The 72,089-nt window shown below is 32.6% G+C and overlaps 2 protein-coding genes and 1 long non-coding RNA gene across 5 annotated transcripts; 2 read left to right on the top strand and 1 right to left on the bottom strand.

The window, feature by feature from the left end:
* Positions 1-12,915: 12,915 nt before the first annotated feature.
* LOC132723857 (synaptic vesicle glycoprotein 2C-like) lies at positions 12,916-37,447 on the bottom strand. 3 transcript variants are annotated; one of them, XM_060708675.1, is made up of 13 exons: positions 37,431-37,447; positions 33,323-33,566; positions 27,104-27,151; positions 25,762-25,923; positions 24,786-24,948; positions 24,184-24,305; positions 20,695-20,855; positions 20,241-20,315; positions 19,718-19,813; positions 18,898-18,986; positions 17,770-18,005; positions 16,428-16,587; positions 12,916-15,404 (listed from the first exon to the last, which is right to left on the bottom strand). In XM_060708675.1, exons 2-13 carry the CDS (start codon positions 33,408-33,410, stop codon positions 15,221-15,223), a joined length of 1,584 nt encoding a protein of 527 aa, XP_060564658.1. In that variant the 5' UTR covers positions 33,411-33,566; positions 37,431-37,447; the 3' UTR covers positions 12,916-15,220. The 3 variants fall into 3 exon arrangements, with proteins under 3 accessions (XP_060564658.1, XP_060564646.1, XP_060564654.1); XM_060708663.1 differs by lacking the exon at positions 37,431-37,447 and adding an exon at positions 35,873-36,597; XM_060708671.1 differs by lacking the exon at positions 37,431-37,447 and adding an exon at positions 34,363-34,466.
* Positions 37,448-40,610: 3,163 nt separating this feature from the next.
* On the top strand, positions 40,611-60,253 carry LOC132723841 (nucleoporin Nup43-like). The gene is made up of 8 exons (XM_060708641.1): positions 40,611-40,768; positions 49,142-49,282; positions 50,661-50,738; positions 55,159-55,327; positions 55,726-55,861; positions 57,965-58,116; positions 59,496-59,609; positions 59,943-60,253. The coding sequence occupies exons 1-8, from the start codon at positions 40,619-40,621 to the stop codon at positions 60,176-60,178; spliced, it is 1,176 nt and encodes a 391-aa protein (XP_060564624.1). The 5' UTR covers positions 40,611-40,618; the 3' UTR covers positions 60,179-60,253.
* Positions 60,254-66,877: 6,624 nt separating this feature from the next.
* On the top strand, positions 66,878-68,824 carry LOC132723814 (uncharacterized). Its single transcript, XR_009624799.1, has 3 exons — positions 66,878-67,004; positions 68,243-68,324; positions 68,707-68,824. It is a non-coding gene; the product is annotated as an uncharacterized LOC132723814 (long non-coding RNA).
* Positions 68,825-72,089: the final 3,265 nt, after the last annotated feature.

The following is a 72,089-nucleotide window of genomic DNA, read 5'->3' as shown; positions in this document are numbered from 1 at the left end:
ACCACAATGTGTGTCCTTTTCACTTGTTAAGGAATGTGTTATGCTCCATATTTGCACGCAAATTCTTTTAAGGGTATTTTCAAGTACTTTTGTATTTACAAATATCATACTAGAAATATTGTTCATTGAATTCTTTGAAAGTATTGTTTTTTTACATATCGTATTTGATTTATTCCAAACTTTTCATATCAGAAACACGTACTTTGAATTAAAATATTGGTGTTAAAACAGGTTGCTATTGAAATAAAGCTTTTAAATATTCTAGATGTCAAAAACCTACTTAGTTACAACTACATATCCTGGAACTATATTGTTAATGTTTTCATTGTTCCCTGATCAGCTGTTAATCAGACCCCAAGCTAAAACTTTTTAGCTGTTGGTTTTAACGAAATATTTCAATTAATTTTTCACAGTTTCAAACAAAAAATGATTAAGTAATTTCCTAGAGTAAGTTCTCTTTTTCAATGCAATCCTGTCACCATAGAAGTATGTAGCTAATAAAAGACAATGAACCACTTATTAGGTTCAGATGACTTCAATAAACTTATGTTCAAGCTGTAAAATAGTGTTTATTTGATAATTCAAGGGATATGTGACCTTCTTCATTCATTTTTAAAAACAAATCATTAGTTTTAAAGTTATGTAATTTTCATATCTACGGCATGTCTCACTATACATGTAAATGTATATTCTACTTGAAGTTCATTTTCTGTTCATGTTTTTGTATAAATATCATACTATGTTTTGTTAAAAAATTGTATTTTCAATTTTCATCATCCAAATACTTTATCACTGTACTTTTTGTTTTAAGCATTTAGGAAATAAATCAGAAGAATAAGACTATTAAACTGAGTAAACTGCTATAAGATGTTTAATTGGTTTTGACATTATTTTTGTGAAGTATTTTTTTGTGTATTAATTCATTATTTGACGTCCTTTCACACAGAGAGCGAACAATAAACTTTGTCTCTGCCATAAATTAAAGCACGTATTAAATCCGTGATTTAAGCTAATATTCCCCTTTATATGTAAAATGTATCATTAACTTTATATGTTTGTTTTAATATAACAGATGACTTCTAACTTCAATAAACTTAAGTTTCAACTATAAAATAGTACTTATTAGACAATTCCAGAATAAAACCAGCTAATAGCAAGTTATACTACTGACTCAAGTTCACTGTGTTCGCACTTTCGGCTCGTCCAGATTAAAATAAAATCCTAACGATAACACACACGAAAAGATTAAAAGATTTTAATACAAATTTCGAGAATGTGAGTAAAGTCACTACCAAGATAATCTTGAATAACGCCTAAGCCACTGTAATCGATCATAGACCTGCATATCGAAGTATCAAAGGTTTGTTGCAAGTGGAACAATTATCTGTGCATGTTCAACAATATTCGACTACCATGATGTTTGTTGTAAAAATTTTACATTGTGATTGCTTGCGGACAAATCTTAATTATGAGAAGCTTAATTATTGTATTCTTGCTGGTATATAAATTCAAATTTAATCATATTGAGTCTTTGAATTTTATAATTCCTGTTTCATGCATGGATGCTTTGTTATGAAAATACAATCACATTACATTTTGTATACATTGCTTAGTAAACCTTAGTTACTTAACAACATATAGTGTTCTTATTTTTACCTGTAAAATGATAAATCAGTACACATATTTAGCTTTTCCCAATATTTTCAGTAAGTTATTAAAAAGCGAAGTGACCTTGACCATGGGTAGTACATTACTTTACATAGTGTTTCGTAATAATGATAATTTGTGCCAAAAATAATTTGAAAGTTTTCAGCAGGTAAAAAGTTATCGTTGCGCTCACATGTGTCATGTCATCTTATAAACTTTTCAACAGAATAAAAATTATCGACAGACAGACTAATGCCTTGTCCACAGGGAGAAATGACAAAATGTGTTCATAGGACATTTATGCTCTAACTTTGTGTTACAACTGCATATTTTCATACATGTAGTTATATACAATGCAGAAAAAAGGTCAAGTTTTATATAAATAATTATAACAGGCTTCACAATAATCTGCTATTAAACAGATAGGACAGTCGAATGCATTACTACACGATATGTGCACGGTTGAAAAGAAATTGCTTACGTCAAATGAAGTCAAGAAATTTCTTCTACTCTCAATGTAGTTTAAGATATTCTTGGAAATTCTCTTTGTTCGAATTTTTCTTGCGTTGAAGTATGATAATGCACGGGTTATTTTTCAAATATTTTAATAAATAACACCGACATATCGGCCTCCGTGACTATATTCCTGCGCATTTGAACACGAACAGTGCATAATGTTGCAACAACGCACTCAAAATTTATATCTACTTCCCGAGTAACATATTATAAAGTATAAATAATGAAAAATTGTACATACCTTTGACTAGGGAAACTCTAGTTATTAATAATTTGACAGCGATTTCACATTAAAGAACACCATCACTTTGACTTCAAAATCAATGTCACATACCTGTCACCAATAATGTCTTTACCAAGTTAAAGAAAATCTAGGTTTTAATTTCTCCGGACAATGGAGAATAATATTTTCTATGACCTTGACCTAACGGACTCAGAATGAAAAGGGGTCACCTGCTGTCTACAAAATTCTGGAAACAAAGTTTTATTTCATCACAATTTATTTAACACACAATGACTTTTAACGATATGACTGTGAGTTTAGTCATTGAAATCAATAATGTAATTACTTTAACAATCTAATTTAGATTCTGTTTCAAGTTATAATCGCATAGCCCTAAATTTCAATTAAGATCGTTATTGGAAAAAGTATCGATTCTTTACATTTAGTGTTTCCATTTCTAGAACTACAATCATAATGTATGTAGCTAATGACTACAATATAATTCATTGATACAGATTATAGCGTTCAATATTTTTATATTGATTTGATTCTACATTTCTTTTACAACATCGTTCACTATTCTTGGTTATGTTCAATTTAGATTTTCTAATTCCGCCAATTGTTAACTCGTTTAAATCAATTATATGCATTAATGAATGGTGCATTATATGCAACCCACCATGATTTAAAACTTAAATTGTGTTGAGTGGCCTATATTTTGATTTTGTCCTCTAACGAGAAAAGCTTAATTCCATTTATCAACCGGGGTTGTTTCTTTTTAAGTTTGTTTATAACTGTACATTGTTATTCTCATTAAAAGATAAAGGATAATACATATACTTCTAGTATTACAAATAATTACAATACTCTGTGTTCATTGAACTAAACCAAAGAAATTCACTATAAAAAGTGCTTGTTTCAAACATAATCTGAAGTATCATAATATTTTGTCAATATTATTTAATGATAAATTAAAAAATAATAAATTTAATAGGTAATATATCCTCATATATCACTCCAAAACCAAGACAATAATTTTTTAACCATACCCCTGCCGAGTAAGACGATTTAAAATAAATCATTGCTGTTTCAAATGAAACGTCGAAATAAGATTTTTTCAAGGTACCCTTTCACCACAACATGACGTCACATAAATACATGAAGTATTTTCTTTCGTACCTTACGAATGTAAACAAGAAAAAAGGAGTAGTCTGTTAAAGGCACTATTTTTGTAAAATAATATCAAGCTATGACGATGTCATATTTGTTTTAATGCTGATGAGAATAATTATCATATCTCTATTTTGGTAAATATCTTTTATTTCACAGTAAGAAAAAAGTGCTTGTACGTCGGAATTTACACCGCGTAAAATCGAACCGTACGCGCATCGCCACAGCGCATGCTGTTTACAACGTGGGGTACCCAACGGAGAAATTATGTGTGTATATTACCCGTCTGGCTCGGCAATATCAATTTCTTTCGGCGGATCAATATCCAATCAAAAGTGGGAGAATCTGGAAGGCTAATTAACTGAAATATATGCATGATACTGGATAGTTCTTGAAACAGATGTTAATGACAAAATGTCTTCCCTAATTAAACTAGGTAATCAGAATATGATTCTGTGCGGTCAACAATATTAAAAACCTGATACAAATTGTTCCTTACAATTATGAGAAATCCAATTGTTCCTTACAATTATGAGAAATCCAATTTACATTCAAATATCTCCATATGATATCAATGCGTTCCTGAACCTGATCCGAGGTGCGGAATTTCAAAATTTGATATAAATTTTAATGTATACTACGTTAAAAATAAAAGGCATGTTGACTAAGATTTTTTTTATTCTTGTTGTCTCTGATTTTATTCCTTTTCAAAACAAGTAAATACAAATCGTACCATTCGTGGCAGAATAATAATTGAAATCTGTTCCCCGTCTCTTAATTTACAGAAAACATTAAGAAGCCTTCCGTTGTATTCTTTGCGCACAATGTGGTAGATCGAAAGCTTGACAAAACAGACAAAATCATCATATTTACCACAGCAACGACAAATGAAGGATCAGGATATGACATTTCCACTGGAATCTTCACAGCACCTGTCGGGCGATTGTACAAATTCATTGTTAATTGTACATATTACAATCAACATTCACCTCTTGCTTTGGTGCTATCGGGAAACGTGATTGCTCGGTCGTCAAATAACGATGCAAACACATCTCCTTAGAGCTCATTTTCTGCAGTAATAAGAGTGAAATCGGCAGAAAAGATATTGATTAAATGTTTGATGTTTCAGAGATAGTTGCATATCTTTTCACGAAATATGGTAAGCCGGATTTGTGATCAATTGTATTAAAATTGTGTTTTTGTTTTCATAAGCTTGACCCGGGCATACTTTCTTTATAATATATCGCAATAAAATGTATAAGCTTTTCTCGCTACGTTCAATAGTGTTGTTGTTTCTTAGGTTAAGTAGAAAGATAGTTAGAATATACAAGATTCGTGGTAAGAAATTGATGATTTTATCGTTCAGTTTAAGGTCCTTATACCATTGTGAAGTTGTGATTAATTTAAGGCAAAAAATGATATATAAAAAGTATGCCTGCTTAAGTTAACCTCTAAGACCAATATAGTAATTTTTCATTAGCATTGTGTTTAAAAGAATGCAAAAAAAATAAAATGAAATAATTCATAATACAAATAATTGAAGTTTTTAATAACGTACAGACTTTGAAATTTCAATTCTTACATCTTTTACATGATATATTACTTGCCCATGAAAATCCTTGTTTATTTTAACCTGCTTACATTCATATTACATTTACTCCAATTTGCTAACACTGTTTTCCAACAAAAATATATATTACAGCCTTCCAACCAATATCGCCACAAACTGATTCATTTTAGTCTATCTTCATATATGCATATGTGTTTACTTGTATAACTGTAGCTTCATACTTTTTTGTTTATACATAAAAAGCTATAGTTTGAGCAGTTAGCATTCCTAATGGTCTATGAGCAGCCTGAGCAACAGTTTTAGCGGTAATAAAGATGTTTGGTAGGTACAAGGCAAATATATCTATATTGTGTAACATAGTTTAAAATTGTATGTTCTATTATAAATACATAGTTGCTATAAGTACAATATCATCGACAGATAACAGGATTGTAATATTTTTATATAACATATTACCACTGATAACCTAAAGATGACGTATTTAATTTTCAAATTGATTTAAAAAATATCTTTTCTTGCCAGAAGAAGGCGTATCAAATATATCTTACACATTAGGTTTTGCCTCAAGTGATATACGAGGTATGAGGTGTCAATATTTAAAATCAAGTCTCAATTTTGACAAAATATTTATTCCAGAAAACAGTAACTTTTTGACTAGCCTTCTACACATGATTTCAATTAGAATAGCGAAATAGCGAAAACGGAACTCATTGGAGTTAAGCTTTCATTTTCATTTTGTTTTCCTGACAATCAAGTAAACAATGTTGTTCTCTGGAACCTCGGTGTTTCTTCTTTTACTTTTAAAAAACACTTTAAGTCTGCCTTTAGCGAATGAACCAATGTGCTCAAAATTTGCTTATGACGAGCAATTGTTAGAAAAAATGATAAGGCAGGAAATAAAAGTAGAAACGATGCAGAATGATATTAGGAAAACCCAAGAAACGGTTTCCATTACGCTGGAGGAAATTAAGAAAACTAGTGTAGAGGTGTCCAAAACATTGGAGTCAGTGCAGAACAATGCCACGGAGGAGTGATGACAAGGGAATCATCGCGACAAAAGAAAAAAAATAAGGTAATGTAATTTATTTAATTTAATAACAGTTTGATATTGTTTTTCTTCCATAAAACAAGGCTTTTTACGGCGAATTTTTTAACAACGCTTATAACCTCATAATTTTGCTTTGGAATTTTTCTTCTTATTCTTTGCTAACTTAAGAATTGGGTAAAATTTAAAACGGTATCATATTTAATGTACTTTTTTCCATCAAATATACTTATTATTGAAACATCAAAGTACATTACTTTAAAAATTATGCTTAGGCGTTGCTAGGAATAACACAACTTTAGGAAATAAATTGAAAATAATATAAACACTGATTTACAAATGAATATGAAAACAAATATCACAATTACAAATGTATCTGATATGCAATGGGTTCCTAAAATTTAATCGAGTGTCCCCTAATTTTGGGCCCAACGCCCCAAATCTGGTTTAAAAAATTTTATTATACTACTTAAAGAAATTTAAAAAACAAGATTTTTTTAATTTTGAAAAGAAAAAGAGAAAAATTTGAAGAACAAAGGAAAAAATTTTAAAAACTGTATGGAGGAAAAGGAAAAGGAAAAATGTTAAAGAACTGTCAGGTAAAACAAAAAAAATATCAACATATATAAAAATTTTTTCTATTTCCCTTTTCCCTTTAAAAGTTAAATTTAAGCGACAAAAAAATTTACCCTCATCCAAATTTTAATTCAAAATAAATTAACATCAAAATAATAAAAAAATTGAAAGTGTGTTCATTTTGGGTTTTTGGGGTTTAAAATAAATTTTTTTTTGGGGGAGTTGGGGTTTGAACCCAAACATTCGTTTTTGAACATATTTTGATTTGACGTTTATTCAAAATATGTTGTCCCTGATTTTAATTCTTTTTAAAGCAAGTAAATGGAAATCGTACCATTCGTGGCAGAATAACAAACGATATATGTTCCTTGTCTTTGTAATTTACAGAAAACATTAAAAAGCCTTCCGTTGCATTCTTTGCACACAATGTGGTCGATCTAAAGCTTGACAAGACAGACGAAATCATCATATTTACCACAGCAACGACCAATGAAGGATCAGGATATGACACTTCCACTGGAATCTTCACAGCGCCTGTTGAGGGATTGTACCAATTTACTGTTAATTATTGTACATACTACAAGAAACATTCACCTCTTGCGTTGGTGCTATCCGGAAACGTGATTGCTCGGTCGTCAAATTATGATGCAAACGCCAATACTTGCAGCTCCTTTTCTGCAGTTATAAGAGTGAAATTGGCAGAAAAGATATGGGTTAAATGTTTTTCTGGCTCTTCTGGTCGTGCTTTACATAAAGATGGTTGGCTGATGAACTCCTTCAATGGAATTCTAATCAGCAAATAAAGTATGTGTTACCAACACTCATATCACATAACATCACTGAACTGACAATTAAAAAGCTTGAAGTTGATACACATGATAAATTGCTATGCTCACAACTAATTGCTAACCACGATATCGTTTGGGTTTCGGGCAAGATCTTTCAGCGAGAAGGGTTTTGGATATTTCATGTAAATAACTGATAGCATGGTTTTGCATTTTCAAAATTTATACAAGGTTATTATGCCTTCAATGTATTTAAATCATACGTCATATTACAACGTTTCTATTTCTATTATTACATAATTTGTGTATGTATTTATGTAAATTACATTCGCTTATTCAAAACAATGGCAATGGAAATAAAATTGCCTGAAATTAATGTCTGCAATATTGTATGTTGTCATTACTTTTGTAGTAATTATGTTTAACACAATAACGCGTGAAATAATTTGTGAAATTTAAGTGTAGTTTTAAAGGGTGCATAGATTTTATTGGAAAAGAAAACTGAAAGTGTAAATAAAGACATTTGCCATATATATCATGAAGATATGTATTCGTTTGAGTGACTGTTTCATATATTTTCACGAAATATGATACAATTTCATAAATTTTAACAAGCCGGAACGTACTTGTGATCAATTGTGTTGAAATAGTGTTTTTGTTTTCATAAGGTTAATCAGTGCATTCTTTTGTATAATATTTACCACAATAAAATGAATAATTTTTTTTTCGCAAACGTACAATAGTGTTGTTCTTTCTTTAGGTTAGTAGAGAAATACTTAGGATATACAAGATTCATGGTACTTATTGTAGGTTTTATCTTACAGTTTAATGCGACTAATGTGTCTGAGCTAAGAAATGAATCCTTAAGGTCCTAATACCATCATGAGTTTGTGATTTACCTTCATAGCAAAAATAAATCATATCCGATAGAAGTTGAAAAGTAATAGAAAATGTTCGCCTCAAAAATGTAAAAAACTGAGACGAATATTATTAATACACTCTAGCATTGTTTTTATATAGTAGTGAAAGTCTCAAGCACAATAGTATATTGAAATATTTCACGAGACAAAGTATTTGAAAGTTAAAAGAATAGTTATTTTTCAAGTGAAATCTATTTGCCATCGCTTCTAATTAGGGTTCTGTAAAATCAAGGGAAATAATTAGATATTCAAAATATCTCAACTAATCGTACAAGTTACTTTTCTTGACATGCTCATTGATAGTCTGATCTTTGTCTGTTTTGCAGATTCCCTCTTGTACTCGCATAACATTTGTATATAGTCCATCTAAAAAAAGTAAAAGTGTCTGTGTTTTAAAAATAATCACATTTCATTTTAACTTCATTGTTCATTTTCACACATGTTAACAAACCGTTAAATGCTAATTCAATTTTATTTCTCTCATGTAATAACGATTGTAAATCTAATGTTAAAAGAAATAGTGTATAATTATCTAGCTAACTTTGAGGATATGAGAAAAATCATCATCATTAATTAGAATAAAACATATCGTTAAATGCTATCAGTAGATTTCAGTCTTCATCAAACGTGTGGTATAACCAATCTGTCAGTATGACCTATTTCACTAAATATGGAGTCAACAAATTTTATTTTTATCCATGCAAATTTTTTAGATAACCCTAATATATTTTTACGAAAATCATACCCACAGCTTGCAATCTACAGTTTCAAAGAAAGAAGGTCACTTGAGCATAATGGCGGTAATGCCCTTTTTTAATTTTGAGTGAAAATCTATTATTAAATGGATTTAAACCCATGTAAATATAATACAGAAAATAACAGAAATAATTAGATTTGTTAGAATGTAACAAAAGTGTATGTATGGTGTTTTTTTCTGGATTTAAGATAGTGTTCATTTTCTCATGAAATTCAGAAGGAAAATAGACATATGGAAATGTTGGTAACGTTGTTTTCCTTTAGTATCCGTAGTACGGTGTTCCGTTTGGACACGTTTGGACAATCGTGACATTTTATTTATTCTGTACCCGCGATGCACGATGGTACGATAATGAAAACGCGATGGTACGATGGTGAAAACTCGATGGTACGATGGTGAAATCGCGATGGTACGATGGTGAAATCGCGATGGTACGATGGTGAAATCGCGATGGCACGATGGTGAAAGCGCGATGGCACGATGGTGAAAACACGATAGCGCGATGGTGCTTGTCAATTTGTAAAACATTCATTATCCTCACGCATGAAATGTAACAGGATTTTTTTATATTACAACATTGCGTAGTGCGCTGCCTGTTTAACACAAGTGGTGTACATGTATATATATATTCATCATTGATATTATTTTTTGACTGCTATATTTTTGTTTGTGAATTAAGTAACTATATATTCGTTTATTTAAGTATCTTAATTCTCACATTTATTAATGCATGTTTACTACATAAAATTTATATGCATCTAAAATAAAAATCAACTACGATTTACAAGAGACATACGAGGGCTTTTCAAAAAAATTCCTGGACTGCTGTTTTATTGTTCACATATTTTATTTGCGTACACGATTTTACAAGAGACAAATATTGGAACATGTCCTTAAAATACAGTGAAAAAATCAATAAAATGTGTTTACAAATAACAATTCTGTGAAAATTACAAGTAACAAGGAGTACGCGACCCGGCGCACGCTAATGATAAAACAAAATGACGTTCGTGACATTCAAGTAAAAATGTCACCAGTGTCATTGTTTCTGAAATAAGTTTCGAGTGTTCTATGTCCCCAAGTTATATAACTAACTATAACCATTTTTCTGTTTGTTGTGATGTAGCGAGAAAGAAATGGGTCACCGTTTCGCTCAATTCTCCGTATAAGGGCCGAGGGCTGACCACTTTCTTTATCACGATTTTTGAGTAATTTTGACACTTAACGGACATTGTTATCAAGTTGATTTAATTGGTGTTTTATAGTATCAATTTAAAACCACCATCGTCCGATCTTTAAACAATAAAAAATATTTTATCGACTGACAATTGTTATCTGCGGTAAATCTACTGAACACCGGCTAGCATCTAATATCAAACAAGTCAGCGAAAATACATGTAATACAAATAGTAATAATAACTACAAAAAATGTACATTTGTTTATTGTAAATACGCATGCATCCTTATGAATAAAATAAAATTGTGTTTAAATTTGATTGAATTGAATGTGTACACCAGATGCAGAAATTAAACATGCCGGACAGCTCACACACTTTTCATACTGTCCATCCTCATGTAAAACCTTTTGCAATTGACGTTCAAAACGTCCTGACGATTCTCGCCCCATTTCCGTCTGTGATCATGCATTCGCCGGTTTTGAATTACTTGCGCCAGCTGAAACCGAGTGACCTGGTCGCCGACTCATTGCCCTTTTTTAATTGAACCACCTCATATGAAGATGAAGGAGTATCCCTAATTTCATGGCAAACTTCCCGAAAGTGTGATTTCTAGTTTTTTAAAAGGGCTTTATAATTCGCAATTAACTATTTATTTCAACATTTGTCTATATTTTAACATTATATGAAAATTTTGGCGTGCGTCGATGTTGTGATGCCACGGTTATCAAAGTGTATATAGTTTGCAACGGATGTAAAAGTATAAGATAAAAGTATAACTTACTTAATTGTAGATATAAAGACTCTCGTTCGATTCATATCAACCAAGGTTGTTTTTATAACTTTTTTAACATACCTCGTATGTAACCATTATCACATATAAAATGTCTATAAAGGTATAAAACAGATAAGAAATAGAATACTCTTGTTAATCTGATTCAATTCTATATTGCTATAGAAGAAATAAATTCAAATTAAACTGAGTCAACTGCTATAAGATTTTAATTAGTTTTACATTTTAAAAAGCTATTTTGACATTATTGTTGTGAAGTAAATTTTTGTACATATTAATTCATTATTTAGCGTCCTTCCACACAGAGAGCGAATAATGCGATAAATCTAAGCTAATATTTCCCCCATTATATGAAAAATGTATCATTTAACTTTATATGACAGATGACTTCTAACTTCAATAATGTAAAAAAGTGCTTATTGATCAATTCCAGAATAAACCCAGCTAATTTGTAGTTATAATATTGACTCAATTTCACTGTTTTCGAACATTCGGCTCGTCCAGAATAAAATAAAACCCAAACGATAACACACACATAAAGTTAAAGAGTGAAAGATTTTTATACAAATTTCGAGAATGTGAGTAAAGTCACTACCTAGATAATCTTAAATAACGCCTAGGCCATCGATCATAGACCTGCATATGGAAGTATTGCAAGTGGAACAATTATCTGTACATGTTCAACAATATTTGTCTAGCATGATTTTTGTTGTAAATTTTTTACATTGTGATTGCTTGCTGTCGGACAAATCTTAATTATGAGAAGCAAAATCATTGTATTCTTGCTGGTTAATATAAATTCAAATTTCATCATATTGAGTCTTTGAATTTTATAATTCCTGTTTCATGCATGCATGGTCTGTTATGAAAATACAATCATATTACATATTGTATACATTAATTAGTAAACCTTAGTTACTAAACAACATATATTGTTCTTATTTTTACCTGTAAAATGAAAAATCAGTACACGTATTCAGCTCTTCCCCAATATTTTCAGTAAAAGTTATTAAAGAGCGAACGCGAAGTGACCTTGGGTAGTACATCACTTTACATAGTGTTTCGTAATGATGATAATTTGTGCCAAATATAATTTGAAAGTTTTAAGCAGTTAAAAAAGATATCGTTGCGCCCACATGTCCCAGGCCATCTCAAAAACTTTTCAACAGAATAAAAGTTATCGACAGACACACTAATGCCTTGTCCACATGAGTAAATGACAAAATGTGTTTAATAGAGTCTTTGAAATCATTAATGAAATTACTATAATATTAAATCTAATTTAAGCTAATTCGGTCTCAAGTTATTGATCCGACAACTAGCTCACTGTTGCCAAAACCATATTACATTGGTCATCTACTGGCCATGGACTATATCCTTACTAACTTTACCAAACGTAGGAAGTTATTGATCGGACAAGGATTATATACACAGTGTTGCTGTGAACTTGACAGTTGATTGACGTGTATGAAGGATCATAGACAATGTCCCACAAAGTTACATGAACCACTGCTGATTCCATGTAAAGGTATTGATTCGCCAAGGATAACATGGCCACATACAAAACTCTCCCCCACTTTTCAGAAATAAAATCTGGAATTCTTAATGTGCAAAAAATGTAAAACATAAGCAACTACTATGTATTTCTAGAAGAATTTATTTTCTGATTTACAATGGTTCAGATGGCTTAAGACTTTAATCTAGAAGTCACCATTTGTGTAGTGGTATACAATGAAAAGTGGTATGCCACACAATAATAAATGATAAAAATTCATTTGTATTATTTATGCATTATCATATCTAATAATGTTATACCAGTATATGTAAAATAGATATGACACTGTAGTATGCTCAAATAGCCAGCCTGAAATAATGAATATCATAGTCTTAGTTCCTTGAATTTAAAAGCATTGTTTTCTTTAGCTGGTAAAACAAACTGAAGCGACAAACTCAAATGTGAAAAATACAAATTGCAGGAGCTTTTTTAAAACTGAGCTTAAATAAGTATGTTTATACAATTATAAAGTGCTATAAGTATTAAAAGAATTTTGAATTATAAATTAACATACACATGTATAAGCATCTACATTATATTATCAATAGTCTACATTGAAATTTACCATCAACACAATATAGCTTTTGACAACTTTTTACAAATATTATCATACAGGTTATATAGCAAGTTAATGAAACAAGTGTTTCGATCTAGATCTTGTATTTATCTCAAATTGATTTTGCTAGAACTGGCCTTGGCAATTTAAATCTTTTTTTTTTCTAAGTTCTAATTTAAATCTTACGAATTTCACTGGTCAAAGTACATACTGTGGCAGTTTCTGACCAAGCTTAGAGAATATTTTTATTACCTCAGGAACTGGTTTACACAACAAATGAAGTGTGATAAGTGTGATCTGGTATAATGAGGTACATAAGTGCCATATACAAGTTTATATCAAGACAGTCTTCAGATGAACGTTTTATTATATTATACTTCCTTATATTATTATTATGACCATTATATAAAGTGATGATCACGTCAGCAACATTATGCCTGATACAACTTTCACATGTATGCAATGCTAATTTTCCTGCTTTCACATGTTGCATACACAGTATATTTAGCAAAATATTAACTGGTATAAAAAATGTAATATATATAAATGAGCTTGTAAGTTCTTGCATTATTTACAGCAAATAAATCAAATGATTACTTTTCATTTTAATCTCTACAACTTTAATATTAAAACATAAACATAGTAATATGGAGCTAGCAAGAGATTCCCTAATATTTATTTCATTTAACAGATCCAAATTCTAAATTGATAACAAGTCATTATGAATAATACACAAATACAAATTGTCCAACTTAACATTGTTGGAAAAAACAGTTTAATTTTTATTATAATTTGAAATGATAACATACATGTTAAGTATCATAAAATTTAGTTGACATAATTATATTGTTTAAATATAGAAAATATATGATTGATGTCGGGATGAAGAAGGTTTATCCGGTGTCAGAAGTGTATCTTGGCGAGCTTTAGCGAGCCATGATTCACTTTCGCAGCGAACGGGATAAACCTTCTCCATACCGACATCAACCAAGTATTTGATTTATCCTGCTTAGTTCATGTTTTTAGAATAATCAAATGGTTTCATTCTTCTTTTTCCACGATAAAATAGCATCTATATGCAGTTTTGTTTTGCTGTTAAACATGTGACATCATCATGTGACGTAATGACTGGAGATAGACAAGTTTATCCGGCAAGGCTTTATCCAGCTGATGATAAAGACAGTAGCAGGATAAAAAACTTTCTGTCATCATTATACAAACTCTACTTCTTTCACAGTTTCATGTACCCTTAAAATAAACCCAATATAAACACCCAGTAGAAATCTACACTAAAAATGTTTAGTCATGGACAATGACCTACATTTAATTTAAAAAAACAAAAACAAAAAAAAAAACAAAAAACTTTTGTATAATTTCAAGTAAATACCATCAGAGATTGTAGCAGTGGAATTATACAATAATGTATTTTCTTAATTCATATAGAGGTATTATTCATTAAAATCAATGCTTAAGCTATGTCTTTAATAATGACCTAAAATAAAAATGACACCAAAGTAGTGTCTTCAAAATTTATAGAGATAGAACTTGCAGGCAAAACCGTAAGTTTGTCAAGTCATAAACAGGTAAAATTTCATAGAAGTCCATACTAGAATTGGATCCTTGACAATTGTTTACCATTCTGAATTCCTGAAGACAGGTGTGAAGCTACAAGCCAAAACATCTTTAAATAACGCTTCTTATAGTGATTTCGCAAAACCAAAATTGAAAATAACATAATGTGTAGAAAACATGAGAAGCTGTATGTATAATTATGGCATACAATAAAACATAGTATCACAGACAAATCTGTAATCAATATATAAAAAAAATATTTAACTTGATAAATATCATTTTTGAAACAAAAAAGTTTAACAATAAGAATTGGATTGGGTTTGATCGAGTGTATTATCCTGCCAAGAAAAACAGCATCCATCAATGGATATCTTTCCCTGTTGTATTAGGCAGCTTGATGGCCGTCAACCCTCCAATAGTCAATAAAACTGATACCATAATCATCGGCACAGCACAATGGACATCCACTAAACTCCCGAAAGAAACATTCCCGAGGATGGCAGCAATCCGACCTACTCCAGACTGTAAACCAAATGCTGTTGACCTGCAAGTATATAGATTTAAGAAATAATATATCCGAAACAGTGATTTTATCGCTCAATAACATCACTGTTTGGAGTTCGGATGCGAGGAATTATATCACGAGAGCGTAGCCCGAGTGATATAATGATGCGCATCCGAATGACAAACAGTGATGTTATCAAGCGATAAAATCACTGATTTGGATATATTATTTCGATTCTAACACGACATCAACAAATAAATGTTGCCGTACTTGATAGTTAAGCAAAATTGCGCCTGATTTGTTTCCATACTTATTTTCAGCGCGTAAGATTTTGAGTGGTTACGTCACGTGTATAATGATTACGTCATATGTCTAAATATAGAAAGTCAAACTGTGCATCTGTTGCATAATAACACACACTTTCTGTTCCTCTATGTTCAATAGGGAAAAATGCGGGTCATTTTAGAATTGTTCATTAAGAATGAAATCCTTTATAAAATGGATATTTGTTTGTTTGTTTGTTTTGAGTGGACATATAATATCTTAATGAAATTTGCTGTGTTAATATTTCAAGATAAGCATTAAATTAATGTTGAAATCCTTTATACAATATATACATGTAAAGGAAATTTGTTTGTTTTGAGTGGACATACATTATCTAAATGAAATTTGCTGTCTTTATATTTCTTCAGAACTCTTGAAAGTAATAGCTTTATAAAAGGTGCCTGTTCTTGTCTGTAATTTTGCATTGAGGGGCACCTGAGGTCTTCCTCCTTCAGTAAAGATGGAAACAATAATCTGATCTCTACTGTGTTGGTGAGACATAAAACCCAACCAAAAAAAAAAAAAAGAAAAAAAAAACACATCCCCAACCTGTCATGGTGAATAACACAGACTATGACATTTGGATTATAATTTATTGGTGTTTTTACAGGACTTGAACAAACCAAGGAAACGGGCAAGATTGAAGAATTAAAAACTAGCCTCAACTAGTCAGCTATGAAGGCATTATTACTGATCACCAGATTCTTTAACTAATTAGTAAACAAACATATGACATACCTGACAGCTGTAGGAAAAAGTTCTGCCTGCAGGACATCTATAGCATTCCAGCCAACTGTAGTTACCGCACCAAATGCGCAAGATATGAGTAAATTTTGAACTTTACTGTGAACAATAGGTAGAAAAAATACAGTCACACCTGCTAACACCATACTTGTTGCTGAAAATATTATATCAGAAATCTTTTCAAAAAGATAATTTTAGCAAATTAGTGTCTGAGTGTACATTATACAATTACCTTATTTTCACAGCATTTTTCTCGATTTGATGTAGAACAACATGTTTTGTTAGCCTGTTATAGTTTGGGTATTGATGATAATTCAACCTTACATCTATGCTTGGAGCAATTCTCTATTCTAAAACTAAAATATGACAACTTTTCCACATCAGTTAAAGACATTCACATTGCCTATTTAAGTCCTTTTAAAGAGACCATGTATGAACCAAAGTCCATTATCTGATCATCGTATCGATTTATTCAGGGAATAGACATATACACATACAATGTTATCACATATATCAACTTGCATATATATAAAAACACGCACATAAATGCAACAAAAATAATTATAAGATTAATTAATGAGTATGTATGTTCTTTGTAACCCTAGGATTGCCCATTAAGCTAAAAGCTTATTTCCAATACCCGAGCTGTCTTGATAGCAGTGAGGCACTCAGAATCAATTGTTATCTTTTTCTTCAGCATTTATTGTATTTTTTTCCAATATCATTTCAATTGTTTTATCTATTTTTCTGTTTAATATACACAATCCTATACCGGGTGACAGTACAGATAGGAATATCTAGCTTAAGGGTAACTGTTAACAGCTGTAATGAGGCTCTGCCAAGTTTCCCCTAGACAGTTACCTGAGAGCTAGAGACAACAGCTGGTGTTTGATTCTTTTTTCTGGCATATTACATATTAATGACATTTTACAAAGATATTTCTAAAATTGATATTATTACTCGACACTTTTTTTATAGACGCTAGCATATGAATTTACAACTTTATTCATAACAGAACAATGACGTCATCCTAAGAACGCAATTCATTCATAAAAGGAGCATGGAAATGATGTCATTTAAAACACGCAACTTGTCTTACATGGGGGGTGTCAGACAGGTTTTCCTAGCACCAGTGTAAACAATGGATAATTCTGTCTGATAAGCCAGAAATTGCTATTCAGTAATGAGTATGCACAGTAAGAAAAGGTAGTGAATAATTTCACTATTAAAAATAAACACCTAGCAACCATAATGTTATGCTTTAACTAGCCATATAAATTCCATATCTTGCAGCAAAGCACAACCTGAAAAGACTTTCTAAATTTACATTTCTTACCTAGAAGTGGTTTTCTGCCTACTTTATCCATTATTAAAATGGTAAGTATATTTCCTGGAAGATTTGATAATGCTGTCATAAAGCCTTCAAAGAACACCCAATCATTGGGAATGCCATTGCATGTTGTTGTATCATTAGAAGATGTTGTATTTATTGTTGGATGACTACAAGGCGAGCCCCCGTACTTCTCAACTCTTGAAAAAATCTCTGGGAACCACATCCATAACCCATAATATCTGCAACATGAAATCATGCAAAATTTGGAAATCTGATTCTAACATAATATTCAAATCATGCAAAATCTGGAAATCTGATTCTAACTTAACATTCAAATCATGCAAAATCTGGAAATCTGATTCTAACATAATATTCAAATTATGCAAAATTTGGAAATCTGATTCTAACATAATATTCAAACTATTTCTGTGGCTGAGTGGTTAAAGTTAATGATTTCAAACCACTAGCCCTTTACGGCTGTGGGTACGAATCCCGCCATTTCAAGATTCTTTTATGTGAGGAAGCTATCCAGCAAGCTTACAGCATGTATATGGTTCTACTAAAGTTCCCATTCATGCCTAAATTAATGTACAGAGCATCACCTCAGGTCTTTCATCATCAGTGAGGCTGGGAAGTTGCTATTACATGACCTTTACACTGTTGGTGCAACATAAAACCAAGCCAAGAATGAGAAATATATGTTAATAGATATAGAAATATAGCATATTAGCCTATTGGATCTATTAACCCTTCTTTGCTAAATATCTTGAATTGACTTGTCCATCTTTCAAACTAGACGAAACCATTAATCATTTTAGGGAAAATTTCAAAATTATTACTGACTGAATAGCCAACAATGGAGACCATGATCAGATGAAACAGATGCCTGCTGAGCTTAGTTAAGTCTGCACTGGCTGCATGAGTAGAAGTAGTTGCCACCAGCAGACTTACGTTTAAGATTGCACATTGTGATGACTTGTCTGACTCTATCTTGTTTACATTGATATGTCTATATTATTACTGCAACTACTCAAAGCAAGCCCAGCTCTTAAAAGACCTCAAAGACCTGCCACTATCAAGAATTTAGTTCTCAAAAGCTTTACTGTAACATTAATTAGTTTAGAAACTTACCCGAAACTCAAAGTGAAGTTAATAACTATCATGATGACAGTTGTCCTCAATAAAGTTCTACCAAATAATTCCTGAGTTTGATGAAGTAACTGGAAAGTAAGAAAAATCAGAACATTTTATATAGTAATCCTGTATCCTTCACTAAATGCCTAATAATTATCATTTTAAACTATATACTGAGATAACATTTAAACAATGCTACATGTTATGTAGTACTATCCTGTTGACCATAGGGTTTCTGACAAAAAAATTATCAACAGTTTTGCTATACAAGTCTATGGAAAAATTGTAATATCAAACTCCAGGGCTATAATTTTATTACGTTTGATAGAGACCCACTAGACAATGCTATATACCAAATATCAAAGTTCTCAGCTATGTAGTTCTACATAGTTGAACTACAAATAAACAACTGCCCCATGGAGAAGGGCTTATTTTGATCCAAGGGGCATAATTCCAATAATTAGTGAAAAACTCTGACAATGCTAGTAGTTTAATATTTAGCCTTAGCCTAAAACAGTAATTTACATAAATACTACATGTATATACATGTACATGTAGGTTATAAAACTGACAAACTTGGTACAGGATCATCATACAACACCATTTTTCAATATCAAAATTCTGGCAAAGAGGATCCTTCATGAGAGCAATAAAAATATCAAGTCTATCAGCCAAACTTGCAAACTCTGTTTGATGGAGTGCAGAGTTGTCTATACTGTGCAAGTCTTTAGAGTTTGTAATCCTTAATCACCCAGCTTAAAGTTGCCAAGAAATGATTAATTACAAGATTTTACATGTACACCAATATGTAACTTACATGTCTCGCACCTTCTCTAAAAGTTGATTTTTCTTCTATAGAATCCTCCAATTGAACTATACCGTCTTTATCTTTTGTTAATATTAATCGTGATATCTGCAGAAATGTTCATGTCAAAAATAACATAATAAAAATATGAAATCACATTTGAATGTCAGTCAAAAAAATTGCATGTTCTTCTAGCTAAATTCATGACAATTAAGTTCTTTGGTAATGAATTACTCGGTATACAAGAATAATACATAAACTAGCATAAAAATCTTACTTGTTCCATTGATTATTTCATATATAACATTTTTATATAGAGGATACTGAACGAGTGTAGTTTCAACACTTAATTCATTGAACAAGTTGAATAATATTGTTTAAGCATTGAATCTACAAGACTATAAGACAATATTTTCTTCATAATTTTCAATACTGTAACTTTTAGAGACTTTTAAGAAGAAGTGGAAGAGAAAAATATGAGGATTCCTACAGTACATTGTTTAAAATATAAGACAAAGGGTTAAAATAGTATTACCTGCAGTGGTCCACTTCTACCATTTACTCTATAAACTGTTCTTAAACTGTCTAATGCTTTTCTCTCCTTGCCCATCTAAATATAAAATATTTTAAGCATATCAATTTCCTTGTTCTGTTTACCACATTTTTATTAACAGGAAACAGTGTGGATTGTTCTGATTCCCTGATTATATACAAAGGTACCAGTCTATAGTGTTCTAATTCCCTGATTATTTAAAAAGGAACTCGTCCTTTGTGATATTCTAGATATTGGGTGAAGTCACTGATCTTTGATCTCTCTAAACTAACACAGCATTTCTTTAGTTGCAGAAACTTGAATGAATAGAAGTGACTGGCAAAAAATGTTAATGCCTTACTCTCAAAGCTCTTTAGTTCTTATAGCCACTATTCATTGACAGTTAATTAATCACATGATGGAAGCAAAATTTCTAGATGGATTTGAACTAACTTACAGTAAGGAAAAATTTTGGACTCTCTGGCATAAAGGCAAACATTGCTGCTGATGTAAGGCTAGGTATTGTACAGATTGCTACAAAAATCCTCCAACTGTTGTATGTGAACTTCTCAGAAAAAAATCCAAGTTCTGGATGTGGAATTACTGCCCAGGCCAGCCCTGTACAAAGCATAAACATGATACAAATAGAAACAAAACAATCATCAGATGGATTTCTTACACCACTTTTCTAATCTCAATGCTTAATATGTAAAGAAGAGTCTGTAGGAATTCACAAAGGAAAATATTTCAATAAAATCAACAATATAGTTATGTGACTTATCTTTAAGATAAATATCCCCTACAGTTATGACCCAGTAGTACATGTATTATTAGAAATTTCAGGGGCATAGCTTAGTGTTTCTGAAAAATTTTGTAAGTTAAGAAAGGTCTATAATTCAATTAAAACACAGAGATACTAATTTTTGATATGACTTTTAACTTGTTCCCAAAGACATTGTGTAAAGTTTAAACAAGAACCTACAGTATTTGTAGAGATCTTGCATGCAGAACTAGAACAAAAATTTATCAACTGCACAAAAGGCGAGAACTAAGTTTAAACCCTTACTAGAGTTTAGTTTTCATTGATTATCATAATGAAGGTATGTGTGATGTTTTAAATTGATACCATCATTATAGTAAAAACTGACCTTGTACACAAAAAACTTTCATAAGGCATTTTAGTTTAGTTTTAGTTCACACTGGTCAACAATTGGTCAAAATCTAAGCTCCAACTATTGTGGGCTTTGGACAGTATCTTAAAATTATGATCCAGAAAATAGGTATGAGGTGTTAAATGAACCTTCATCAGTGGTTAATAAGATAAGAAGTTTAATTGTTGAGCTAAATAATAAAATTGAAAATTTAATATGTAGTCATCTTTTATGACTGTTTGAAAATATTGGTTGAGTATAATATACATTGTATGTATAAAAATTCTTAAGTAACAGCCAACCATTATTTAACTGCAATTTATTTAATTCTCAATTTAAAAAAATAACCAAAACATAACAAAAAGAATAATAAGGTCTGTTTTCAATGAGACTTTAATAAATCTTATACAAACTTGATCTAAAATTCAGTGATGAAGTTATCAAAATGAATAAAATGGAAACCATTGTTTTAATTTAGAGACCAAGGTTTTCATTTAAGTTGATGTTGGTACTTACCGGTAGCATTATTTGTAGCTCAGTAAGATTTATAGTTTTACTGATCATACTATAGCTGACCTAACAACAATATGGGGTAAATACATGTTACTACAAATGGACAAAAGTAATCACTCCCATGTACCTACAAAAGTGGGTAATTAGTGAGTAGTTAACATTTAAGTCTCCAAAAGTGTTCCTCATTCATCACTGTAATTTGGAACTATTGCTGGTTACATTGGGTGAGCTTGTATTCTTTTTTTTTTTTTTTTTTTTGCAAAATAAACAGTCCTGTCATGTTTTCAATTGCAATGTTGGCACCAACCCCTCCCCCCATCTTTTGCTTTCTGAGGAGGGATTTGCTCTTTTCTTCTCACTCTTAAAGTATTGATTATGGCCGCATAATTTAAATTACTACTAGATTAACAAGAGGGCCATGATGGCCCTGAGGTCGCTCACCTGTATATAGCCCCCCCCCCCAACACACACACACACCCATAAGAAGATGTTTCATGCTAAACATCTAAGCTCTAGCTCATTGGGCTTTTTAAAAGAAGATTTTTTTTAAGTTTTTACTATACACATATAGTTAAAAACAATGACACCCCTGGGGCGGGGCCAGTTTTGACCCAGGGCTTTTATTTGAACAAACTTTGTAGACACTTACTAGGAGATGTTTCATGCTTAATATCTAAACTCTAGCTATTTGGGTTTTTTCAAAGAAGATTTTAAGTTTTTGCTATACACATATAAGGACAATCAATGACCCCCGGGGCGGGGCCAATTTTGACCCCAGGGCTTTTATTTGCACAAACTTGGTAGACACTCATTAGAACATGTTTCATGCTAAATATCTTAGCTCTAGCTATTTGAGTTCTTTAAAAGAAGATTTTTTAAGTTTTTACTATATGCATATAGGGAAAATCAATGACCCCCTGGGGCGGGGCCAATTTTGACCCCAGGGCTTTTATTTGAACAAACTTGGTAGACACCCATAAGAAGATGTTTCATGCTAAACATCTAAGCTCTAGCTCTTAGGGCTTTTTAAAAGAAGATTTTTTAAAGTTTTTACTATACACATATAGTTAAAAACAATGACACCCCTGGGGCGGGGCCAGTTTTGACCCCAGGGCTTTTATTTGAACAAACTTTGTAGACACTTACTAGAAGATGTTTCATGCTTAATATCTAAACTCTAGCTATTTGGGTTTTTTCAAAGAAGATTTTAAGTTTTTGCTATACACATATAAGGAAAATCAATGACCCCCGGGGCGGGGCCAGTTTTGACCCCAGGGCTTTTATTTGAACAAACTTTGTAGACACTCCATAGAAGATGTTTCATGCTTAATATCTAAACTCTAGCTATTTGGGTTTTTTCAAAGAAGATTTTTTAAGTTTCTGCTATACACATATAAGGAAAATCAATGACCCCCGGGACGGGGCCAATTTTGACCCCAGGGCTTTTATTTGAACAAACTTGGTAGACACTCATTAGAACATGTTTCATGCTAAATATCTTAGCTCTAGCTCTTTGGGTTCTTTAAAAGAAGATTTTTTAAGTTTTTACTATATGCATATAGGGAAAATCAATGACCCCCTGGGGCGGGGCCAATTTTGACCCCAGGGCTTTTATTTGAACAAACTTGGTAGACACTCACTAGAAGATGTTTCATGCCAAATATATAAGCTCTTGCTCTTAGGGTTTTTTAAAAGAAGATATTTTAAGTTTTTTCTTTTGGGTGCCATGGCAACCAGAGTTCTTCATGGAATTAAATTCTTTGAACAATTTTTAAAGGTGACCACCAAAGGAACATTCCTGTGAAGTTTGGATGAAATTGGCCAAGTGGTTTATGAGGAGATGTCATTTAAAGTAAAAGTTTACGGATGCCGGACGACGGACGCCGGACGAAAAGCAATCACAAAAGCTCACCCTGTCACTTTGTGACAGGTGAGCTAAAAATCCACATTTTAGTCTAACACTCTATTAAAACATTATACAGGTAAAATCTCAACCATTCTACCTTGTATATCTCTATCTAGGAGTCTGTCTGGTGATATACACACTGTTAATTCTCATGATGCCCAAATTTGTAAATAAATCTTTATTATAAACATAAACAAACAAATGAAATGCTAAGTAACAATACTAGAGCATAGATAACCACATAAAGGTTTAAGTAGTCTCTCTTTGTTACCAAGATCCAAAATAGGGTTCAATAACCACAACTATTGTTTGAGCAATTAGGTTTGAATACTAGTAATATGATTTAAGTAATTGGAAAGAAGTTTCAAGTATTTACCAGCAGCTATTATATTCCCCATCATCCAGAATGTGGCTAATGCACTTATCATGGTTCCCCTTCGCTGTTTAGGAAGAAACTCCGTAAAATAGGAAAATATCACAGGTATGCTTCCACCAACACTGAAATTTATACATTGTTAATTTATGTTTACCTTTGGTCTGGCTGCATCAAGCTATTAAGTGCCTATAATGTTTTTTATTCTGCTACAATTGGAGGCTTAATTATACCATTCTGATGTAAAAGTGTCAGGGCCTCAATCTATAGAAAAGGGGCATAATAAGAAAAAATTTCAAAAAAAAAAGAAAAATGTCCCTTGACTTCTTTTCTCATCTTTAATAAAGAAGGTAACTATGGTTTTTAGTAATTATCATGTCATTAAGAGACACAATTTATATCTGGGTACAAAAGTAGCAATGATTCTTTTTCTGATGTAGAAGACAACTTTCAAGCATTCCTAGTGAGGGAAGATTTAAAAAAAAAAGTCTCACTTTGCCTTATTAGTATCAAGCACTAGACTAAAACCAATGACATTTCTGTAAGCATAACTGGATAACTGCGTATCACAGTTCATTCAATAAAGTAATTGATAAGACACTTACCCCACACCACTTATAAACCTCATTATAAGAAACAGCCAGAACACTTGAGATGTACTTGACACCAAACCACCCAGCCCATTTACTGTCAGTGAGCCCATCAACACAGAACGACGCCCAAACTTGTCCGCCATTGAGCCCCAAAAATAACCGCCTACCATCATACCTACAGGTAATATAAAGTTTGACATTGTGAATTGGCTGCAATTTTCAACATAGCACAAAAATCACATTGTAACACTTCAAACCATACATATCAAAACATCTGATAACTACATCTGATAGTATAAAAATCAAGGAACAAAATTAATAACAATACAAGAGTTGTCAAATGGACTATAGGCTCAAATATTGCCAAAGCTTGTGCTTGATATTAAAAACAAGAGATATGTAAAATTCTTAAATGTTTGCAAAGGGAAATAATTTAGTAACTCTTATTTGTTTTATATATTCATAATTTTAATGTTAAAATGCTATGTAAACTCACACACAGAACATGACTTTATGTTCACTCTTTGGTGTTTTCAAGAAATAAGGAATTTTTTTTTGCAATGAATAAATCGTACTTGTCAAAATTTGAGGTCTGCAAAATTTCTTTGATATTTCGTATAAAAGCAATGTTTTTGAGTTAAGCTAGTACCAAATAAATTAGTCACTACTACCAATATAATTTTTCATGCTTTCAACATCAATATCAAACAACATATTCTTCTTTTTTTATAATCTATTGTGTGATAATCTGTTTGAATTACTGTTAGCAATTAAGTATACTACATACTGTGTATGATATAAGTTAAACCTTTACTTATTCCCATTTTGCTGCAAATGTCAATTAAAATGCAGAACTAGAAAAAAGTTAAGCACCTCTGAGAATTTTGTATACATTTTCATTTTAAAGCAGCCTACAATAATATTTGCTGTAGCTAACCATATTTATTATTGCTTGTGACTAGGGGTTATGACGAGCACTGTTACCCACCTACAAATATGATAGCATTGAGCCATCCCTTGTCCTCGGAGGATAATTTGAGGTCACATTGAGCAGACGGCAGCATGAAGGACACTGAAAGTACTTCAATGGCATCACTGGACACTGCCCATCCACACAATGCCAGCAATATAATGTGAAACTTTCCATAACCTGAAATTTACATCAGAGAAACCTGACTTATTCAAGTTTTTTGTTTTAACAGTTTATTTAAACATTCCAATATTTCTTGATAGGAATCAAATTCTAAATGTAGTTTATCACATAAACCGCGGCGCAGGAGTGTAATAAAGCCATGTAATAAAAGCGATATTACACTAGTGTAATAACACTTTGACATGACGTCATTTGCGCTATATAGAAACATAGCCTTAAAGCACGCTAATGTTAGCGTTACACTGTAGGCGCGTCATTAAAAAATTACTCATTTTAACAGTTTACTGGTCATATTTTATATATGTGATAAATAGAATATTATATTCGTGTAGATTCAATACTAAATTTATTGAACTCGTTGAATAAAACAATATTATGCTCGCCAGAGGCTCGCATAATATGATTTTATTCAACTTGTTCAATAAATTCAGTATTAAACTACACTCATTTAATATCCTCTATATATGGTATATGTAGTAATCAAACATAAAGAAAAAATAATGTAAATCTAAATGAGAAGATGAAAATAGAAATTAAAGAATATTCCAAATACATAATCAAGTTTATCAGCCTTTAGATTTCTCATCAAAGTAACTTTCTTCTAAAAATTTAAAAAAAGCCTGATTTAGATATATTTAGATTACCGTACAATAAAAAAATATCTTCTTCAAGTAACGATCAGTGAAAATGGACTGAATTCTTCAAAAATGCAGTAACATAGAAACCTCAAATTTGCCATAGCTTTTGAGCTGAAGATACAAATGTAAGTATTATGCCACTAAACCTATGGATTTTCGGATTGAAGCTTTTGATTGTATCAGTATTGGGACCATACATTCCCAGAAGATATCATAGCTGGTTTAAGTAAGACAAAAGAGCTATAAAAATATATTTATCTTTGCTAAAAGAACAAGTTTTACAAAAAAAATCTTTAAATTTTACAAAGCAATCTCTGCACAGTGGCCTTTGGTAGAAAAAATAACCTCTTTACAACAAGTTTCAATTTTCTTGAAGTAAAACTGTAACTTCACCATGAATACATGCATAACCACTTTTTATTACAACTTAACTCTCAGCGACAATTAAATCATTGATTCCCAAAGAACATTGCTCTTTAGAGTTTGCACTGTACATAAGAACCTTAACAACTATCAAGTGACTAAGAATTCTGACCTACCTATTGTCTTTAACGCTGCCTCATAGGAAACAGGCTCATCACTATTATCTGAAACAACAAATACAAGTACATTATGAAATATCTATATCCACTAATCACTTCAATTATATAGCATCTTAAACCAAAATATAAAACTATATATAACATAATGAAATATCTTCACACATCATGTATACATGTACATGTATATATATATAGTTTGCTACAAGAGCAATATTATAGACAAGGGATATCAATACATTTTTGTGGTTCAAGATGAAAAGATTGAATTCCAATCTTATATCTCAGATTTAGTAACATATGTTCAGGTCTTGGCAATATATTGAACAGCAAAATTTATTTAAAGGCTAATTTACTTATGAAAAGAGCATATCAATAGTCATTGCTTCTTAACCTGTATTAGAATTAGACATCAGATTATTATTTTGATATATTATGTTGGGACATCATCAAAATGCGCTTAATAGCTTTTCTTATTCAAAAAGTTTTTTTTGTGTGTGTATGACTATCTCTTACAACAGAACTATAAGAAACAAGACAGTATTTAAATAAGTATGTGAAATTCTATCAAGGTCAAATCAGTTTAATTTTATTTTTGATTTGACAGAACAAAGCCCATACTATTATCAACCACGAAGATACCAGGATTGATCCAGAAATAATATCACTGCGTTATAAGGTTTGTCACTTTGTTTACCCTGCCCTTTTTACTTACCAAAAAATGTTCCTCATTCAACTCAGGAAATAGATGATCAATACTTTTTTTCTAAAAATTGTGCATTGTTTAAAATTTACCCAAGACTTTCTCGAATTGATTATTGCCATGCCCTAAAATTACAATAGTTTTCTACGCCTTCGAGACCGGCAATAATAGTAATTTGTTGATTAATTATTACAATAATCAACCAAATTTGGTTCTTGTCATTTTAAATTTTTTTTAAACAGGTTCGAATCTTTACATGGTAGCTCTAGCATGAGTATCACTGCAAAAGAAAAACAGATGTCAATTTCTAAATAAAAACATTGCCAAAATCAATCTAAAACTAAGTGTTCAAAGCACAACTATAAGACAAGAATTTTCTCAAACAAAACACATCTATAAAGTACAGGAATTTTCTCCAAAAAAAAAACAAACTATCATACAAAAAGATTCTCCAACAGCCACAACTATTTTTAAGACAAGAAATTTTCTTCACAGCACAACCCAAGCCCATAATTTTTCTCCACAGCACAACTATTAGACAAAGAATATTCTCCACAGCACAACATAAAGACAGGGCTTTCTCCACCAGTACAAAACTATTTAGACAAGAATTTTCTCCACACAGGTCAACTATCAGACAACAATTATCTCAACAGCACAAGTATAAGACAAGGGAATTTTTTCCACAGCACAACTATTTAGACAAGAATTTTCTCCACAAGAACAAGTATAAGACAAGACTTTTTCTCCACAGCACAACTATAAGACAAGAATTTTCTACACAGCACAAGTATAAGCCAAAAAAATTTTCTCTACAGCACAAGTATAAGGCAAGAATTTTTTCTCCCACAGCATAATTATAAAACAAAAAATTTTCTCCACAGCACAACTAAAAGATAATAATTTTGTTCACAGGACAATGCTAAGACAAGAATTTTTCTCCTAAGCACAACTAAAGCCAAGAATTTTCTCCAAAGCACAACTAAAGCCAAACATTTTCTCCCAGAGCACCCAACTTTAAGATAAGAATTTTCTCCACAGCACAACTAAAGCCAAGAATTTTTTCCAAAGCACCAAACTAATTGCCAACAATTTTCTCCAAATCAAAAACTACAAGAAAAAAGAATTTTCTCCACAGCACAACTAATGTTAAGAATTTTCTCCAAAGCACAACTAATGCCAAGAATTTTCTCCAAAGCAAAACTTTAATGCCAAAATTTCTCCACAGCACAACTAAAGCAATAATTTTCTCCACAGCCACAATTTATAAGACAAGAATTTCTCCAAGGCACAAAATAATTCTTAAAAATTTTCTCCAAAGCACAACTAATGCCAAAAATTTTCTCCACAGCACAACTTATAAGAAAGAATTTTCTTCCACAGCACAAGTAATGCCCAAGAATTTTCTCCACAGCAACAACTATAGTCTAAGATTTTGGCTCAACTTCTAGCACAACTAATGCAAGAATTTTCTCCACAGCACAAAACTATAAGACAAGAATTTTTCTCCCACAAGAACAAATTTAATGCTAAGAATTTTCTCCAAAGCAACAAACTAATGCCAAGAATTTTCTCCACAGCACAACTAATGCCAAGAATTTTTCTCCACCAGCACAACTATTAAGACAAGAATTTTGCTCCCACCAGGCACAACTAATTGCAAGAATTTTCTCCCCAAAGCAACAACTTAAAAAAGGGCCAAGAATTTTCTAAGTTGTAAAGAGTTCAACATCCATGCTAGGGTTATAGACCTTTGGAAAATTGTTCTTCTTCTTATTATTATGTAAATACACAATTTCGAATAGGTAGCAAAGTCCGACATTCTTCAAATGAAAATAATAAATGATTGAGATAAAAAGAATTTAATTAATAAATTCTGCTTCAATTTCTCTAACCTTTTTCTTTCACTATAAAATAAAGAGGATCCCCTTCATTCAAATATCCATTTTCATAATTTTGAATAATTATAAAACACACATACACTAATTAGATTAAGATGACCCAGTATTCTTTACATTTTATTCTGAATCATAACCTTTAGCTCAGTGTTCATACATTATTTGTTAATGTTATCAATCTTTGTTTCTACCATTGAACTGTTAAGCTCTTGCCTATAGATGCAAAATTAAAATATCAAGGGAGACTAACCATTTTTACTTAATATTAACTAGGAGTTCAACTGTTCTTGACTGTAACTTTTGTTACAAGGTTTATTCAAATGAGATAATCAAATTAACTCTACGTAAAATAAAAAATGACCTGAATTGACATTTTGATTGAACTGCCATCAGGTTTTAGTAATAGTTAACCAAATTAATATAATATGTTAAAAACCTTTGATAACATGTAAGTAGTTGGGTCAACAAAACCACTATGAAAAAGTTTATTCATACTGGTTACGTTGACACAGAATGGAAATTTATAATTGAAAAAAAAAATCTTATTCACATATTTAAAGGAGTAAATTCTTTCAAATTTGCCAACATTTTAAGATTTTTTCATGACTTTCCCAAATAAGATTTGATGTATTTGATAAGTTTATCCATACTGGTACACTTTAATTTACTGTGAATATCAACTGTTATCAAACAATGGTGATAAGTTTTATTATGATTACATTATTTTTCACATGGCCGTTTAAAGTACACTGATGGAAAATTACAAAACTTCATGGCATGAGAAAGTGCATGTCACGCTGCTAATAAGATCATAGTCCTACTTATTGAATAATGAGTTTATAAAAAAGTAACCTCTTGTTATAACACAGAATAAATTATGGTCTTATATAGAACATTACATGGACAATGCTATAGGTCACTAGCTATTATAGCTTATATTATACTTTTGCCTATGTTACTGTTCTATTTAAAAATTTTATGGTAAACCTAATTTTTATGAGGAGCTAGGTCCATAATAAGCAACAGCTTAGGTGAAGTTCTATGCTATCTTAATATACACATGCATATGAATATTATCAATGTAAATTGCAAAGTTTTACATAAATAATATAACATATGATAGAGCTGTCATCGATAGTAACATTGTTGATTTATCGTTGATATTTTTCTGTCAATCAATAATCAATATAACACATTTCAAAAAAAAATGATAATTTTGACTTATTAATTAAATGTCTAGAAATGTTAGGAAAATTCACCCAAAACATATACATGTACAGAGAAGCAGGTGCCCATGTCTAACAATATATGTTGTTATAATTATAGTAGCAATATTTCACAGTAATGATGACAAAAAAATGGTCTGGAAAAAAATCACGCAATGGGCTTTTATAAACAAGACATGAACAGTACATGTTTTCATCTGAAATCATCTAAACAGGTATAAAAGTGAATGACAGACAAGTAAATGTAGGTTATTATTGATATATCAGTGTATCATTGATATTTGTCATCTGATATTGATATATCGTTGATATGCCTTGCCTTGAATAAATGACAGTTCTAACATATGATGATCTGTGCATGTTTGCAGCCACATGTTGATCTGTTGTACATCCTTGAGGAAGGAAGCCAAAACACAAATCTAACAAGAAATTTGTAACATACTGTAAAATGGTGTACAACTACATTATTACTGTTTAGCTTAAAAATTAACCAATAACCTGGCTGAATTTCTTAAATGGACTTGTCCAGCTTTTATTTTTGGAAACATTCCATTATTCCTGTTTTGGAGTATATCAAGATTGAAAACTGAAAGTTATATATAATAAGTCAGTTGAACAGTTAGAGGCTGTTTAAACTGCACATATATGTTGCAAACACTCAGCTGGCTGGCAAAGCTTTAATCGACTACATCACTTCATTAATGGTATGGGTTCGGATATAAACTCATTAAAGGTTGTTAATCAAAAGCCCATATACATGTAAATTAGAGACCCCAGGTAATTTTTATTTTCCTACTTTTGGTAGTAGACCAAGGTCAAACCCATTGGAGAAATATTTTTGAAAAAAATGTGTGAATTTTTAAGAAACAAGAGGGCCATGATGGCCCTGAGGTCGCTCACCTGTATATTTTGGTCCCCCACCCGCCGGTCAAATCCCCCACCCCCCCCCCTAACGTTTGCAGGGCCAAATTTAAACCCAAAGGCTTTTATTTGCACATCCATAAGAAGATGTTTTCATTGCTAAACATCTAAGCTTTTAGCTCATTGTCGGGCTTTTTTAAAAGAAGATTTTTTTTAAAGTTTTTACTATAAACAGTATAGAATAAAAACAATGACAGAAAATGGCCCCTGGGGCCGGGCCAGTTTTGACCCCAGGGCTTTTTATTTGAACACAAAACTTTCTAGACACTTACTAGAAGATGGTTTCATGCTTAATATCTAAAATCTAGCCTATTTGGGTTTTTCAAAGAAGACTTTTTAAGTTTTTGCTTATACACATAATTTATAAAGAAAATCAATGACCCCCGGGGTGGGGCCAATTTTGACCCCAGGGCTTTTATTTTTTGAACAAACTTTGGTAGACACCTATTATGAAACATGTTTGCATGCCTTTAAAATTATCTTAGCCATAGCTCTTTGAGTTCTTTAAAAGAAGATTTTTTTAAGTTTTTACCTATTATGCATATAGGGAAAAATCAATGACCCCCTGGGGCGGGCCAATTTTGACCCCCCAGGGCTTTTTTATTTGAACCAAACTTGGGTAGATCACCCAATTAGAACATGTTTCTTGCTAAATATCTTAGCTCTAGCCTCTTTTGGGTTCTTTTAAAAGAAAGATTTTTTTAAGTTTTTACTATATTGATATAGGGGAAAAATCAATTGACACCCTGCGGGCGCGGGGCCAATTTTGTCCCCCAGTCTTTTATTTTAAACAAACTTGGTAGACACTCACTAGAAGATGTTTCAATGCCAAATATCTAAGCTCTAGCTTCATTATTGGTTTTTTAAAAGAAGATATTTAAAGTTTTTTTTCTTTCGGTTGCCATGGCAACCAGAGTTCTGCATGGAATTAAATTCTTTGAACAAGTTTTAAAGGTGACCACCAAAGGAACATTCCTGTGAAGTTTGGATGAAATTGGCTTAGTGGTTTATGAGGAGATGTCATTTAAAGTAAAAGTTTACGGACGGACGGACGACGGACGGACGCCGGACGAAAAGCGATCACAAAAGCTCACCCTGTCACTTTGTGACAGGTGAGCTAAAAACAACAGCCAAGTTGTGGATATTATCATGATTCAAAACATAACAATTTAAAGCAGTTGGTACAGTGTCCCTATCTAAAACATTGAATGAGCAGAATATGCAATACATGCCCTTTCTATATGTATATAACTTAAATTTTCACCATGGTATTGTTCACCGTAAGTAAGTTAAGTGCATATTAAAGTATATCAATATTGTGACTATATCACAAAACATAAAGTTATTGTTCTGAGTAAAGAGTAAATTACAAGTATGATAAAGAGCTAGATATAAAGAGCAAGTATAACAGTAAAGTACACAAAAATGAGTTATCGGTAACCTTAACACTTCAATGTTGACAAAAATATACCTATATTATCATCTGTCAGTAAATGATCCCTCTCCTCTACATCATCTATATCTGTATCCATCTTGAATAATTTTCTCCCAGTTGTCATAGTAACACATTTTATAATCTTAACATTTTGTATGTTCACATATACTTAATATAATATTTGTTTTGTTACCACTGTCAATATTTCTCATGATTCTGTTAAAATATTAGATAAAAATTGTCCCTTTTCTTCTTATTTTAATTCCAATGTTTCTATACTCTGTATATAAAAGATTACTTTCTAAATTCATGTACATGTATAGAACACCAATGAATATAGCTCATTAGTATCTCAGATAAATTCTTAGTACAATAACTACAGTAAAAATAATTTGGAAAGTGAAATGTTCTTTTATGAATGAGTCTAGACATGATCCCAAATCATGGACAAATCAATTTACAATATAAGTAAATTTATTTTCCTGTAAAAGCAGTTGTAATTCTCTACCTAACTTGTTTGTATTTTCAACAACAACTACACAGTTTGTGAAAAAATTCCGCCAGTATTAGTCATACATCATCAAGGGCATAGACAGGCCTATTTGAAAAGATAGGGATATTTTCTTAAAAATTATTGTCCAGAGGAAGCATGATTTCTTTTCATTCTAGATAATAAATATTGTTTGTTTATGAGACTTTCTAGTAAGCAAAATATAGGCACAGGCATACACCAGACAATCAGAGACATTACAATAATTGAGGCGCGTCACGACAAAACCAACATAATGGGTTTGCGACCAGCATGGATCCAGACCAGCCTGCGCATCCCCGCAGTCTGATCAGGATCCATGCTGTTTGCTGTCAGTTTCTCCACTTGTAATAGAGTTGGTAAGCGAACAGCATGGATCCTGATCAGACTGAGTGGATGCGCAGGCTGGTCTGGATCCAGGCTGGTCACAAACCCATTATGTTGGTTTTGTCATGACGCGGCTCAATTATCATAAATTTATACAAGGTAAAGTCTTTCCTTTGCAATGTACAAGTAAAAAAAGTAAAACATAGGATTAAAAGGGTACCCTTCATTTCAAGTCTCTTTTTTATTCCAAGAATGGATGACACCTGATAAGTTATCTCTTATCCAAACCAGAGAAATGCTGAATTATCACTGCTTTTATACATAAATTTATCAATGAGAAATTCTCTTCAAACTGAGGTAAATACTGGGGTAGGTTAAACCAAAACACTTCCTCTTAACATAAGAATTCATCTTTAAACAATAACAAAAGTATAAGTTGATGACAAGGTGAGAAGGGATTAGATAAATCAGCAATTTTGTCATTCTATCATTCAAGTTGTTCATGTCATCCAGTGCGAATGTTTACTAACAGTTCTTTAAAAAAATGCACAAATTCAATGTTTCAAAGATATCTTATACTTCATTAAGCAAAAACAGTCAGTTCATCATCAGCAAAAAAACAGTCCGGGTAAAGCAAATAAACTAGGCAATTTTAATCAGCAAACTTAGTATTATCAACCAGAAAATGTACATTAGGTGCATTTAAGTCAAGATCTGAACCTAAAGCAAGGGGTAATATTTTCAACAGTATCTTGGAAATAGAGAACTTTACATTAGTTAATTAGGAAGTAAACAGGCTAATCAAAATATCACATTGATAAGTATGCTTTGATTTAACTTTAAAGTAATGCACAGAACTGTATATTACTATTCCTCCAAAACACATTGTGAATGCTTTGTACATAAACAAGCTGCTCCTTTGTCTCTAAATCCCAACCACACTAAATATTTTAAACCAACTTATCCATCTTTTAAAACTGGATAAAACCATTCCCCATATTTAGAGAAAATTCCAAAATATGTACACTACTGTAAGAATTTCCAACAGTGCAGGCCATTATAAGATAGCATGATCACTCAAGCCAGGGCACAATCACCACCAATTACTTTAAAGAAATAGTATACATGTGACCAGGAAATGGGTGATAATGTAATTCTCATGCGAATGAAGAATTATGTTTGTTGCAACTCACTGAGAGTCCGAGATGTGACAATATTAAACTTCACCTTCAAACTAGAAGACCAAAGCATTCAGAATGTATGGGCGCAGACATCTTCATATTAGGAAGTGTTATTTAAAGTTTGGGGGAAAACAAAGTAACTAGGAGCAGACAACAGAAAACAGACTATATTGTCGGGTTCCTAAATTTGCCCCTGTCCTAGAGGCAACACCATTACTATGGATGTCAAAAAGTCTCAACAAATAGTCGTTAAGAAAAGAAAGAGTTGGATATTTTTAAAGCAGCACACCTCCAGATTCATGATAATTTTCATGAAAATTTTGGAAAAGTATTTAATATTAAAATATTGTGAGGTGAACAAATAAAGTAATTTAAATAATGCAATCGGCACTTACAATCCAAGAAAATTACCAAAAAGTGGTCAACATATGCAAAAATAGCCCTTACTGCGTTGGTAACGCAGTAAAATTATGGTGATAAAATACTGCAAAGTCAGTCCTAAACCATAGATGACATGTAAAATATAACTTTGATCTTCAATAATTTTACCTTTCTTAAAATTTTAGTACATTCTTCTCAATATTGATTTTCTTGAAATAGTTCGGCTCATCTGGAGTTTTAAACATCAAATTAAATCTAATGTATCTGCAAAATTTCTTCAACACAAAACGCTTGGATCATTAGACAAAATGGTTTATCAAACTAGCACTATAAAATCCTTAAAGTAACAAATCATCGCCACCATAAAAGCATCATATTGTCTAGCCTGGTTTCATACCTTCATTTTCAACGGAATATAGTGTAAGGGAAAGGAACTCCAGACTACGTACAGTCTTTTCAAAGTTTAAGCAAACAACATACTGGAGACCACCAAAACCGGACAACCACCAAACCCGAACGACCCAGAAAATGCTTAATTTAGATTTTTTTCTTTGTTCAGTGGTTTTCAATCTATCAGTCACTTTATTATCAACATGCATGTTTCTTCTATGATTAATAAAATTTATTTCAACTTCCGTAAACGGTAATATTTTATTGTCTATTTCAAGAATGTTGACGCTGAAAATTGGGGCATCAAGTGTGCAATACCTGACCTCATATACCACCTATAATCATTTGCAGAGTAAACAATAGAATATCCAAAACTTCAGCATTTGCTGCTGAAATATTTTATATTATGTTAAAATAAAAAATTAAAACACAAAAGCTTTTATTGAATTAAATCAGCACCATGCACATATCTGTCCGGACACATGGTACTGTAGTGTGGACAATTCAGGTAATTTTGATACCCTCCTTCACAGGCCTCAGATATAAGCATCAACACAGTCAGAAATATACAAACGAGTCTGTTAGTTCGGAGAAGATCCTAGCTGTACTGAGTAAAATTTTCAGATCTCTAGCTTTAAAATTATAAAATCTGTATGGAAAAATGTTAAAAAAGTGTCCGGTTTGTGGTAGCCAACCAGTACTGTTATAACTATATATAAGAGATTTTACAACTAAATGAACAAAGAAAGCAAGCATTAGTGAGTGACCATGGGATTAAATCGTTAAATATTTCTGAGTGCAGTATCACTGAGGTATATTAGAAATGAATGATGATTCAACATCAACAACATTTCAGCAGTCGATTTTGTTCCTGAGAACTTTAATAAACTATAATCAATAAAATTATATTTTTAAAGATAAATCTGCATTTCTCCCGTTTAGACCCATTTTTATAAATTTTGTGTACTAGTACCCTAGAAAGAATTTTGATAAGCTAAACTAAAACCGATATGTTCGGAAGTTTTTTATGGAAGTACTTATTAACTCATGATTTAAGTTTTTTATGGAAGTACTTATTAACTCATGATTTTAATTTTAAATAACGTTTTTTTACTTTGTCCTTGATATAATTTTTGCCTTGACAGTTCTATGACGTGGTAACACTTTTTATGGGAAATTTTGATCTCGATGAATTTATAAGCTGTTTACAACATACTGTTGCATGTACATTTTGAATGATTATAAACTACATAATATATCTTAATTTTTAATACAACAAATGGATTTAAAAAGACAAAAAAGATCTTTGAATGAAAAATCAGATTTCGATGTTTACTTTCTAATGTTTACATGCGTTCAAATGATCATGATTTACTTAGGCTTTATGCCACAATAGTTTTTACAAAGGCTAAAGGATACTAATAATTTTGCAAAGATTACTACTTCGGTGGTTTATAGAAATTTATCAGTGATATAAAACTTTGATAATTTCACTGTTTTGAATTTAACCCCTTACGTTGTATCAGAGAAATACCAGCGTGCACAGTACTGGGTACCAACTTAATGACGTGACGTCGTAAATGACGTCACGTTGTATTATTATTTGGCGCGCTTTTCATTCAGTATTAGGTAACTAATGTCATTTTAAAACGTTTCTTTGTATATAATAAACAGAAAATTTGTTTAGTTTAGTGTAAGATCGAAATATATTTCACCTTGTGAACACCAAAAGTTCATATTTCACTCGTGGCTGCGCCACTCGTGAAATATACTTTTTGGTGCTCACTCGGTGAAATATATTCCAATCTTACACTGAACTAAACAAATATCCTCTATAAAATATTTTTGCAAATGTTAAAACATATGTATACAATACTTTATTTGTAGTATACAAACATTAATATTATGCCTTAAATTATGCAAGCTTTCAAATAGAGCTACAGTAGAACCACCTACCCCATATGCAGTTGCCCTACTCCCTAGTCCTGAGCAGTAAAGTGCATCCATAGCTTGCATTGAACATGCCTCAACCTAGTTTTTCAGCTCCCTGTTTTTAACATTATAAATTTTTTATCCTCCTTTTAAACAACTCTTTTTATTTTTTTTTTGCGATTTTGAAGCGCGGTCGACATATCTACATACGTCCCCGCGAGGGAATTGTCTTAATTTCAACAACAAAATGAACGTAAATTTACAGTACCGTTCAGTATATATATCGATAGATACTTTTATTTCCTGCAGAATTTCAAAAGGGCATGAACATAATTATATACAAGCTATATTACAAACATATATATATGCAATATCAGAAAAAAGCAGATATATGGGAAAAAAACAGATACATTACATATAACATGGAAAATTGCTAAATATTTTCTTTTTTCAGTGCATTTAAAATATCACTTGTATACAGAAACCTTTACTCGAAATCGAAATATCAAGATTCCTACAAAAAAAGTTAACAAAGACATGTCTAGGTATATATGACGAAATCTCATCCAAAGTCTTGAAAGGAAATTAGGGAATATCAATGACAATAGATTATAATATTCACTAATGACGATAAATGTAGAACTAAACTTTACGCTGTATGTTTATCATATTCAGTGCTAAATGGCTTGACTTAAATCAGATCCACTTAAGTCTACCATTTAATCACCTTATACAATCACTTTGAAACTGAATAATTTATCAACATTTGAACGTCATTTTCTGTATATAGCAATCTGGTCTAAAGGTCCTAATGCAAGTAAGGCAATACATGCACACATGTTTCTATTCCGAAAGTATCTAAAACCGATCATAACAGAACATATTCATGTCATTCACCGCACAAAAACACGTACGTTAGGTGGATGATAATATTATCACAAAATAACTAACACTTATTGCATTTGCGACAAAAGGTGGAGCAAGAAAATAAATCATATGAGCTATTGTCACCATCAAGAAAGAGCATACGTATCCAATCTTTAAGTTATTTCCTGAAATTGACCATAATAACGCCGGCTTATTACAACTTATGGTATCACTTATTTCTGGTCGTGTTGAAATTAATCTATCAACTCGTTCTGTGCTTGCTTTTGTCCCAACAACATTAATTCTGAAGTGTCAATTTCCAAGAATATGTGGACTGAAAAAGTCCAGATCTAATGTATGAGTTTAATATAATTAATGTTCTCCCCCCCCCCCCCCCCCCCGACCGTATTTGTTCAATAATCTGAATATCGATATGAATCCTGTGCTCTGTTTGTCAACATAAAAATAGCGCACCAGTCTTTGAACAAATACATTCTTTGCCAGGTATTGTCCCGGTAAACGACACAACTGTCCAAAGAATTGTAATTTCCGGTAGTCTATAATAGTCTAAGCAAAGTCCGTCACGCTATTGCTACGCAACTTTTGCATGTTCTTTACACAAATATACTACGAGATAGACATGTTTCTAATTTCCGTATTTCTGTGCCATAATTTGCAGCCGTATAAGGCTTTTGGTATCACAATTGAGAAATTGATACTTCGGGTTGTTATCGGATTAAGACTATTGGATTAAGACGCTGAGTGTGAATGCCACTATTAATAATTAATGATAAAAGGGTTCCTCTCAATTTATTACCTGCTTCGGTTGTCACATGCAAGATCTAAATGAGTGTATAATTCTGTCTCTCTTATGATTTCTTTAACGAGTATTTAAAACGTCCAAGTTGTGGTTGAGTCCGATGATACCTTTTCATTAAACACAGTACTTAATTCCACACTTATCAGTACCTTCACTGCCGGGAATAAGTATTGCAAATGTAAAGTAATTTATCCATGCCTGAATTCGAAAAGGAGACAAGGACCATAGATCATCAGCAACAGTAGGGGAGCAAATATTCATATTTTATAGATCTACATAAAAATCTATATTTTGAGCCTATTTTACTGTTTCATATTTCAACATCTATAATTATAGACGTTGAAATATGATTTTTTTTTTCAAAACAGCTTAGATCTATATTAAGTTTTAATGATATAATTATGTAGATCTATATGAGAAGTACATATGCTCCGTTGAGCTCCACACCCAAGTGTCTGTGCAATGCAGTAGGCCTATAAGGGCAGGCTATCATTGTAGAGTGGTTATACCTAACTTGTAAACTAATTGCACAGATACTGGTTATTTTTTTCTCACTTCATGATCCTTAGATTTAATACGAATCAAAATTTATTTTCTTTGATCGTTGATCTCATTATTGTTGTGATTTATCATGTTATTAGAAATAGAAGTCTACATGACCTTTGGTTTGTCAATTAAATCACGGATTTAAATAAATATTAAATCCGTGATTACATATCTTAATTGCATAATTACATTAATTTAAATAATATAAAATATGGTTTGAAATAAAAGTTATTCTATTCTATTGTTTCATTTTGATCAGCAGTGATAAAATTAGAGCATGAAACGGTTGTCCTTGTTTCAAATATCCCGCGTGATTGAACATTCGCAAACGCTTTATGAAATCGTTCAGACTCACCCGGATGTACGCGCCATGTGAATTCAAAATGGACGACAATCCGGCGATTGTAAAATTTGTGTCGCAAAAAATTTCAAAAATTCGATGGAAACCAAATCAAAGTCAGTACTCACAAGAGACAGATGTTTTTGCAACTGGAAGTTGGGACGATGAGGTAACGTCTAGTTCAATGTACCCTTCCTCTTCTAAAGTAGAATACTTCATTATTTTGTCTTCACACAGCTGCACAGTCCTTACTTTCGTTTTTATCAAAGGCTTTATCAAATTGTAGATCTATGTGTTTACCGATAAGATAAAAATTCATAGGCCTACTGAATGTTAAATGATTAGGTTTGTTTACCGTAATCTATTTTGGCTTAGTAGTTTTCATTCGGTACAAGTCAACCTAGTCCTAATTATAAGACCTATACGTAACCTATTTCATATTTATCATTCATTATTCTGATATTTTACATTTTTCATTTTCCATGTTACGTTAGGTCTTAACAGATCTTTGCAAAACCGTGTAGCAAAAAAAAATGACATTAGACATCGATTTAGATCTAATGCATTTTAACAATTAAAACAGCGTGTATTTACATAAATTTTGAACTATTTATGAACAAAACTAAAAATTAAATACCTTTCAACAAAATAATTGAACTGTCACACCCGAAAAGTCATGATTAAATCCTCTCATTTAATTAAATTCCATGTACAGCAGATATACAAATGGCCGCCATATTACAGTGCGCGAAATCTGATTGGCTAATTCAAATGCAAGCGTTTAAATGACTCCAGAAGTTTCTAACGGAATATTTTTTCAACGAAATAATTGCCCATGCACCGTCAGTATGTTCGAAAATATTTTTCCGTTCAAAAAATTGGAATCAATCTGTAAAACGCTTTACTTAACCAGTATGGCCGATGAGCGAAATAGATTGATATTTATATTTTATTTTTAATTAATAAGTACATTGTTTGAAACTTTTTGTTAATGATAGACCATGCAATTGAAAGAACAGAAGATAAGCTTTTGAATAAAGCTTGAAAGGCAAGTCAACAGACATTTTTTTAATTTTTCAAAATGCTACGCGTTTTTGAGCAATAACTATTAGACGTCAGGCTTGACCAACATAAAACTATAACAAGCCTGTAACGTCTAATCTATTGGACTAAAGTCAACCCGGCCCCAAAATTGGTCAATCCGGCCCCACGGTAATTTTATTTGGTCAACCCGGCCCCAAAATTGGTCAGTGCGGCCCCAAAATTGGTCATTCCGGCCCCAAAATATATATTTTTCAAAGAAAACTTTTTAAGTCATTTTGTTGTATGATGGAATAAAAATAATTTATTATTAATTGAAGATTATTAGCATTAGAACAATAGTAACCAAAAGTGTCGGTAAATTTAATTGCGCCGATTACGTCTTTTATACGCAATATTGATGAATTATTATATAACATCAACAATTATATGTACATCAACATTAATTCAGATGTGATAATCAAACAGTTTAAAGCAATCAATTAACAAAAAAGGTATAGCTGTGAAAACAAATCCTTTTAATAAGTTGGTAGTATCTTTCATGTCTTTATTCTATGTAAATTAAAGATGGTTTCGTGAGTGTTAATGCGATAATTAGGAAGAAATGCATAGAATTTCGAGTAGTATAAATATAGTTTCCAACAATATGTTTTCAATTCATTTGAATGTTTTTATTGAATACGTTCATTATTATAATTAATATTTGTTTCGTTTTTTATTAACTTATTTTCAAAGAATATTTACTGTGTAAAAAGGTATTGGAATATTACTAAGTGTTTGGAAAATTGATAGTGTTTTGTGTTTAATCACTTTATGTCATTATGACTGATAACTGTATTGATTGTGGATATATTGTGCGTGACAGACAGGAAGCAGTCGCCTAAACACATGTGCAGGTGTCTCTCCTCCTTTCTACACTTTGGTGAGATTACTGCACTTGAGGTTGAGGCCCAGATACGCCTAGTATCGGAGATGAAGCTACGAAGACTGCAGAGAGCAACGTACCGCTCATTGCAGTCGAAAATCTTCAGTGCCTGGGATAGGTAATACTTATTTTTTGTATGAGATAATACGACAATTTCATTTCTGAATTTAATAAAAATGGTAATTTGAAGGTTCGAACAATAATTAAAGAAATTAACTTGAGTCATGTACCATTTTTTTGCTAATATTTGAAAGAAACATTAATAATTTATCGTTTAGTACCAATTAAAACTAGTTACACTGACAGTGATTTTTTTCACTGTATTTTACAGCCGAATAAAGGCTGTTTCCCCTACCCAAAAATAGGTATATTTTCCCCTAAAAATGCAAATATTTTCCCCTAAAATGCCTCGTGCTCTTTTTTACCAGAACCATGACTTTATAGCATCTGATATCAGCTAGAAGACAGAAATCTGTCCCTATAGATAGCCTTTGCTATGTACCATGCATGTTAAATTGAATTAAATTTATTTTTTTTCATAAAATGTGTGGGTAATCCCATTTTTAGTTGTTGGAATTTGATTTCAGGTTTCCCCTTTTTCTGATTTATCGCACTATATTTTCCCCTTCAGAAAGCCACAGGTTGTTTTAAAAATTGGAAAAAAAATCACTGACTGATAACTATCTATAACTTTTTGTTTTGTTTTCACAGATATCGATCGAAAGAGCTATCCGCAACCGCCCTGTTGAAGCTTGTGTCGACCATGTACAGGCCGATACTAGGTAGACGCGAGACAGAGGAAGACGACGAGTGATGTGAAGTGTTTATATGTGATGAACATTGTAGGGGTGTGTCAGGAACATTGTTGAACTATATAATATACAAGTTGCTTGTTTGTTGATATTGATAGTTGATATTGATAGTTTTTATATAAAATAAATAATAAAAGATATCATCATTGAACTTTTGTTTTTGTTGTTAATTTTTATCTTATTTCTTGATAAGTGTTTACATTTTAAAGCAAAATAAATAATAAAAAAATGGGGCCGGGTTGACCAGAAATAAAATTGGTTTGGGGCCGGGTTGACCAATTTGGGGCCGGGCTGACTTGGGGCCGGGTTGACTTGGGGCCGGGTTAACTGTAATTCGTTTTCATTTTATATATAGATCTAAGTCAATGATAATCAAGAAGATCTAGATCTTATCTACATAGTACATTTCTAATAGCCTATGAACGGGGAAGTTGGTTAAAAAACCTTTTATTTTTCCGTTTTAATGAAACCATTCAGTATTTCATGGACGATTCTGTTTTCACCCGCACAGTCAATGATTATTATTAATCTGAAAAGTTATGATTCAGTGTTTTTTTTTCACTTTTGGGGGAAGGGGGTCGGTGCCCTTTGGAGGGGGAATTTTGTTTATATATTTTACATTGTTTTCTTTCTGGTAGAAAAGGGGAGGAACTCTTGCAACAAAAGTTTAAAATACGTCGCGTTTTCTTAATATGCGGATCTAAAATATCGATGCGTCGCATGTTAAACTTGTTGGGACGCCGGGAGTAGCTCCCCTTACCTACCTGAGAACGATTTGTAAACAACCTTGCTTAACAGTTTGTGTTACAGGCATAACATAAAAGATTTTTCGGCAGTTAGTTACAAAAATAAAAATGATATTCATTGCAGGCAAATTCGGGCTGCCATATAGGGGGAATTTCGGCTTTAAGAGGGGAAAAAAACATAGTATTTTGAGGGGGGAATGGGGCCGAATTTTATTTTGAGGGGGGAATTGGGCCGAATTTTGCCGAATATTTTGGTGAAAAAAAAAACACTGCGAATGTCTTCGGAATATTATTATCATTTCATTGAGTTACTTTGAATGTAGTGGCGCCAAACTAGAACTGACACTGAAAATTTCATTGATAGGTATAAAATTCTTTATAATTTTTAATTGTTTTTATTTGATTTCCTGTTAAGTATACAGTCTATAGTATAGCCAGGCAAGCAAAAGCCCAGACCAGCTTCTCGGTCCAGGCCTTTGACTTCCCCATAATAATTTCTTTCTAGGTTGAATTAGATTTTACACTGCAGAGATTTTTCTACTTATTAACAGACTCCGAAAAAAGGCCTCTTTTCAATTGAAATTTTCTTTAAAATCATGCAGTTTTCCCAAAAATCTTAACTTAAACCAGCTTTTTAACTTCCCAAATCAGCAATTTTAGCGATAATTTTTCCCAAAATCAAGAGGCTAAGGCCTCTTCCCAAGAAAGTGAGAAAAATCACTACACTGTTCAGTGTTTTTTCCCCCTGCTTTGGGAATGGTGCCGGTACCGGACAGATTGGGAAAAAATCCATTGATTTGACTCAAATTGGGAATTTTACATAAGATGCAAAATATTCATTGGGAATTTCTTTTATCCAGGGAGACATGAAAATGATGCATAATGTACACTTTAAAACCATGTATTATTAACTTTAATGATTATTTTTGCTACTTGATGAAAAAATTGATAGTCATAACAATTGTACATAAATAATGTTTAGGTGTGAAACAATAAAAATAAGAAATGAACTAGGTATGAATATCACTCATGTGGTTATCGTACATCACACTAGTCGTAATGCACATTACTGTTTTTGTTTACCTTTAAAAAGGCCGATTTTTGAGGAAATTTTCAGTGTTACATTGTATTTTGGGAATTTATCAGTTATGAATTTGCTGTCTATTTTCTATTGGGAATGGTGCCGTTTTCTGGTATCAGTTATATAAGGAAAAAAAAACACTGCTGTTGCATCTAGAATTTCAATATTATGGCAGATTGTCCCCCATAAAACTAAAAATGTGGGGGATTTGAAAATAATGTGGGGGACATGCATTTACGGTTTTATTAAGCGGATCAGCACTTTCAACTTGTTTAGAGGTGGATGATTCATTTTCACCTGTCCAGTATCTATATCAGATGTTCCTATCTATCTTCCATTAATGTCAAACGGGGACGTAGACATGTATGCGCATCAATAATCGCAAGAAAGTTAAAAAAGAGTTGTTTAAAAAGAGGATAAAAGAATATTTAAAAATGTTAAAAACAGGGGCTGGAAAACTAGGGTGAGACAATTGTTCATTGCAAGCTATAGCTGCTCTGGGGTAGGGAGTAGGTCAACTGCAGGGGGTATGTGGTTAAAGTGGTATACAGTTCTAGGAAAGAATGAGAATTTATAATAGTCTGAGGTTGCTGTGAATAACCTATAATATAAGGGTTGGCCATGGCGTGATATTCTGGACAGGTGCAGTCTTTCCGAAAGACCGTCGGCCCTGACCAGTAAAAAATCAGAAGGTCCGATAAAAGTATATGTATTGATGGCCCGACGGTCCGGTAAAAAATTAAGGTTTTAAAAAAACCTTACATTCAACATTTTGCAAAGGCCGATCATTCACCTATATTCAAAACATATCAAAATGTTGTCATTACACAATATAAGCTTGTGCAATGCTTGTCAACTGTTATGCATTCTCAAAATGCAAACTTTTATGTAACAACGTAAGATAAAAATATCCGACAACTAGTACAATTAAAAGTCAATAAGCGGCCGCTTAAATTTCATAAGCGGCCCAGATGTGAAAGGTCACCCGCTATTAGTTTGTTTACCAAAATTTGTGACATAGATGAAAGTGTCAGTGTATTAATTGGAACAATTTACGTCTTTAATCCACAGACTTAGAGCAATGCTAATTACACTTGTGCTCAACTGGTGTTTAGCGGTGACTTAAGGATACAGTGATTTTCCTACTTATATAACAGACTCCGAAAAAAGGCCTCTTCCCAATTGAAATTTTCTTTAAAATCATGCAGTTTTCCCAAAAATCTGAACTTAAACCAGCTTTTTTACTTCCCAAATCAGCAATTGTAGCGATAATTTTCCCCAAAATCAAGAGGCTCAGGCCTCTTCCAGGGCTCCAGATAAGATGCGTATACGCGTAAATTACGCATGGAAATAACATGTTTACGCATTCAAAACAAAATTTAAGCGTATGAAAACGCACACAAAATTCAGGTTACGCATTGAGCAACATTTCTTTTGCGTAAACGTAACCGAAAGTAAACTCGGTGATTATTTCGTCTGAACGCTTTGCAAGCGTCTACCGGTAACTTCCTGTAGTTCCGACCATTATCGGTTGTTATCGTATGTATAGTATGGTGGTGGAATCAACTTCGTAACTATGAATGCTTTGCAACGTCTAACGGTAACTTCCTGTAGTTCCGACTATCATCGGTAATTATCGTATGTATAGTAAGGTGGTGGAATTAACACAATTTCATAAACAATCCGGTACAATGTCGCTGTCAAATTGACTCGTATTTTAAGCCGAAAAAAAATCGACAGGAAAGTAATTGTGAAGGTTATAATTAATGAAATAGTTAGCGCTGCCACGTATGAGCAACAAAAACATTCCTCAGGTTCAGATAAAACGTATGCTGTTTGGAAATGCAAGATTATAAGAAATGACTTTGACATATCTTTTATTACGTATAATAATACAATAAACATGGAAGCATATTAAATGTTTTACTCTTTTACAAACATTTTAAGGAGTAAAAATACTCCTGCCAAATTTCAGATTTCAAGTTTTACTCATTCACAAAAAAATCAATGAGTAAATACTCAATGCCCTAAAAAATTATCTGGAGCCCTGCTCTTCCCAATTAAGTGAGAAAAATCACTGGGATATGAAAGATCCTCCGTGATGTTGACAAAAATTAAACTATACTGTGAAGGTGCCAAAATCATTGAACAATTAATCTGTCGACTTCACTAAATTACCGATATATATAATTCTGTTTACATACATATGCCAATCTTTTGCTGAAATGTACCCTCTCATTTTGCTAGTATATAGCAGTCTTCACGAAAAACTTTTAAAGGCACAGGACATTCGGGCCATTAAAATTTCAAATCTTACTGGACCTGGTGATTTTTAACCAGACCAAATGCATAGATAGGTAATAAATTGATGGCTAAAGGGAAACACTTTATCATGCTTCCCTTGATAACTTTGAAAGAAGCATAATACTTCTTGTATTCTGGGCCATATGTTGACAGCTTTGAAAAATCTATAAGGACCAAATGTTTAGACAAAACTGTCTAGAATTGAACATGAACAACACAATTTGCTTCAAACAAATCACTTTCACACAAAATATTTACTTAACTCAATAATCACAAAATCATAGCTAAATAATGACCATAATAAACAATGGTATAATTTCTGTAACAATACTGTGCAGTACGGAAAATATCCAAGAAAAAGAAATGGCGGCCTCCATAACTCAATACAATTTATACATCTCTTCCTGTGTTTTGAACATTTAGGACAGAATTGATGGTTACATTTGCAAAAAAGGCAAAAAGATAAATCTTTTAGAGACCCTGCTTCATTATTTTGATGAATTTTTCTTATAATATTTTTTCATGGCCAAAAATCTACTGGCCCATCGGACCACCAACCTTGCAATAATCACCGGACCGATGCTAAATTTAGTGGCCTCGGACTGGGGTTAATTTCGAAGACTGATATAGTCTGTATGGAATTAAAGTTTAAATTGCAAAATCCATTGAATACATGTATAACAATATTTGTGTTTACATTTTGATTGTGGTGAAAAAAGTTAACTTCACATAGTTCTTCGTTGATAATATAATTTTCTTTATGTACACACATTTTTTGACTTCTGACAAGTGACTCAAAATGTTATACCAATCAGGTTTTTTTTTTCGGTCCAGTAAAATCATGTTTGGTCCAGTAAAAATTTTCAGTTTACAGGACCTACTGTCCAGTAAAACTCAGAAGTCTTTCGCATAGACTGCAGGTGTGCCAAATATTCTTCTATACTAGGGATTGCAACCAGACCATGGTGAATCTTATAGAGAAGGGATAGCCTAGTATCTATACGTCTGAGTTCAAGTTTTTGAAGGTTAAGGCAGTGAAGCATCTCCGTGACGCTAGAGGTCTGACCATAGACTAGCTTAATCCATCAGGCTGCTTTTCTTTGGACATTTTTGATTTGATCTATTTGAGTTTTGGTGTGGGGAGACCATACTTCGGAACCATATTCAAGCTGGGGTCTGACTAACGTCTGATATATTCTAGGGCTGTGCATTGCCATTTTTGTGTCGCCTTGAAAAGGTGACATATAGGGATTACTTTTGTCGGCGGCGGCGGTGTCGGCGGCCCCTAAAGCTTGTCCGGAGCATAACTCAGTCACTTTAAGTCTGATTGACTTCAAACTTGGTATGCAAGCTTCTTTCAATAACCCGAAGTGCAGTGCACAAGGACCAGTACTCTGCACTTCTTAATTTTTGAGTTATTGCCCTTTGTTAATTTTCATACTTTAATTTTGTCCGGGCCATTTCTCTTCAACTATTAAGCGAGAAAAATCACTGAGACTTTCTTTTTGAGTCTGTAATTGTTATGTATCTGATTGGAATTCTTTACACTCCTAATGTTGATAAACAGATTTTATTTTTAAAACATTGCATGTTAATCGGCATAAGCAATAAAAAATTATTTTGTATTTTGCAGGATGGTAAAGTATGTTTATGGAATCTGCTATCTGCAGAGCAGAGGGACATAGATATGGATGATGGAAGTTATGATCCAGCAATGAGGGAACCAAGTTTACTTTGTGAGATACAACATACAGGTGACGTAACAGACCTCGAGGTATGATTTCTTTACATACGTTTTATAACTCTCTGTTTTAATAAGCTACTTTCCACTTTAAATAAAAGCTGTTTGTTTTTATGCCCCTGAATCAGCAGATGTGGACTTATTTTTGTCTTGTCTCAGTTGTCTCTCACTGGACTGGCTGTGGACATCTATAACTTTGGTCATTAGATCGTCCGTGTAGCTTTATGTTAAAATATACAGTCTTCATTCTTCGCCATACACATTTAGATAACAGCTTCTTTTGATAATTTATTGAATGATTTGTAAAAATCTTATGTAAGGGGTATGAAACAATCAGGGTTTTATTAGCTAGTTTGATTAGAAGAAAAAGCTATTATGATCGCTGCAGCTGTCATGAATGCAAAAACTTAAATACATTATGCAGCCCATTCAAACATTTTAAAAGTTACCAACATGAAAATTTGAATACTTGGCTTGCTAATCATGACAAGGTGCAGTTGTTAGACAAAAGACAATGACATAATTTCAAAAAGCAATATTTTTTAAGGTATGCTAGAATTTTTTACAGATGAGCGTAAACAACAAATGCTGTGGTTATGATTTTGAACAAAAATGACTTCTAAATATTAAGTGCATTTTTTTTGTTTGGTTTTTAAGAGATCTTAAGTTTACTGAATAGTGACTGAAGGATGTAAACCTGAATATTTGATTATAAAAGAACTGTAGAAAAATATGTAAATTTGAATTACTTAAAAGTGTAAGAGATTTGGGTGAGAAATATTTTGAAACAGGTGAGAAAAAAATGACAAGAAAATAAACCCACACAAGACATTAGTGGTTGTGGTTATTCACAGAATTGCTGTTACCCTGTGGGTTTGAATTTGAGCAATGATAAAGCATTATTTTGTGTGATTACATTGAAGTGTTACAAAGCTTATATGCATATGGTTGTTCCTGGCTGAAACCAATCCGTGCTTTACATTAGTTATACTAGTATATCAGAATAGTATAACCTTTCAATGCTTTGTAATGATGGTGTGACTCAAAGCTGCATGTTTTCATATTAGTTTGATGTTTTCATATTAGTTTGAGGGCTCAGACTGAAGACATTGTAACTTGTATGGCATTAATGAAGTACAGTAACAAGTGTCAAGTTTTTGTAACAGGGAACAATTTCTGAAGAAAGAATTTGTATTTTGATGTTTATGAATTTATGTATTAAAAGTTTAAGAAAAACACTTCCTATGTTTTTATTTAAAAAATGCTTGAATTTGGAGATATGCTGCTTTAAATTCAAGTAAAACAAAAGTAATCTTACAGCAGTACTTAATATACTGTATGATTTCACTTTGATTTCCTTTTAGGTATTTTCTAAATAATTGAAGTCAGTTGGGTTTTTTTTGTTTTTCAGTTCATAAGTGCAGACCATATTGTGTCCTCCTCCTCAACTGGAACTGTTACTTTATACAAACACCACTTACAATCTCAGGTATTTCCTATAAATAATTATAATGTGACACCACAAATATAGCAAATTCATTTGACATTTAAAGTACAGATTTACTTTGGAGACCAATTTATTATGCTCATCATTAGGAAATTCATATGATAAGAAATTTTAACAACTAAAAGTACAACTATTGTAAGTTCTGGCTAGCAAACTGGCAAATGTTAAATAGATAAATGATCTTTAAAAGGATTTTATAGAGTTGAGTCAATAGAAATGTGCCATTTGAAATATTTTTTGAAAACTAAATAGTGAGAGTTCAAGGTGATTTAAGTCAAACATTTATAAATGTGATGAGTGCTATTATTAGTCCCCTACCGGTTTAACCGGAGGGAGGGGACTTTAGGTTTACCCTCCGTCGGTCTGTCTGTCTGTCAGTCAGTCCGTCCGTCCACAAAACTGGATCCCGCGATAACGCAAAAAGTACTGAAAATATTTTTATGAAACATGATATATGGATAGATGGCAGTATGGAGATTATGCACGTCATTTTCTTTTCTTCCTATGTTGAAAATTCTGGTTGCTATGGCAACAAATAGTCTCTGAAAATATGGCAAATTTAACACATAAACTGGATCCAGTGATAACTCAAAAAGTACTGAAAATATTTTTATGAAACTTGAAATATGGGTAGATGGCAGTCTGCAGATTATGCACATCTTTTTCTTTTCTTCCTATGTTGAAAATTCTGGTTGCTATGGCAACAAATAGCCTGAATTTCAAGATTTCTTATTTAAATTTTTCAGCTTTTTCACTATAAGTTCTTTATTTCTTATGGTGTTTACTTCTAACTTTAAATATAAGTTTCTGGTCATCAACCACATCGTATGTGACAAGGTTTACAACTCTAGCACAAAAATTATCAGTATTACCTCCCTTGAACTTAGAATTTTTATGAAAAAAAAATGTTGTCTTTTTAGCTCATCTGTCACAAAGTGACAGGGTGAGCTTTTGTGATCGCTTTTCGTCCGGCGTCCGTCCGGCGTCCGTCCTTCCGTAAACTTTTGCTTTATATGACATCTCCTCATAAACCACTGAGCCAATTTCATCCAAACTTCACAGGAATGTTCCTTTGGTGGTCACCTTTGAAAATTGTTCAAAGAATTTAATTCCATGCAGAACTCTGGTTGCCATGGCAACCAAAAGAAATTTTTTTAAATATCTTCTTTTAAACAACCATAAGAGCTAGAGCTTAGATATTTGGCATGAAACATCTTCTAGTGAGTGTCTACCAAGTTTGTTCAAATAAAAGCCCTGGGGTCAAAATTGGCCCCGCCCCAGGGGGTCATTGATTTTCCCTATATGCATATAGTAAAAACTAAAAAAAATCTTCTTTTAAACATCTTCTCGTGAGTGTCTACTAAGTTTGTTCAAATAAAAGCCCTGGGGTCAAAATTGGCCCCGCCCCAGGGGGTCATAGATTTTCCCTATATGCATATAGTAAAAACTTAAAAAATCTTCTTTTAAAGAACCCAAAGAGCTAGAGCTAAGATATTTGGCATGAAACATCTTCTAGTGAGTGTCTACCAAGTTTGTTCAAATAAAAGCCCTGGGGTTAAAATTGGCCCCGCCCCAGGGTGTCATTGATTTTCCCTATATGCATATAGTAAAAACTTAAAAAATCTTCTTTTAAAGAACCCAAAGAACTAGAGCTAAGATATTTAGCATAAAACATGTTCTAATTGGTGTCTACCAAATTTGTTCAAATAAAAGCCCTGGGGTCAAAATTGGCCCCGCCCCGGGGGTCATTGATTTTCCTTTTATGTGTATAGCAAAAACTTAAAAATCTTCTTTGAAAAAACCCATTTAGCTAGAGTTTAGATATGAAGCATGAAACATCTTCTAATCAGTGTCTACAAAGTTTGTTCAAATAAAAGCCATGGGGTCAAAATTGGCCCTGCCCCGGGGGTCATTGATTTTCCTTTTTTGTGTATAGCAAAAACTTAAAAATCTTCTTTGAAAAAACCCAAATAGCTAGAGTTAAGATATTAAGCATGAAACATCTTTTAGTAAATATCTACAAAGTTTGTTCAAATAAAAGCCCGGGGGTCAAAACTGGCCCTGTCCCAGGGATGTCATTGTTTTTAACTATATGTGTATAGTAAAAACTTAAAAAATCTTCTTTTAAAAAACCCAATGAGCTAGAACTTAGATGTTTAGCATGAAACATCTTCTTATGGAGGTCTACCAAATCTGTTCAAATAAAAGCCCTTGGGTAAAAAATTAATTGGCCGGGGGGGGGGCTATATACAGGTGAGCGACCTCAGGGCCATCATGGCCCTCTTGTTTAAATAACTTCTTCTTTTTCCTAATGTATCTACTTGAAACTTTATATATATGTTTCTTATTATCACTCAACACTTTTGAAAAGGTTAAATACTCTAGCAAGACTATTTTCAGAATTATGTCCCCCTTAAACTTTAGATTTTTTTCGAGAAATTGGTATTTTTTACTCCAACTTCTTCATTCCTTATAGGATTTACTTTAAAATCCTACATCGTAATAATATGACAAGGTTGTATAAACATAATTTCCTTACTAGGCAGGGAAACTTAACACATTACTGTGAAATAGACATTCATTCACTTGTAAAATTGAAATCAGAATGTTGCTGGGGTTCTTACCAGTAGGGGACTTATGGATTGCTTGCAATACTATGATAATTGCTTGTTTTGTTCTGAAACATTTTTATCTGCTATAATATGTTCTTATTATAGACTTGTCTATCTGATCATGTATCTCACACTTGTCAACAACATTTTTCTTATCTAATGTAAGACTAATGGGATAATGATACTAAAGTCCATCAGCATAGTTATTATTACTGAATGGCTTTACATACCTGCTACTATAGATTAATTTACTTTAAAAATGGGCAAACAATTGTTTTCCACAAGGTATATAATCATGTTTTATTATGCCCCCGCCATGTAATGGCCGGGGCATATAGTGTTACCCTGTTCCGTCATTCTGTCCTTCGGTCATTCTGTCATTCCGTTATCATCAGTTTCCGTTCATTATCTTAAGAACGGTTGCACACATTCAACTCAAATTTGACATGGATATGGCATGAGAAAATACAGGTCAAGTTCGAATTTGGTCATGGTTCGATGATTTTTGGCAGAGTTATGCCCCTTTTACTTTGAAAATAATATGAAATTTCAGTTTCAGTTCATTATCTCCCCAACGGTACAACACATTCAACTCAAACTTGACATATGGATATGTCATGAGAAAATACAGGTCAAGTACGAATTTGGCCATGGTTTGATGATTTTTGGCAGAGTTATGCCCCTTTTACTTTGAAAATAATATGAAATTTTCAGTTTCCGTTCATTATCTCCCTAACGGTACAACACATTCAACTCAAACTTGACATATGGATATGTCATGAAAAAATACAGGTCAAGTTCGAATTTGGTCATGGTTCGATGATTTTTGGCAGAGTTATGCCCCTTTTACTTTGAAAATAATATGAAATTTTCAGTTTCCGTTCATTATCTCCCCAACAGTACAACACATTCAACTCAAACTTGACATATGGATATGTCATGAAAAAAATACAGGTCAAGTTTGATTTTGGTCATGGTTCGATGATTTTTGGCAGAGTTATGCCCCTTTCACTTTGAAAGTAATATGAAATTTTCAGTTTCCGTTTATTATCTCCCCAATGGTACAACACATTCAACTCAAATTTGACATATGGATATGTTTTTGGAATGCCCAGGCCAAGTTTGAATTTGGTCATGGTTCAATGATTTTTGGCAGAGTAATGCCCCTTTCACTTTGAAAATAATATATGAAATTTACAGTTTCTGTTCATCATCTACCCAACAGTGTTACATATTCAACTTAAATTTGACATGGATATGTCAATGGAATGGGCAGGTCAAGTTGGAATTTGGTCATGGTTTGATGTTTTTTTGGCAGAGTTATGTCCCTTTCACTTTGAAAATAATATAGATACATCTTAGGAATAAGCAGTTTAAGTTTGAATTTGGTCGTGGTTCAATGATTTTAGACAAACTTATCTTTCCTGAATGTTGGAAAAATTTTGAACTTTCAGTTTCAGCACTCATACTTTTAGCCATAATTTTGGCTACAAATATGCAATATGCTATTTTTAAAAGGTTAAGACTGAATAATTTCAGTGCCTTGAACATTGTATGAAAATGGTTTGTGTTAACATTGAAAAGTTTTAAGGGCTTTGAACTTAAAATGAAAAAAATTATTAATGCACCATCTGAAATTTTGGCTGCATGCGGGGGCATCCGTGGCATGATGACACATTTCTAGTTTTTCTAATATCTTTTATTGGATAGCATGCTTAATTTTCCTATTTCAAAAGTATAGATTGTTCTGAAAAGTTGCAACAAAAAAAAATAGATGTATTTAATTTCAGACACTTGGTGATTCAGTAAGTTGGAAAGAGATTCACAAGGATGCAGGAGGTAAAGGTTGTCCATGTACTTGTCTAACAACACAAAGAGATGATATGATTGTTACAGCAGGAGAAGATGGTTGTATAAATGTGCTCAATGTTGCTCACAGAAAACCTGTTAGAACCATTGGTATTTTAGTTTTTGTTCTTTAGTTTTTGAATCTATTTTTTTCTTAGAAAAAAAGCAGAACTATTGTCATTTGTCTGTCATTGGAGTTAGTCAGCTTTTTTGGTTAAGCTTTCATTTATGTTCATAAACTTCAATACTTACAATGCTGTTGCAGTAAACTTAATATAAGTATGCACCTTCATGATTTCTACCTGTCAAAATTATTTTCAGGTTAAAGATAAAGGTCACTGAGACCTGTAATAGCAAAATATTAAATTGATCAATTAATCAAAGTACATCAACATGGTAATTTAAACTTGTAGATGCACCTTGATAAGTCCTCCTTGGACAGCTTTTGTTTTACTTGCAAGTAATATTCCTGTAATGTAAAAATATATTTTTTCTACTTTTCTCTATAGATAAAGCAAACAGCTGTACCATTAATGGGATAACATTTTTAAAACAGCAAGAAGTGATAACTGTAGATTCAAGTGGACAGCTGAAAGTTTTCGACCTAGGACATAGGTCATGTGACCCGGTTAAAACTTTTGCTCTGTAAGTATATATGAGAATTCTCTTCATTTCTTAAGTAAATATAAATTATGTGTTATGATGACACTTGGTTTTTATGCCCCCACAATGTGGGAGCATATAGCGTTGCACTTGTCCGTCAGTCCGTACGTCCCAAAATCTTGTGAACGCAACTCCACTTAAACCGGATGGCAGATTTTGCTTAAACTTACAGGGATGAACAACCTTAATGTGTAGATGGTAGTAAAGGAAGGAATTTTTGCTGCGACCAAATTTAACAGAATAATGGCCCTTTGTTGATTTTTTCACTAGATACTATGTAGAAATTTTGTGAACGCAACTCCTCTTAAACCGGATGGCAGATTTTGCTTAAACTTACAGGGATGAACAACCTTAATGTGTAGATGGTAGTAAAGGAAGGAATTTTTGCTGCGACCAAATTTAACAGAATTATGGCCCTTTGTTGATTTTTTCACTATATACTCTGTAGAAATTTGTGAACGCAACTCCTCTTAAACCGGATGGCAGATTTTGCTTAAACTTACAGGGATGAACAACCTTAAGGTGTAGATGGTAGTAAAGGAAGGAATTTTCGCTGCGACCAAATTTAAGAGAATTATGGCCCTTTGTTGATTTTTTCACTATATTCTGTGTAGAAATTTTGTGAATGCAACTCCTCTTAAACCAGATGGCAGATTTTGCTTAAACTTCCAGGGAGAAACAACTTTATTGTGTAGTTGGCAGTAAAGGAAGGAAATTTTGCTGCGACCAAATTTAACAGAATTATGGCCCTTTGTTGATTTTTAGTTTTCAACTTGTGGCACATGTAGTCCAAAAAATATTTGACCTAGAGTCACAAGATTGACAGAACAGTGGTGTGTGGGGGCATCCGTGTCCTATGGACACATTTCTAGTTTGAGTTTGGAAGTCCCCTAGAAGACCTGCTAAATCAGTTGTATTGTTAAAATGATCTGTCAATGCCAATTAAAAAATTATGTTTACTGGTATGACATATATCCTTGTCATGTTAACTATAAATATGTGTTATGATGACACTTCGGTTATTGAGTTTGGAAGTCCCCTAGAAGACCTGCTAAATTACACATTTGGCCTGCTGATCTCAAACTTATTGAGAACCCTGTACATAGTTTACCCGTTACCAAAAAGTATAGAGCCGGGCCAGCCTCCACATCTGTTTTCATCTTGATATCCCTAAAATCAATAATGGGCTGTTCCAAAATGGAAGTTAGACATGTCCATTTTAGAAATTCAGTAATATAAGGTTTAAATAATGCATGTACAACATAGAAAGTAATCCTCCTTTCACACACACACACACAAATAATAAATTATGATAAAACCCAAGGTTGCATTTTATGGAAAGTCTTAAAAATGTCTTAAGACCAAAACTGAGACAATTTTTGTTTCAAAGAAACTGTCCAATCCTTATGACTCCTGAGTTGAGACTCTTCAGTTTCTTGACATTTACACATTTCCTATTAAAGCGACTGCCATTGTATTTTGTAACTTTTCACAGAGGAATGAATTAAATAAAAGACTAAAACTGTTACTACAGATGAAATATTTATTGAAAAGGTCTTAAGTTAGTCCTTTAGTTTGTCATAAGTCCTTGATCTTAGGATACACTTAGGCTTCTATGAAACACAGCCCAGGTCTATAGAAGCATTAGAAGGGATTTTAAAGTTTTTATTTGGAATAGTTATACATGTAGTGTAGATCCCCTTGTTGTTGAGGGGTTGCATACCATTGCCTTTAAGGGTTGAAGCATCAGAATTGCAGCTACAGATTATCCCCAAGTGATCCTAAGGGTTGACTAAATGGGTTCAAATTACTGGAGCCTGTGCATCTCTAAGCTCCAGCTGGTGAGATGGTTTTGACCCCTGGTGTTGCTTTTGGTTTATAACAACCGAGTTTAGCCAAAATCATCTTTACTGTTCTGGTGCCATATAAAGTAAATTGTTAAGTGTTCCATAAAACCAAATGAACAAACATATAGTGTATAATCAGACTGCAGATTGCAGAGTTTTAAACTAGATGCATAGGCATGTCATCTTTGTATTCATAGAGATATGGCCAAGGAATAATATTTGGTTTGATGCTTTGTAGATCTGGTGAACAAACACCTCTACAGTGTGTAGCTAGACATCCCACACAGCATCATATAGTGGCTACAGGAGCATATGATGGTGTACTGTCCGTGTGGGATTTACGACAAGAAAAATTCCCTGTCACTCCACTAGAAGCTCATTCTGCAGCAAGTAAGACATTTTTCCTAATTTTTAGTCACTTGATAATGATTACACAGGAAGGAACTATTGGTTAGTCCTAACACTGTCTGTTTGTCTGTCTTTATGTCTAAATATTTTAAAACCTTGTGGTGGAACTTTGTATATAGATGGCAATACAGAGATCAAGAAAAATATAACTTGGCACAAATGTTGACAATTGTGAGGCGGAGTGTCACATGCAAAAGTCAGGTTCTTGCGACCAGTCAAGGTTACAGATAGAGGTCAAAATTCAGATAAAAATATAAAGACATGTATAGTGGCCATTCAGTCATCATTTATTGATGGATAAGAACACAAATGGTAACTATCATGACCAAAGGTGTAACACATCTACATGTAATTTTAGTTAATATTTGCAAGGTCAAGGTTGCTAGAGATGGTTAAATATCCAGATTTTGTTCAGAGCATATCTCCTACATGCATGGAGCAATTTTAATGTTACTTTATAGAATTATTCACCTCCATGAGATGAAGTGCCCAGCTCATGAAACAGGTCTTTTAGGTCAAGGTTACACTTAGATCTCTGATAAACACTTGTCCGGAACAAAACTTTCCATGTTGCGAATAAAATTCAGGTTTCTGCAACCAAGGTTAAGGTCACACCTAGTGTAAATACAGTGTATTTCAGATTAAAATACAAAAGTATGTATAGGGACCAACTTGCTTGCCACACTTATTGCCAACATCTCCAAGCTTTGTGACGGGCGTATTTTGTGACAATGTCACCCTTGTTTGAATAATAAAATAAATATTACATCCCACCAATATGTCCATCCTTGTAAAGATAAAGTTACCTTGGCTAATTCTTTTATATGTCTGATGAACATTACGTTGTATAACCCTAAGTGAGATGTGATATTTGTATGTTGTCAGCCCTTGAATTTGTCCGGGGGGGGGGGGGGTAATTTGCCAAAGGCTGGTAGTAAATGAGTGTAGAGTCAATATTGAATGTGTTGAATAAAAACATTTTTCATTGACACTCCTATAGTGTAACCCTAACATTTAGCGTGACTTAACACTGCATAACGTAAATGACTTCACATCAAAATATATGCCTGGTCATGCAATACCGCTTTTATGGAGTTGCAAAAGCGTTTTATTATACTAAAACATTAGATATTGGCGGTGATAGAAGAAATATCTCCAAAGAGAGTATTATTCTGTCATACATTTTAAGTCTATGAAAGTTTTAACTTTGGAGGATATCTTTAGTTATGATGTATGGTAATATCATGTTTAAATATAGTGTAAACTGATATTATATGTTGCTTTATATTTTCCATCTTCACTTATTGTAATGTGATTTTACTGTTACAGAATAAAAATGTTATTTTTGATAATTTATACAGTATGGGAAGTGAAATTCCATCCAACTAATCCAGATCATCTGTTCACATGTTCAGAAGATGGTTCTGTCTGGCACTGGAATGCTTCATCCGTAGCATCATTAGTAACAGGAACTGGTAATGTTATATTTTCATTTCTTTGAAATATCCGTTGTATTGTTAAGATGATCTCTCAATGCCAATTTAAAAAGTAATGTTTACCAATATGTAATATATCCATGTCACTCATGTTATCTACAACAATAAAGTTTTTCTATTAAGACCATTTGGGGCCCCTGTAGAAGTGGTCTTATTATTGAGCCGGTCTTAATCTGCATTCATGGATGGTTTTGAACTTATAAAATATTTTGACTGAAGAAATAATAGATAAAGTAATAATATAATTATTATTTATGATAATCAGTTCCATATTGAGAGAGTGATTTTATTTATCAACTTCTTTCTTTACAGGAGCAGGCTCAGGGGGTGGTTCTTTATTCTCACAGGGTATGCCAGCGAGCGGTGCTGGTAATGTCAGCATTACAAGTCCTTGGCTCACACTCGAGTCTGGCCGTCAGAAACTGGACGTCAAATCAAAGCTTAATCTGACATTACCTATAAACACTGTAGACATTATATCAGAGGTGTTACTGTGTGGGTCGGATGAGGAAGCAGTTTATGCTGTGGATATACCTGGTATAAGATAGTGCTATAAATAGAAATGGTGCTATAGTAAAAATCTCCTAGTGTAATTTATACAAGTTGGAAAAAATACAAAAACTCTGAATGACTGCAGTGTATTGCATTAAGCAAAAATTGTTTGCAAACTGTATGACATGTTAAAACTGTATGCATGAGTTAGTTAACAGGTTTCGAAAAAGTACTTAACAGGTTTTGGAAACTATTATTTGTATCTATGAATATGTCACTAGAGACAAAAGTGCTTTGGAAAAAAGAAACAGACTTTAACTGTTTGAATACCAGGGGCTGTAATGACTTGCCTTTGCCACCAGTATATAGCTAAACCAGCCTGCACAACCTTAAAATTAATAATCAACTCTTATCAAGTTGATTGTTAAAGGGACTCGACTGAGGGTTTTTTTTTTTTGTTTTTGACATAACAGGATAAGAAATATTCTTGCGGGAATTGTATACCATTTGATGTAGATCCAGGTCTGAACTAATAACTTGTGTGCAAAATTTCATCTTTTTGTCCAGAATACATGTTAACAATTTTATTGTGCAAATTGAACAAAAAAACTTTTCACTAAAATCATGCTAAAAATCCACACACACAAATTGATATTCAATTTAATTCTGAGTATATTTATCACCCTTTTCAGAATTTTCCATTTTCAGTGCTTCACTAGATCTATGTAAGAATTTTAAATTTTTAGACTTTTCTTTTACAAGACTTTGTGCAAAATTAGCTTTGTAAAGGTGAAGTTTAATTAAAGTTTGTTTGAGTAGTAAGAAATTTGTCAATCAACTTAAGTCTTTTTGAAATAGCAGTACATACCAGATGCTGTACGTATTTGTGCTGTGCAAAACAAATATGTAACAAATAGTATAGACTAGTAGTAGGCAAGATTACTTGAATTGTTACTTCCTGTTGTCTGAAATTTAATACTTCAGGTCCTAAGTTTTGTTTTTCATATATCTAATAAGGTTTTTGAAGGTATTTATATAAAGCTTAAATAATAAAACAAATTAATAGATTAATCACATTATGTTGATTTTGTCGTGACGCGGCTCAAATGTTTTCTCTATTGTAAAACTGCTGGACATACACATGGTGATTTTGGGGCATGACCATTCTCAGTATATAAGAATGAAAAGGTTACTAAGTAAAGAATAGAAGGAATGGTTAAGATATTTAATTCGTTTGAATTTTAACCAAATAAAATTTTTATCTGAACTCGCAACCACCACCTGGTTTTCAAACAGATTGGTGCCACTAGGGGAAATGCTACCATGCTTGCACATGCCCAATTATGATCTCATTTTTGATATACACAATAAAACTATTAGATTTTTACCTTGACATTTCGAAGAAAACAGAGCTATTGCTACAGTTGTGTTGTCGTTGAGTTGCCGTCTGATCATGTTTATTTTTAGCTCATCTAAGCACAACGTGCTCATGGTGAGTTTTTGTGATCCCCCACCGGCCTTCATGCATCATTTAGAATTTCTTTAAACAATATCTCTGAAACCAATAACTGCACAGTAATCAAACTTTGCAGGAATGATCCTTAGGTGGTCCCCTTTTAAAGTTGTACAAATGGCTCTTGTCTGTTGCATAAGTAAGTCACAGGGCAAGATAAAGTGTTTCAAATATGCATATTAAAAATCTTGTCTGAAAGTACAAGGCCTAGAGCTTTGGTAATTGGTAAATAATATCATCTATAGGTCCTTTACCAAAGTTTGCCCCTAGTGTCAAAATTGGCCCCACCCCAGGGGTCATAGGTTTTCCTCATAGTATATAGTAAAAAAGCTTAAAAATCTTTCTCTCTGAAATGACAAAGGGTAGAGCTAAGGTATTTGACATGAAACATCGTCTAGAGTGAACATCTATCAATTTTGTATGTCAAAATTGGACCCACCCCAGGAGGTCATAGGTTTTCGATATACAATGTTTATATATGTATTTTAAAAACTTTAAAAAATGCTCTTCTCTGAAATGACAGAGGTTAAAGGTTAGATATTTGGCATGAAACATTGTGTAGTTGACCTCTACCAAGTTTGTTTGGGGTTAAAATTGGCCCTGCCCCAGAGGCCAAAATATTACAAACATAATTACAATGTAGAGGAAGCTTCAAAGGTTTGAGCTAGAATATTTGGCATGAAACTTTGTGAACCTGTACAAAGATTTATCAATTAATGGCGCTTGGAACAATATAAGCTACTCCCTGGGGGTCATGAGTATTCGATATATTCATTAAACAGAAACTAAAAAAAAAAGTTTTCTGAAAAGGAGAAATTTAAACAAGATTTTTGACATGAAACGTGTCGGGGGCCCTTTTCAATTGTTTTAATTTAAAATGTCTAAAAACCTTTTGGGGCATATTTTTTTTCCTTCCCGCGCTGCCCTTTTCTATCTGCATTTCCGAATGGGGATAGGGACTTCTAACTCACTAAAGGAGCTGGAACTCCGATATGACCTTTTTACTTTCGATATAAGAAAAAACCCAAAAAAAACAAACAAACTCACAAAAGAGAACAATTAAGTTCATTCTGTAACATTAGAGTAAGGGGGCCCTCTATTAAACAATAGAAAATAACAAAACAAATGGCCCCTTATTTCATTTCGGCCGGACATTGGTCTGTCTGTCCAGTTGTCCATCCGTCTGTCCGTCCGCATTAAGCTTGTCAACCCTTCAAAGGTCAAACTACTGGTGGGATTTCAACCAAACATTACAGGAGTGATCAGTACCATCCCTTGTTGTGCACATCACCAGCACGTTCCGTTTCGCTGCACAAAATGTCTGCTAGAGCTAAAAATAGAAAAATCTTGTCCGACCTTCACAGGTCAAACTACTGGTGGGATTTCAGCCAAACTTTACAGTAGTGATCAGTACTATCCCTAGTTGTGCTCATCACCGGCAAGTTCCGCCTCGCTGCACAAAATGGCCACCAGAGCTAAAAAATAGAAAAATCTTGTCCGGCCTTCACAGGTCAAACTACTGATGGGATTTCAACCAAACTGTACAGGAGTGATCAGTACCATCCCTAGTTGTGCACATCACCGGCACGTTCCACTTAGCTGCACAAAATGGCTGCCAGAGCTAAAAATAGAAACAATTTTGTATGGCAGTCTAAGGTCAAACTACTGGTGCAATTTCAACCAAACTTTACAGGGGTGATCAGTACCATTCTAAGTTGTGCACGTCACGGGGATGTTCTGTTTTGCTGCACAAAATGGCCGCCAGAGCTACATTTTGTTAAAATAGAAAAATATTGTCCGCCCTTCACAGGTCAAACTACTGGTAGGATTACAACAATATTTTACAGGATTGATCACTACAATCCCTAGATTTGCGAATCACGGGCACATTCCGCTTCGCTGAACAAAATGGCCACTAGAGCTAAAAATAAAAAATCTTGTCCGGCCTAATCACAGGTCAAACTACTTGTGGGTTTTCAACCAAACTTTACAGGAGAAATCAGACCCATCCTCAGTTGTGTACATCACGGGCACGTTCCGCTTCACTGCACAAAATGGCCGCCACAGCTAAAAATAGAAAAATCTTGTCTGGCCTTCACAGGTAGATTTCAACCAAACTTTTCAGGAGTGATCAGTACCATCCCTAGTTGTGCAGATCACCGGCATGTTCCGCTTTGCTGCACAAAATGGCCGCCAGAGCTAAAAAAATAAAAATCATGTCCGGCCTTCACAGATCAAACTACTGGAGGGATTTCAACCAAACTTTGTCAAACAATGTCCTCAAGGTGAGCTTTTGTGATGGTCCTCCATCGTCCGTCCGTGCATCAACAATTTCTTAAAACAACTTCTCCTCCTAAACCACTTGTCCAAGTTTGTTGAAATTTTGCAGGGATGTTGCTTGCATGAATCTCTACCAAATGTGTTATAAGAATTAAATTCCTTGAAGAACTCAGGTTGCCATGGCAACCAAAAGATTTTTATAAAAGAAATCTTAAAATATTCTTGTCAACAACCACAAGGTGTAGTTTTTTGTCAAAAACCACAAGGTGTAGAGCTTTGATATTTGGTATGTAACATAATCTAGTGGTCCTCTGAAAAAGAGTGTTCAAATCATGCCCCTAGTGTCAAAAGGACCCCAGCATGGGGGTTACTTGATTTTTAAAATAAAATCTTTAAAAATCCTCTTGTCAAAAACCACAAGGCCTACAGCTTTGATATTTGGTGTGTAACATGATCTATTGGTCCTCTACAAAGATTGTGTAAATTATGCCCCTAGGGTCAAAAGGGGTCCCGCCATGGGGTTACTCGATTTAAAAGAAAATCTTTAAAGATCCTATTGTCAAAAAGCACAATGCCAGCAGCTTTGATATTTGGTGTGTAACATGATCTAGTTGTCCTCTGCAAAGAGTGTTCAAATTACGCCCCTAGTGCCAAAATGGGCCTGCCTTGGGGGTTACTCAATTTAAAAAAAATCTTTAAAAATCTAATGTCAAAAACCACAAGGCCTACAGCTTTGATATTTGGTATGTAACATCATCTAGTGGTCCACTACAAAGATTGTTTAAATTATGCCTCTAAGGTCAAAATGGGCTCCTCAGTTTTATATAAAGTTATATAGGGAAATCTTAGAAAATCTTCCTGTCAAAATCAACAAGGCCTAGAGCCTTGATATTTGATCTGTAACATGATCTAGTGGTCCTCTACAAATATTGTTTGAATTATGCCAATAGGGTCAAAAGGGGCTCCTCAGTGTTATATAAAGTTATATAGGGAAATGTTAAAAAAATGTTCTTGTCAAAAATCCACAAGGCATAGAGCCTTGATATTTGATATGTAACATGATCTAGTGGTTCTATACAAAGACGGTTCAAATTATGCCCCTAGGATGAAAAAGAGCCCGTCGGGGGGCTTATTGAATTAAAAAAAAACTTGTCAAAATCCACAAGGCACAGAGCCTTGATATTTGGTATGTAAGATGCTCTAGTGGTCCCCTACAAAGACTGTTCAAATTATGCCCCTAGAGTCAAAAGGGGCCCGCCAGGGGGCTTATCAGTTTTATATAGATTTATATAGGAAAATCTTAGAAATCTCCTTGTCAAAATGTACAAGGTCATAAGTCTTGATATGTAGTTCGTAGCATCATCTAGTGGTCCTTTGCAAAGATTGCTCAAATAATGTACCTAGGGTCAAAAAGCAGCCCTCCAGGGAGTCATCAATTTTACTTTGAGTTATATAGGCCTAGAGCTTTGATATTTGGTAAATAACATCATCTAGTGGTCCTTTGTGAAGATTGTTAAAATTATTCCCCTAGGATCAAAAGGGGCCCACCTGGGGTCTAATTAGTTTTATTTAGAGTTATTTATGAAAATCTTAAAAATTATTCTCAAAAATCACAAGACCTTAAGTGCTTTGATATTTGGTATTTAAGGTCATCTAGTTGTCCTCTAAAATTAAAAAACAAAAACATCTTAACCACTTGTTCAATTTTGAAATAATTTTACACAAAAATTTCCTTGGAGACAGTGTACAAAATTGTTTAGATTAAGCTGTCCTTTTTTCAAATTGTGCTGTGGTCTTATTTCTCAGGTGAGTGATCCCTTTGGACCCTCTTGTTTTTCTTAAACAATAGACATTCTTAAGTAGGTTTGTATTTTCTATTAAACAATATAAAAATAAATCTGTAATAATGAATAACTGTCCTGCATAGTGCAGTGCACATGATCTCAATATACTGCAATGTGTGTTCATATATGCATTTCGTTTAGTAATTATATGGTCGCACCTACTTGCTAGATATGACTGAAAATACATTGATTTTTAATAGTGAAATATTTCGAAGAAACGCTAAAAAATTGTTCCTCGCGTAATAAAGGCATGAAGTTAAAATTTAATGCAATAAATCATTTATTTTCTATACAATAGCATAAGGAAAAGGATGATTTAAATGGATATTAAACAAGAAGAATAACCTTATAAAATTGTCAATTTCATATTCACTAGAAAGTTAAAAGATAACATCTTTACCGTTTGGGTTACGGTGACAGTTGGTATATATAAACGAAATAAGTAAAATATATCGCTAGCCTGTTTAACTGGTGATAACTGGTGATAACTTTTACAGTGATGTTCATAGATTTTGTTAAACACAGCTTGAAATTATACCTACATTCATGCTAAATGTATTGCAACCCCTTATTTTGCTGGAAATGAATACCCTATTTTATTCAATGAAAAAATATATCTGTTCAATGTTTAATATATCAAATTTGACACATTCTAATCATAATAAAGAAGAAGATAACAAATTAACAAAGAAAAGCTTTAAACTTTAAGTTGAAACGTCGTTTCGAACATAATCATTATACTATACAGATGTGGAAACAATCCAATGTAGGGACAATAGTACTTTAGTTCAATAGACGTACGTACGTTACAGCCCCTCCCCAATATTCCTGCGCTGCATACGGGCGATATAGTTTATGTAGTGCATTTTACTCTACGCAACAGTATGTGAGTATATTCCGAATTCTGTAATTCGTGAAATCGAGTATTCCCAGGAGTACATCTGCGAAGCGAGGGTCATCTTGCAGATCTTCACTGCTTTTGCTTTCTCTGCCATTCCAAACGGTCGACAATGAATTTAAAAAGGGGCTCGTCGAGATATTGCCTTCAATTGAAAGTTGTAAAGATCGAGAAAAGTCCTTGCTATACATTTTGTTGTCTTATCGATTTAGCAAATTAACGGGGTTACTCGACATTTGATGCTCTTCGCCACGTATTCTTAAAACAGATGTCATCTCCGACTTGTATAAATAACAGTACAGCCATCTTCATCATTATACTGGATTGTTTGGAATACAATATTGAAGGTAAGTCATCTAAAATGTTCATTTATAATCTTTATTTGTTTAAAATTAAAAGGACAGTGCTAACTTGTTGCTTTTGAGGGAAATAAGTGCGACGGTTTTTTTTCCGAATGATTTAATGTAAATCATGTTTATTATCAAGCTAAATAAAAACCCAAATACTTAACTAATAGGTCGATCTCAATTTTCATTTGTAATGCAATTTCTTAAATTGAAAAATAATCTGAAACTATTTTATTATATACTTCTAAAATAAATATCAAAAAATGTTGATGAAATAAAATGCGTATTTTCATTTTCCGTATTTTCACAATGAAATTGTTTTTTTCACTGACGGAAACATATTTTTCGTATTTTCACCAGTGTCTTCTTCAGCCAATACACATAGTGTAAGGGGAAATCTTTCAAATTGTAATGTCAAAACAATGTATATATTAAACAGAAAATCCAAGTTTTTTTCTATTAATACAGGATTTATTTTCATCATGATGTATGAAAAATATCATATTTAAATATTTATTTTCATACCACTCGATGAAAATAAATTATGTAATGATAGTTAAAACTTGAATATCCGCTATTTAGTTGATCATTATGATAAGTATACAAAATGAACGTGAAAGTTTATCAATGATTTAAAGCTGCATGCCTCCTGATGAGCCAAAATAGTTCAAGAAAATCAAACTTTTGGAAAACGCACTAAGATTGTAAGAAAAGTATTTAGATGCAAGATTCAAGTAATAATTTATAACTTTTGTGTGATTAATGATTGATTTTGCAGTATTTATTACCATATTTCTACTGCGTTACTAACGTGCTGCTTTAAAACTAATATTATGTTGTAGGATACATGTAAGTTATTTGAAAGTTATTGTAAGATCATTAAACAAGCAAATTTTTCCAATAAATATTTGTACTGGCACTATAAAAATGTTATCAGATTGACTCTGCATAAACCGCATGTCTACTTTGTATTTTGCCTAGCCTTTTAGTTTAGCAGAACAGAAGAGACGGAACATAGTATTGGTCTAAAACAATATATTCACATATAATCAAATAATTAATGAAAAGTTTGTACATTCTCGGAGTTGAACAGTTTTAAATTATGACTTTAAACCATTCTGAGCAAAGTTTCGGTTGACAGTAAAAAACAACAACATAAAAATACGTGTGCTTAATAATAAACGAACTAAATATCTGTTTATTTATAATATGTATAGATCTTTTTCTATCTGCTATAGTTAAAAAGATCTCACGATTTTGTTATCCGTACAATCTGACATAATGGCACGAGTACTCTGTGTAGTTGTTCTATTAACATTGGTAAGATTGTCACACTTAGAGTTTTTTTTATCTTTCAGCTTCTAGTGCTATGAAACACTAAAATGAAGCTTAATTTAATTTAATTTGTCCTGTAGAGTTTAATTTTAATGTACAGTAGTATGTTGTAATAAAGAATCAGTAGCTTTAAGCTGAAATATAAATATTCTAAACTTGAACCATTTTTTTTTCTAACTGAAGTTGATGCTGTTATTACATATGACGTTTATTAAAGTAAGTCTGTTATTTAAATTGAACTCGTTTACTTTTATTACAATTAATTACTGTGAAAATTAAATGAGACTTTAATTAATAAGAATTTTAATTTTCAACTTTATTATTGATTTGCACGTATGTTAGTTTGATTTTGCTTCTATGATTCCAGACAATCATTCAAACAGTTGACGCCAATGCAAACTTATGCAAGGACAAAAACCTCTATGACGTAAGCCAATATTGTATTTATACAACTGATTTGTCCTGCTTTAAAATGAAACAATCCATTGGAAATTTAAGGGTTTACTATTCTAGAGCAGTCATCAGTATAGATCCTGGTCAAACTGCGAGCATGCTGGTGCAGCACTAAATTGTTGCTATCAAAATTGTCAGCGTTTTGAATAGGGATTATTGACTGACTGGTTGATTTATTTTTTAATATTTTCAAATTATCATAAATTAATAAAACAGTGATAATTTTGATTTTTTTTAATTTGTGCAAACATTTTCACTTCATAGGTCTAAATAGCTTTAGTTTGTTTACATTGCAATAAATAATAGGCACTTAAATTAAACGTGTAAATATACGATTCGTATTGTTAACCATGGCTGTGAGTACCGTGACTTAAAGCGACTCCATTGAGATTTTTTCAATTGACGGGTATGGAAATAATTTTTCAAGATTAATGCTCTGTTTGATGTAGGTCCAGACAAATAACAAGTGTGCAAAATTTTCAGATCATTCGCTTACTCTGTTTTCCAGAATAATTACGCTTATGAAAAGCGTTACAAGGCTTTTTAACTCAAATTGGACTTACTTAGAATAGCACAAAAATACGACATTCAAATCATTTCTGAGTATATTTCTTATTTATTGTTTGCACCATTCTGTTCTAAGTGCCCCAGCTGATCTATGTAAGAAATTCATTTTTTTGGGGGGTGGGGGGGGGGGGAAGGGGGAGGGGGGTTGAACCTCAATGGAGTTTAATTTTGTGTCTTTTATTCTGATATGTATTACATGCTTGCTCAGGTAAAGGATTTTTCCAATGCATGTACATGTATATTAACTCTGATAGTTTATGACGGATTACTTTTGAGAACAGAATTAACACTTGCGCATAAACTGTAAGAGAATGCGCAGGCTGGTCTGGATCCATGCTGGTCGCAAACGCACTATGTTGCTTTTGTCGTGACGCGGCTCAAATGTTTTGATGCTGCTGTTTATCATAATCAGTACTATCTTTTCATTTTTTGATAGTTGTGTCATTTCGTTTCTTTTTCATATAGAATTTGGTAAATGCAGAAGTGCTTTGTTCCAAAGGAAATCACTAAAACTTCTCAACGTGCATTTATCAGTGCACTTCAATGCAATTAAGCTTTCAATAATTTTAGTTAGGTTGTAAAATTCCTGTCGACAAACTGGGTTCGAATTACTGGAGTCTATGCCTTTCTTAGCTCCAGCAGGTGAGGTGGTTTTGACCCCTGGTTTTGTAACACCCGAGGTAAGCCATAATCATTTTTCATGTTAGGCGCTTTATAACCTATACTGTGTTTGTGCGCCGAAATTCCAGCTAACCAAAACAAAAACAAAAAAAACAAAAAAACAGTTGACATAAAGGTTTGGGTTGAACTATTAAATGTTAATGGCATGTTGGGGATTATGGTCATGCAGTTTAGCGTTTTAATGATCAAAATATCATCGAGAAATCTTACCAACTAAAACGCTTCAAAAAACAATTATTTCTGCAGGAAGTGTTTTTTGATTCGTAAATCTTTGGGTGCACGAAAATAGCTAAATGAGATTATCGTTCTCTGTAGAACGTAAATATTATTATTTTATTCATTATACGTCAATTACTTTGTTTTCAGACTACGACTGTTTGGAAATATCTGGTAGAGCATCTAAGCCAAAAATGAGGAACGGGGCCTATATATGTTGCTATGCCGATGATGAATGCGGTCAAAACTTCGCCTGCTCTGAAAATAGTTACTGTTGCCATGTAGCAACCGGAAAACGCGCAAAATTGCCTTGATCAGAAATATTAAACATTTTCCACATATATGCCCTTAACTAGTTAACTGACCGACACACAAATAATGAATAAATGATATATCAACATGAAAGCATATATTTAAAAAGGTGTTGTTTTCACTTATTAAATTCCTTCTTGATTAAGAACAATCTTTATTATCCAGAAAAGATAGGTATAACAGCACCACCGAAAACAAGGTAATGCTGGACAAGTATTTATCTGTATTCTGTCAAAGTTTTATACTTATCCTTTGACAGATTTTTTATTTCATTTGTAAAAAAAGTGCAATTTGGGACCACAAACTTCTAGCAAACCATTAGTTTTAATATTATCTTAACAGATTAATGAAATATAAATTACAGAACGGTTATAAAAGGGAATCATGGCGAATCTTATGTTCCTGAAAGGACGGACGGACCCTTATTAATTTATCTTACACATGACGTAAATTAAATTAAAATTTTGGAAACCTCAATGGCCAAAGCTTAGATATTTGATGTTAAACAACACGTGGTTCCCTTTCAACGTTATATAAATCATGTCCTTCTTGTAGTAAATAGTCCTATCTGAGGGGCCACATATTTTACATAGAAATTTTACAGGAAACCACAAAAGTGTGATTCTTAGAGCTGAGATATTCGACTTTATTGATCTCGTCAATAGTTACACAAATCATAAACTTTAAGGTCAATAGGAGGTCACTTTATTTTCAATTTAATTTTATACATACTTTTTTTAGGAAAAACGCATTTTTTCTCTGTAACAATATACTATTCTTTGACCTTTCATATTTTTATTGAGGAATAAAGGCAATAATGATGTATAATGACAATTATTTGGTTTGAAAAATACATTTATACTGTTAAAAATACGCTGTACAGTATGACATAATATACACGTAAGAATATTTGATTAGATGAAAATTACTTCTATTTTTCTCGATTTTGTTTGCAACAGAATTTCAAAATACTAGTGTTGACTTCCTTGGGCTTTTGATATTCCTTTGACGTCGTCTTACTATTTTTTGATTAAATGTAACATAAATGTAAATGTTATAATATATGAACTAAACGATATTAATATATTCAACAAGATGATATTATAGAGATATCTGCTTATATTATTATGTGATATGTTCACTAATTACTAACACCCTGCTGAAACCGAAAGTTCAAAAGTGATTTACCTTTGACACCAGTATATAGCCAAGCCATTCCGTGCAACCTAATAGTCTGACCTGCCTCTATACGGTTGGCAGTTCAATTTTTTTTGTATTTTGATATTAAAACCCCTAAAACTTTGAATGGACTGTTCCAAATTAAAAGATGGATATAAATCCATTTCACAAATTCAGCAGGTATAATTTGTTCTGTGGTCAAATACAGCTGAGAAGCGGATATATAGATTATAATTTTCGTCTTATATTGTTATTGTTGTAGTTATCTATAGTCATTATATGAGTAAATAGTCGTTATAGTCCTTTGATTTCAGGAATTATGTTCGTTATAACAGCCATCGT

The sequence above is a fragment of the Ruditapes philippinarum genome, unplaced genomic scaffold (genome assembly GCF_026571515.1).
Source record: "Ruditapes philippinarum isolate M1 unplaced genomic scaffold, ASM2657151v2 ctg3161_1_1_1_1, whole genome shotgun sequence".
In the NCBI taxonomy this organism is placed as follows: Eukaryota; Metazoa; Mollusca; class Bivalvia; order Venerida; family Veneridae; genus Ruditapes; species Ruditapes philippinarum.
Note: the sequence above shows the minus strand (reverse complement) of the source record. Positions and strands in the feature narration are given on the sequence as shown.

What these genes read in the sequence shown, in the direction of transcription:
- LOC132723857 (XM_060708675.1), bottom strand. Translation starts at nt 33,410, where the DNA reads ATGACAACTGGGAGAAAATTATTCAAGATGGATACAGATATAGATGAT. An exon ending in ACTGACAGATGATAATATAG is followed by an intron (nt 27,152 to 33,322) that starts GTATATTTTTGT and finishes TTGTTGTTTCAG; the next exon opens with ATAATAGTGATGAGCCTGTT. An exon ending in AGGTTTATAAGTGGTGTGGG is followed by an intron (nt 24,306 to 24,785) that starts GTAAGTGTCTTA and finishes TATAAATTTCAG; the next exon opens with TGTTGGTGGAAGCATACCTG.
- LOC132723841 (XM_060708641.1), top strand. Translation starts at nt 40,619, where the DNA reads ATGTACGCGCCATGTGAATTCAAAATGGACGACAATCCGGCGATTGTA. An exon ending in GTGACGTAACAGACCTCGAG is followed by an intron (nt 49,283 to 50,660) that starts GTATGATTTCTT and finishes TTTGTTTTTCAG; the next exon opens with TTCATAAGTGCAGACCATAT. An exon ending in AAAACCTGTTAGAACCATTG is followed by an intron (nt 55,328 to 55,725) that starts GTATTTTAGTTT and finishes TTTTCTCTATAG; the next exon opens with ATAAAGCAAACAGCTGTACC.